Below are 72,089 nucleotides of genomic sequence, written 5' to 3'. Positions count from 1 at the left end.
AGAAGCACAGTGGAATATTCTAGCAGCTAGTTCAACTACAAAAGAAATTGAGGAGATACTAGATAGTCGTGTTGGAAAAAGTACCAGAAACAGAACTTATGAGGAATATCTGGTCAAATGGAAAGGGAGACCAATTGAGGATTCATCATGGCTAGCAAAGGAGGAGGCTAACCATCTTGGTTTTCCTCTGAACACCTGAGATGTGATAGGGTCACTTCTCAAATTACCCCAAGTGTCTAATGCAGCAGCATCCTAGGTGTAAGGGCAATCTTGCATCACCCAAAAATATTTTATTTTTAGTATTTTCTATTTTAATAAGGACTAGTAGACAAGGTGGTTACTATTTATGGGAACTTTCTATTTTTAGTAAGTTTGTCATATGAGCTCAGAATGTTCTCATTTTCTACAGGAAGGTTCATTTTAGAGTTGTAAGCCTACCATAAAAATTGCATTTCTCCAGCATAAGTATCAGAGAACTTATTGGAGAATTTTAGTGGAACAATTTGTAGAAAAATCTTCAAGCTCACTATTGGAGGCCTTATAGTACCCAGATGAGTTTCAAAAACTCAATAGAAGGGTGCTAGCACTATTTTGAGCTTGTAGATTAGGAGCTGGAATTTCCAAAAAGTGGTTAAGATCAAGAGTTGCCATTTCCAAAAAGTGGTTATAATAGCCAATCAGAGCAACGGTTCGTGAGTTATGGCTTTGGAAAGTTGGGCTACCAAAATTTCTAAAATAATTTGTCAAAAATGTATTTGGCCGACTTTATGTGTATTTTAGGGTCTGTTGGCCCTAGGTATTAAGTTTGAGTATCTAGAACCTTCTTGGGTAGCATAAAACTACCTATTTAAGAAAAGCCTGAACATTGTCTAGGACAACTCTAGGTGATAGTTCACAGCCTGTCTTGAAAATTATTGTAAGGTGCCCATGTGGGTTAGCATATTGTACTTATAAATTATGTAATTCTGCATTTGCGTTACAAATAAGAAGTCCATATTTTGTTCTCACATTTTCTATTGTTTCTATGTTTCTATTATGAGTTTATGGTATTAAGGGGAGCTCCCTGCATCATACATATGTAAGATATCTTGTCATATCCAAATGGGAAATAAAAAGAGACAGAGAGTGTCTGTAATAAGTATGAATGTAAATTTAAAAGTAAAGGCTACAAGTATAAGGAAAAGCAAAGTCTCATCTATCACAACAAGGTGATCATTTATACATTAAAGGAATCTCAATCAACAAACCAAGTTATAGAGTAGAGATCAGCCACTAGTTCATCCTAATAGGGAAGATCACCAAAAGTGATCATTTGTAAGCCTCAATAGGAAAATTTTATACTATAGTACTAAAGCTTGTGGGTATCATCCCCACCTCAGTTTTACTTTATATTTGGAAGGTTTCTGGGTTACCAAATATTGTGTCAACTATTATGAATGTTTTATTTCTTTTAGTATTTCATGCATGCAACTAGTTCTGAATAGTTAATTGGTGAATTAAAGTTAAAGTTTTATCGGTTCCTAATTCACAGCCCCACCCTCTCAATCAACTAGCCCACCATACATTTCCAAAAATTGGTATCAAAGATTTAGTTATCACATCAAAATTTTAGCAGCTTGAGAAAAGATCAAAGGCAATGGAAGTATATAGACTTGAAAAAGCTATTGAAAATAAAAAGTTGGATCTGCAATTGGCCATGGAACAATTCAAGAAAATGAAGGAGCAACTCTCTCAATCCTTGAAAAGAAGAAAAGACTTAGCAGCACAGATGAATAACAATCTCTACATAGAAGAAATAATTGAAGAGATTTGCCAAGATAGAAGTTCAGATGAAGCTAATGTAGCAATCAAAGACCCATTTGAGAATAATCTTACTCTTCATGAAGAAGTCAAAAAGTTGAAAAGAGAATGATAAATTCTGTTAGTCAGAATGTTTGAAGATATGGAACAAAAGGACAAAGCTAATGAAGAGAAGAGATAGAAGAAAAGGACAATGAAATTAAACACCTATCTCTTCAACAAGAAAATTTGATAAGTCAACTCAATTATGCAAATCAAGAACTTATCAACTTAAGGATATACAATGAAAGATTGCAAAATGATCCCAGCATAGAAAGGAAAACCAATAAAAGGATGATGAAATCTCAAGAAAGTATGAATCAATTGAATGAGAAAACTCAATTCAGACACAAAGGCAAAGCATGATTAGGATATACAAATAAAGGTAAATCATCTCAGCAACGAGCTCAGAAGAATGAAAGACCTACTTGTAATCATTGTGGACAAATAAGGCATACATAAAACAAGTGTTGGAGCAATGGTAAATCAAAATTTTGTGGAAAATGCTATACCTATAACAAGCAAGGTCATAGAGCAAGTGAATGCATAGAGAAAATCAAGTTTAAAGGAAAAAATTTCAATTGCAACAAACAAAGGCACAAATTCTCATAATGCAAGACCAAGAGATGGAATCCAACAAAACAGATTCTGAAATCTATCTTTGGTTGGGATTATACATGGTGCAAATGTCACTTATGTGGTTAGCATGGACATATTAGAGAAAATTGTATAATAACTCACATGAGGAAGAGAGACCCTACAAAGAGATGTTGTGTATGCACAGAACTTGGACATCTAGCTAGAAACTATATGAATCAAGCTAAAGTTGAAGATGGAAAGAAAGAAAATGCTAACAATACCAAAAGTCAAATGAGGCAGAAATGGATTAAAAAATCTCTAGAGAATAAAATTCAAATTCTTGAAAATGTTAACACCCAAGTCAATGATTTGGGTGATTCAACCATTTTAAACTGATTAGCCATGGAGATCACAAGAACTATGATTCTGAAGAAACATCTTATATCAATTCCAGACTGTAAGAAAGAAGATCCAAATCAGCATTTCATATGCATTGGGATCACTGAGATAAAGATATTACCAACCAAAGTCAAGTTGTTGACCTAACCAAGATTGAAGATAGATGGTGTATACCAAGTTTGAGACATAATCGAGCTTATGCATATCAAGTTTAAGACTTAGCCACACATCCTACGCCTACCAAGTTTAGCAAGTTATCATCGAGTTGTCCTATTAAGAGCAATAAGGACTGTTAGGTCCACCTTGAAAAAGGATTTATACAATACAATGAAGTATGCACTTGGTTAGGAGATTTAGCATAAGACTGTTAAGTCCACCTTGTTAGAGGATTTGACAAGATAGATACTGATATGAAGGCAAGTGCACATCAATTGTCACTTGACCCAAGCACTAGCTTTGCACATTTCATCAAGATCAAGTATCTAACAGACTTACAGGTGGAATTGTTGAGAGCAGAAGCCACAATCAGGGCTACATTGGCAGAGATACAAAGTATGATAATTCAAAACATGGATTTATGCATAAATATATTGTTCATGTTAAAACATTAATCCATGACAAAAACTTTTTTATTGTTGATCATATGATGGAATTACCAGTTGAAGTTTAGATAACTTTGCATACTTCAAATTTTTTGCAAGATGATTGGGACAAAACAATGTCCACAATTTTGAAGGTACCTAGTGATTTCCTTTCACATTTTGGTGTTACCTTGTAATTATGTTTTTTTTGGCATTTGTGTCAAAAAAGGGAGAATATATCTGTAAGAGGGAATATAGAATATAGCATATGTATATAAGGAAGAATAGATAAAGAGGGAAATATAGTTATGTATAGTAGAGCTACAAAAACAATTTTGAAAAAGAGAAAAAAGAGTTAGTGTCAGCTGAGTATCAACACAATAGTCAAAACTAAGTTATAGACCCAAGCACATTGATAAGGAGAGCTTTGACTTATCTTTTTTGAGAATTTAGAATTTTTGGTATAATAAGTCTTTTTATCACTAATGCCAAAGGGGGAGATTGTTGACCTTGTGGTCAAATCATTTGTCTATTAGTGCCTAAACACTTAATCATTTGGTTGGTCATATTGCTACCAAGCTTCATAGTGTTAATTGAGCTATTGTAGTGTTAACTGAGCATCATAGTGTAAATTGAGTTGTTGCAGTCTCAACCAAGTAGAAATTAAGTGTTAACTGAGAAGAATAGAGAAACAATGTAAATGGAGCTAGCTGACTAGAGCAATTGTAATGTTGACCGAGCTTTAGTGTCAACTGAGTTGTCTAGTGTTCAATGAGTCATCAGTGCTAACAAGTTCATGCCTACTCCCGAGTGATCAATGTGGATTGAGCACAAGTGTCAACAGAGTGCCAAAGCTTGCTGAGTTGATTGTATTGTCAAGTGTCATAATATCACCCAAGTGGTCTTCAAAACCCGAGTTTCAACATTGAGTCAGCTTAGTGAAGATTGTTGAATTTAGTTTTGTAGCTAACTTTAGAAGGGAAGTATTTGGATTGGTATATATGTAAGATATCTTGTCATATCCAAATGGGAAAGAAAAAAAGAGAGAGTGTAATGAGTATGAATATGAATTGAAGAGTAAAGGATATAAGCAATTTAAGGAAAAGCAAAGTCTCATCTATCGCAACAAGGTGATCATTTCTACATCAAAGGAATCTCAATCAGTAAACCAAGTTGCAGAGTAGATATCAGCTGCTAGTTCATCCTAAAAGGGCAAATCACCAGAAGTGATCATTTGTAAGCCTTAACAGGCCAACTTTATACTACAGTACTAAAGCTTGTGGGTATCATGCCCAACCCAATTTTACCTTCTATTTCGAAGATTTTTGGGTTACCAAATATTGTGTCAGTTGTTATGAATGTTTTATTGCTTTTAGTATTTCATACATACAACTAGATAAGAATAGTTAATTTTTTGAATAAATTTTAAAATTTTATTGGTTCTTGATTCACCCTCCCCCCCTCCTCTTAGTTACCTAGCCCACCATACATTTCCAACAAATTTTACTTTAAAAACAATTGTACCTTCAATGCCTTTTAAGAAAATAGCACAATAGGTGTCAAGTCTTCAAAAAAAATAGACCAGTGTACAATTTAGAACACAAAGAAACCATGCATAGTCAAATACTTACTCTCATGCACCTTTGACAAGGAATTATGCATGTCAACCTTCCTCCAAATTTTGAAAAATACAAGGAGAAGGGAGACCCAAGGGACTATACTTGAGAATTCTTTATTACTTATATCAAGGTTGAGCATAATGAAACTTAATTAATCTTTCACTTTCCACAAATCCTTAATCCAATACTACTCTTATAAAATCATCACAAAAGTCATAAACATGCATCTATGTAGCACCACAGAGAAAAATGGGAAGCCTTGTGCACTCTTCCTACAGTGATGGAGGAATATGGCTAGCAAAAGTCATCTTATTCTATAAAAGGATAAGATCCAAATGTTTATCAAGAAGTTCAAACTGACATAATGTGCTCTTTACACTCCCAATGTATGGAAGAAAATTATGAAGTGGGTGAATAGGGTCTAAAAGCTATAAAAAAAAGGACTCACCATCAAGGGATAACTCAAAAAAAAAAAATGCCAATAGGATCAGTCAATATAATCAAAATATTATCAAATCCAAAAATAAATTTTGAAACAAAAAATGTCACGAACAATGGTGTTGTTGACACCAATGATATATGTGTCATATAACATTGAGTGCCACAAGTTCAAAACCCTACTAACAAGCCCTTTGTGACTACCTAGACTTAGAGATTCATCTATGAGATACCTTGATTCTATGATTCACAACAAGAAAAAGAAAAACACATATTTCATTCTCTTAGGACTCCAAAACTTTTTTCTCTAATACTAGATTATATAACCATCCAAATGGAAGTTTCGATTAAAAAAATGCAACCTTCACTCACACATACACACACATATTGCATGTACAATTATGTCCAAAATCAACACATCCATATTAAAATTAACTTGATTCATTGTGTGTGTGTGTGTGTGTGGCAAGTTTTTTTTTTATATATTACTATTTGATGTGATAGGCATAAAACATATTAGGCTTCAACTATTTCATTGAAAATTATAGAACTCATAATATATTGTAATACAATGTTCTAATTTGACACCTATCTCAAAACTTCAACTTCAATACCTTCAAATTACTATAAGTGTTGCATATATGCCATCTATTATATAAGGAATAGTCTAGTTGATTTGAAGGTGGTATAAAGTTTAATGCTTGGTAAAATGCACTATTCACCAAATATGTGGGAAGAACCTTCTAGAATGTGTGAGGTAATGATGGATCAATAAAACTTAATGTGACTCATATCAAAATCTCACATGTGTCCAATTAGCTAGAAATGTGTATTATGTTGTTATTCCTAGTAATGATTTTAGGGATGAAATATTCCCTTACAATGGCCTAAATCTCTTAATTATTGAATAGGGAATTACCACCTCCAAGTAGACCATGTGTTCCCAACTAAATGACAAAATGTGTAAGTGTGATTAATTACAATGTGATTTTTGTTTATTGGTTATGTCTAGAATGCTACTAAAGACCTTCAAACAAAGCAAGTCAAAGAAAATATTTCTAGTTAGTGCAAGATTTCTCTTGCTCCCTAGTTTCTCTTACACTATATTTTATCTAAATTGGAAAAGGTTCAAGATTGTATTAAAGAGCAAGGTTTGATTAAGGATATGGACTAATTAAACATTCTAAACTCTAGAGTAAATTAGATTGAAAAGAAAAAAGCTCCAAGGGGGGATCACATGGTGTCATAGAATACTAAATGGTTATTTAAGGGGACAATTTCTTAACACATTGTTGTAGTTCAAAAGTATTTTAATGTTTTCAAAGGAATTCAAAAAGATGATGGTTCTAGTATTGGACCCATTTAAGATATCAAATTGGAGTTTGTCTCTCATTTTCATGAGTTGTATACAAATCCCTCACTAATTTCTTTGTTAATATTGGATATATCATTTTGAACTTTATTCTTAGACCCTTGTCTACTCAAGAGAATTCTATTAGGAATGGTTCTATTTCTATAGACGAACTATATCAAGAGGTCTCCAAAACAAGGGGGTTTGTTCAAAGTTGATGAACGATTAATGGTGATATTATTTCCAATAAGTTATCCATTTAATTCATACTCACAAGAAATGTTCAATGTTGATGAAACTTTTAGATTTATGTAAAGGTCTACTATAATCTTTTGGCACACTAAAAGAGGCATGCATTAGGGAGGTCCTCTCTCTCTCCCTCTCTCTCTCTCTCCCTCTCTCTCTCTCTCTCTCTCTCTCTCTCTCTCTCTCTCTCTCTCTCTCCACAATGAAAAGACTTGGCAATTTTTTAAAGCATCTAGACTACTTTGGCTCTATTTTTAGATTTCACATGGTTTAATGTGTGGATTCATGTACCCATATACGTGGTCAATAGGCAATGCCATTCTTAAGGAAGTAAATGCTCTCAGGCGAGCTCTTGAAATTTATATTAGTGAATTTGGTCAACTCTTGAGTAAATAAAAGGTTGGGTTTTCTTCTTCCATGTAAACCCTCATATTTAGGACCATATTGTTAATATTTATTATTTCTAGGTTGTGCCTTCTCCTTTCAAATATTTGTATACCCCTATTTCTTTACTTATCTTGAGAAAAATGATTATGATGATATTTTAAATTTTGTTAAGCATAATATCATTCATTGGAAAAATAAATACCTCTACTTGATTGGTTATATTATCCTTGAGATCTATTAGATTTCCACAATCCACGCTAATGCACTTTCAATTTCTAGATTTGATTGTGTTGAGTTTTTTTATCATCAACATTTTAGATCATACTATGTGATCCATCATCAAGATGCTAGAGGAAAAAGAACATAAGATGATGGATCATGTAGTATGATCTAAAATGTTGATGATAAAAAAACTCAACACAATCAAATCCAGAAATTGAAAGTGTATGCTATCCTTCTTAAAACTATTATTCAGTCTTTCCTAAATTATAGATTTATGGATCTCGTGGCTCCAAAAGGCATGCTTTGTACTTTGGACCAAAAGATGAAAATCTTGTTATGAGAAGAAATCAAGAATAAAGAAGAAATGGCATTTGATTAATTGGGATAAAATTTGTTAGCCTGAAGAGGGAGATGGACTAAGCTCCTTAACATTGTAACTCTTGATATAAAATTATATTAAATATGATATATGAAAGAACATGCTTTGATATGGGAGATAATTTTTATCCAAGGTACTTGATTTTAGAAAATAACTTCTTCATTCTAAGGATGTTGAACATTGGAGAGGATTTTATACATTCAAAAAAATGAATCTGGGTAGTGATTCGACTAAAGTTGACCTGTTATAGATGTGCAAAAGGGTGACCTTGTGTAAGACAAAAAAAACATCTACGTGTGGAATTATCACATCTCCTTGTATCAAATTATAAATGTGTTGAAGTTGGCTAAAGTTATGTTTCTAATTTTCAATACGAGGTCCTATATGATAGTGTGGAGATTTGGAAATAGAAACATAAAGATCTTTATCCATGAAAAATCCATTCTTCTCATTGATTGATTAGCTCATATCTCAACATCTTGAAAGGTCTATATAGATATACACTGATCTGATTAGGATCTAGGACTATTACAGAGGAATGCTAATTTATCACATAGAATTAATTTAAAACTTTTTAAAATCAAATTAACATAAATGAAATAAGAGAACATCAAGATTAAGCTGATAAAAGAGACAATGAGAGAAAGAAGACGCAAACAATTTGATCTCGGAGTTCATCCGTATGGACTACGTCTCCGGGTCCAACTCCAATAGGGGGACCGATCCAATTATCTCCAAAAATCATGTACAAATGTTTACAAAGTCATTCCTTTGAAGTACATCAACATCATGCTGTTTCAAAGTACAGGAATAAACGCTTCAACAAATCTCCCTTACTCTCAGCACTTCAACGTTCTCTCCTTTTTCTGAATTCCCCATATATTCTCCTAACCCCCCCATTTTATACACAAAATTAGCCAAAATAAGGCTATAACAAAATGATATAAATATAGGACCCTTAATTGATCCATATTCGATTATCCTCCTTTAGCCATTTTTTTAAATTTGGCTTTATGGCAATTTAAGGGTAACAAATTAACTATATACCTTATTTAACATAAGGCTGGCGGGTTAGATAAAGGAATAATTAAAAACTGTGCTAAATATATGTTAAAGCGCCAAAATAGCGCATTGGCAGTTGAACATTTTGAAAAAGGCGCCGGTCGGGGGTTCCAACCCCGCCGGCGGCTTCCTTTCTCCCCAATTTCCGGTGGGAAGGGGAGTCTTAGGACTAGGAGGTCACGGGTTCGACCCCCCCAACCATCACTTATATTTTTTGAATGGCATTTTTAAATTTTTTTAAAATATATATTTATATTTAATGCCACACCACCTTGGACTTCAATCGAGCGCCATTTTCACATACGATCTCCGTTTTTGACAAAACGAACATCATTGGAGAGCTCTTGACGAGACCTTCAATTTGATGTCGAATTTGACCAAATTTGGAGAGTTTGATTATTTTTTTTTGCCTTTTTAATAGCCTCTGTACCTGAATTTGACCAACCTTTGACTGGTCGTAACTTTTGTGTACGGACTCCTTTCTCACCCGTTCAAATTGCGTTGGGTCCAGAATTTCAAGGAGTTTAATCTAATGCTGATTGTTGGAGTTTTGGAGATACTTCAATTTTGACGAAAGTATCCCCCGGATCAAGCCTCCCCACTGAGGAGCTTTCGGACCACCGAAAGTTTGGATTACTCAGAAAGAAGGTGAGGGTATAGTTCCCTCACTTTACCAATCTCCATCCATCTTGCCTTGCTTGGATGCATCCCCTTCAATCCCACTCGGAGGTATTCAACTGGTCCTCTTCGTGAAGTTCTGACATTCCTGTCTAGGATAACATCTTCTGGCAATTCTGACATATACTCTGGTGAAAGATCATCAACTGATGGAACCTGAACACTGATGTCTTCATCCAAGATCATTGGAGGCTCATACAACTTCAGATTCTCAACATTGACAACTGAGTAAATTTGCATGTATGGTGGAAGATTAAGGCGAAAAGCATTAGTACCGATCTTTTCCAAGATCTCAAAAGGACCATATCTGATAGCTTTGAGCTTCCTTCCTTTACCTTGCATTCTTTCCTTGCTGATATGTAACCAAAATCTGTCACCAACTTGGAATTGGTGATCAATGCGATGCCTATCATGGCGAGCCTTGTATTTTTCTTGGCTCTGCTCTAATTGTGCTTCTACTGCCTAATGGATTGCTTGGACCTTCTGGATGAACTTTAAAGCCTTTTCTGCATCATGGTGTCCATCTACAACATCGTCCTTCCCAAAAGCAAAATCCATTGGTGTCTTAGGCAAGTAACCGAAGCAAGTCTCAAAAGGAGACCTCTTTGTAGAAGAGTGTGTCGCATGGTTGTAAGCATGTTGCACATAATGAAGACTTTCATCCCACAACTTAGGATGTTTGCTGCAGTAGCCTCTAAGTAGATGCACAATTGTCCTATTCACTACCTCTGTCTGTCCGTCGGTCTGCGGATGGAAGGCTGTACTCTTCTTCAGCTTGGTGTCCATGAGTCCCCATAAAGATGACCAAAATTCCCCTAAGAATCGAGAATCTCGATCCGATACAATAGAAGTGGGTAACCCAAAATGAACCCATACATTTTGAAAGTACAAATGAGCAATCAGTTCAGCAGTAACTTGCTTTTTACAAGACATTAAAATACACATTTTGCTGAACCGATCAACTACTACATACAAATAATCATGACCCTTCCTAGACATAGGTAAACCTCCCACAAAGTCCATAGATACACTTTCCCATGGACGGGATGGTACAGGTAATGGTGTGTACAAACCTAATTTCCTATTACTTGGTTTACTAGTTGCACACATTACACATCCTTTTATATACTTGGTGACAGTTTCTTGCATCCGAGGCCAGTAACAATATTTTTGCAATTGAGCCAATGTTTTACTTACCCCGAAATGCCCTGCAATCAAAGAGGTATGTGCTTCCCGGATTACATGTGCATGTTCATCTTTAGGAATGCATAGTTTTCCCAAGTGGTACAACAAATTATCCTGCACATAGTAATCTTTCTCTTCTACATGTTTACCCTGGATTAAAGCTGCATAGATATCCTTAAAGTTCTCATCATTAGCATATTGTTCCTGAAAACTTTCATGAACCATAGAACTATTCCGAAGGATTATCAAAGCATTCTTAACAGGAGGCCTAGAGAGCATATCTGCTACTTTATTATGGGAACCCTTCTTATACTTAATCACCAAATGAAACTGTTGTAGAAAACCCATCCACCTAAAGTGCCTACTTTGTTGCAACTTAGATTGTGAGTGCAAATATTGTAGTGGTTGGTGATCAGTGTGGATTACAGTTTCCTTTCCCATTAAGTAGTGCTTCCATTTTTTAACACTCTGAACCAAAGCATAAAGTTCTTTATCATATGTAGGATAGTTACTTACTGCTCCCGAAAACGTTTCAGAGTGGTAGCAGACTGGTTTACCTCCTTGCATGAGTACAGCTCCCATGGCAAACCCACTCGCATCTGTCTCGATCTCAAATGGTTGATGTAAATCTGGTAAAGCCAGAACTGGTGCAGTGCTCAACTTTTCTTTTAAAGTGTCGAAAGCCTTCTGTTGCGGACCTCCCCACTGAAAAGTTACCTTAGTACTGGTTAATGCATGTAATGGTGATGCAATGTAAGAGAATTTTGCAATGAACTTCCTCCAGTATTGAACTGCACCTAAGAAACTCCTGATTTCTGTAACTGTACTTGGCTTAGGCCATTTTACAATACATTCGACCTTTGCAGGGTCTACTTTCAATTGACCATTCCCTACGACATAGCCTAAGTACACTAAGGATGTCTTTGCAAATTCGCATTTTGACATCTTTACATATAGTTTTTCTTTTCTCAGTATTTCAAATACTTTCTTTACATGAATTACATGATCATCCCAAGACTTACTAAATACAAGAATATCATCCAAATAGACTATGACAAAATCATCTATAAAGGGACGGAAGACATCATTCATGACTCTCATAAATGTAGCTGGTGCATTACAAAGCCCAAATGGCATAACCAACCACTCATAAAGTCCCTGTTTTGTCTTAAAAGCAGTTTTCCAAATATCACTTTCTGCAATTCTTATCTAATGATATCCGCTACGTAAGTCTAGCTTAGTGAAATAAATTGCATGTTTCAATTGATCAAGTAAATCATCAATTCTAGGAAGAGGGCACCTGTTCTTTACCGTTATCTTGTTCAGAGCCCTGTAGTCAATACACATTCTCCAAGTCCCATCTTTCTTTGGAACCAACACAATAGGAGAACCACAAGGAGAAGTACTAGGACGGATAACTCCTTTCTCGACCAAATCTTGAACTTGCTTCTTGATTTCTTCATTTTGTAAGACTGATAAACGGTACATGCCGATATTAGGAAGTGGTGCATCTTGCTGCAACTGAATCTCATGTTGTATCTCTCTCTTAGGAGGCAATCCTTCTGGTTCCTGAAACAAGTCATCATAAGTGGAAACAACTTTGACTATTTCAGCCTTATGTTTTGGATCACATCCCTTAAATGCCTCAGATGTTTCATCTTCTTTGGCTTTTACAAGCATCAACACAAAATTCTTACTAGAGTTGACTAACCTTTTCATTTTACCAGCATTGACTAATGCCAGATTAGTCTTAACCTTATGTGCCCATACAATGTATTCAATCTTGTCTTTAAACAAATGATATTTATTTTCCCCCCTATAAAAGATAGCTTGACGATCAAACAAATAGGGACTCCCAAGTACAAGACCACATATATCTAAAGGGACTACATCAGCTTCTACCTCATCTACAAAGTTTGCAGTGATAGCAAATCTTAACTTGCATTGTTTAGTTACCTGTAACTGTGCATCATCGCAAACCCATCCAAGAGGGTATGGTTTTGGATGAGGTGTTGTAGTCAAGTTAAGTTTTTTAACAACTTCCTCAGATATCAAATTAACTTGGGAACCCGTATCGAATAATGTATCAACCTTATTATGCTTGATAACAACTCGAATGTGAAATAATTCATTCCTTTGCTTATCATTCTTAGGAGAAGATTCTTTACTTGTACTTGCACTTATGCTAGAAGAACTTGGAGCTGATGAAAGAGATATACCTTTTCCTTTACCTTGAATCCCGGTAGCAACAATCTTTGTCTCATCTCCGGAGTCAGATCCAAGATCTTGTTGAATTACAGCAGCAGTTTTCTGTTTACCTTTGTTTCCACCATATCACTTTGGCCTCTTTTCAGGATGTAACTTCCAGCACTTAGAATCATCATGCCCTTCTTTCTTGCAATGTGAGCATGTGGGTTTCTCACCCTCTTTCTTTATTGTTGCTATCTTTTTACCCTTTCCTTTTCCTTTGGACTTTTCCTCAGACTTAGATGGCTTTTTATCAGACTTATCAATGAAAGTACCCTTACCCCTTGATTCTAAATGTGTTGCCTGGACACATACTTCATCCAAATTACAAGGATTCAAGACGAGAATAGAATGCCTTAGGTAAGAATGAAGACCACCTATATACTTGAGTAAGGTGTCCTGGGTATACAATGGGACATTTAATGAAATAGCTTTTTTGCGAAATTCATGGGTGTAATCCTGGACAGACTGGCCTTTCCCTTGCCTAAAATGTTGCCAGTTCATCATTAACAGTTGCATATGGCCTAGGGGGTAGAATTGCTTTTTTAAAGCAGTAACAAATTCTGACCAAGACAAACTAAACTTACCATGTTGTGAAGTTTCATCCCGAGACCTACTCTCCCACCAAGTTAGGGCTACACCCCCTAAACGAAGAGTGGCTAACTGAATTCGGTCAACATCATCTACAAGGTTTTGAACTCTACAGTAGACTTCTACTTGCTGAATCCAGTCATCTAGTTTCTCGGCATTTAACTCCCCACAATATTTTGGTAAGTCAAACTTTACATCCAACTTAATTCGAGGCTTATGTCCTCCTTTGAAAATATTAGAAGACTCAGAATGGGTAGAAGAAGGAGAAGAGGGGGAAGAAGGAGAAGAGGGAGAAGAAGGAGAAGATGGAGGTGCCTTTGGTGGATCACGATCAGCTCCTTTCTTTTTCCCTTTGTCCTTTCGAGCTGCACGTCTTTGCATCTTCTCTTCTCTTTCTCATACCAAAACCTCTACCATTGTCTGCAAATTCTGAAGAGTCTTCTGAATTCTCTTATCTTGAGAAGCTTGTCCACCTTCGTCTGCCATTTGTGATGACGGTTTAGTCCTTCGTTTTCCAATCTCAGGATTGTATTCCTCAAGCTTTCCTTCGCCTTTCTCAATCCTGGATCTTGTTAACATTCAAATCTGCAATACTAGTCCAACAAAAGCTCTGATACCAAATTTGATCTGATTAGGATCTAGGACTATTACAGAGGAATGCTAATTTATCACATAGAATTAATTTAAAACTTTTAACGAATCAAATTAACATAAATGAAATAAGAGAACATCAAGATTAAGCTGATAAAAGAGACAATGAGAGAAAGAAGACGCAAACAATTTGATCTCGGAGTTCATCCGTATGGACTACGTCTCCAGGTCCAACTCCAATAGGGGGACCGATCCGATTATCTCCAAAAATCATGTACAAATGTTTACAAAGTCATTCCTTTGAAGTACATCAACATCATGATGTTTCAAAGTACAGGAATAAACGCTTCAACAAATCTCCCTTACTCTCAGCACTTCAACGTTCTCTCCTTTTTCTGAATTCCCCATATATTCTCCTAACCCCCCCATTTTATACACAAAATTAGCCAAAATAAGGCTATAACAAAATGATATAAATATAAGACCCTTAATTGATCCATATTCGATTATCCTCCTTTAGCCATTTTTTTAAATTTGTCTTTATGGCAATTTAAGGGTAACAAATTAACTATATACCTTATTTAACATAAGGCTGGCGGGTTAGATAAAGGAATAATTAAAAACTGTGCTAAATATATATTAAAGCGCCAAAATAGCGCATCGGCAGTTGATCATTTTGAAAAAGGCGCCGGTCGAGGGTTCCAACCCCGCCGGCGGCTTCCTTTCTCCTCAATTTCCGGCGGGAAGGGGTTATATAAAAACTGCGCTTTATATATTTCAAACGCAATGAATGCTTCAATGGTCATCGGTGGAGTTTTAGGACTAGGAGGTCACGGGTTCGACCCCCTCGACCATCACTTATATTTTTTGAATGGCATTTTTAAATTTTTCTAAAAAATATATTTATATTTAATGCCACACCACCTTGGACTTCAATCGAGCGCCATTTTCACATACGATCTCCGTTTTTGACAAAACGAACATCGTTGGAGAGCTCTTGACGAGACCTTCGATTTGATGCCGAATTTGACCAAATTTGGAGAGTTTGATTTTTTTTTTTTTGCCTTTTTAATAGCCTCTGTATCTGAATTTGACCAACCTTTGACTGGTCGTAACTTTTGTGTACGAACTCCTTTCTCACCCGTTCAAATTGCGTTGGGTCCAAAATTTCAAGGAGTTTAATCTAATGCTGATTGTTGGAGTTTTGGAGATACTTCAATTTTGACGAAAGTATCCCCCGGATCATACACTTAGATACCATTGCTTAGGTTTTAAAAGGTGTTGAGATCTACATAATTCAAAATCATTATAGGCTTCTTTTGATAGAAAAGCTTGAAGATAAGAATTTAATCTTAGGGAAAGGGTCTAATATCTCAAATGTTTACCAAAGGTCAATGCTTTCATATGGTTTTCAACTTTAGGTCAATTCTTCATCATTATAATATCTAGAAACATGTGCTTGTTCGTTTGAATTGATATATTATTTTCCTACAAGATGAACATATTGGATAGCATCTTCTTTTAGCATTCCCCTTTGTCATTTTCCTTCACCATCTATGGTGTGTTTTTGTTGGAAATTACATGAAATTATACCCTTTTGAATCAACAATGACCCTCTACAATGCTTAAAGCCCTTAATTTATTTCAATTAGATAAGTTGTATGTATATTACTAGATATATTAATCAAGTTTAGGATAGCCAGTAAAGTTCCAATTTAGGATTATCAAATGAGTTATTGGTGGGAATCAAGAATTTTGTCGGTTTCTCAACCTTTTTCTACCTTTTCCAATAATAAGCCTCAAGATTGGCAACTCGGTACATGAGATCTCATTTTTGGGACTTATATAATTAATGTTGATGGAGCTTCAAAAGATAATCCTCAAAATGTTGGCATAAGAGGTATTTATTTTATCGTGATCCTCAAAATGTTGGCATAAGAGGTATTTATCGTGATCATAGTGATAGAGCCAAGTTTTCACTCATTGATAATTTTGGTGTTGGTTCTAATAATTGTTCAAGACCATTAAATAAGATCTTTTAGAAGCTAAGCTAAATCATTTTATTGATGTTATATTAAAATCTGACTCTTAACTTTTGATTGATTATTTTGAATGGAAGTCTTCTCAATTTTAGTTGTGGTAGTTGAACGAAGGAAAGAAAGAGAGCAAAATCATCACTCATGGTTCCAATGTTGTTAAGTGAAATCATGTAAGGGAAATCAGGTTACCGGTTTCTTAGTTAAATCAACTTCTAATTAGACCAACATTAAGGTTGATATAAGAAATAATTAGGATTTGAGAAGAGACTGTAATCTTGTGAATACTAACTATCATGCCTCTTTGGATTATTCAATCTTTTAGGTGTTATTATTTTTAAAGATGAAGACAGACATTTCTTCGGACAATGGAAGGTATAACCTTCAAGAGATCAAGTAGTTTGCCTTGTTTATGAGTTTGGAGGGTTTCTCCTATCTTATAATTATCCTTTTTTTTTTTAATTTTGAAGTGGTATGCCAGTTTTTTTTTTTTTACAAAGTGGTATGCATTGAATCTTTTTAAGCCTAATCTAAATTTGTTTAGATAGACTTTTAACTTTATGAGTTTATCATTTATTAGAAATAAAATCTTAAACCAACCCAAAAATACATTATTCAGCATATTCATTGTCATGTGTATTTCTAACTTAGAGGCAAGTGTGTCAAGCGAATGATGTCATTCTTCTGGTGGAAATCTCCATTTAACAGTGCTAAAATATATAAGAGAATTAGCACAGTACTAAGTTTTGTGAGCTCCCCAGAAAAGTATATATGAGGAAAAGTTCTAAAAACCTGTAGAATTTTTTAAAATTTACATTCATTGCTCAGGCAAAATGAGATTTAGAGATTCCTTTACATGCCATGTTTCATTGGAATGATACATAAACTGAGGGAATTATTCTACTCTTACTTGCAACTTCACATGTTATTTATTAAAAATTCAACTTCTGCATTAACAATAAATCAATCTTGAGAAGCCACGTTCTTAATGGGGAGCCACCATGATTAATTTCTGAACTAAAACTTGAAAGTGATTTGTGATGTAGAGGGCTTTGGCTTTAACCGTCCATTTCCCATAGATAATATACAAGACTGCCCTGTCACGAGAAAGAAATACCATATGCAGGAAGAAGATTCCATCCAATAGTTTTCTTAAAAAGTCTTGTTAGGTACACTCAAGTTCCCTCAATGTTATGTAAATGGGAATGCATGGTCTTGCACTCCATAGTTGTTGACATTGATGGGATTTGAGTTATTTGGACAGAGGGTTGAAAACATCCTGAGTCAATGGCTGATTCTTTGCATCCAATCTGGTGTTCATCTTGGTTGATTTGATTTTTTTGAGCTTGCTGCAATCCTAACTTTCCTAAGTCATAGCAAGCAATCTTATCTTGGTCACTAGCACTTTTCTTGGCAGATTCTTTTTGGATCATCTGTTTGAAGAGAGGAGAGTGAAACAAGATGCTCAAAGCACTTGTCCTAGCTGGTTTATGCAATTTACCATGAGAAACACCAAGAGAAGGCAGTTGGTATGGATCACATGACCTTCCTGGGCATTCTGGTGTCTCTGGTTCTTCCACATTCACAGATCTTTGATCAGAAAATGAGTGAGACTCCTCAACATGTTTGGGAGTTACATCTTGGTGCAACTTTTTAGGCTGCCACCACTTCACATATGCACTCAAGTCAATGCTAGTGACCATGCTGAATTTTCTGCTATCACCTTGAGGCATGTCATATGCTGTAGCACTGTCCTCCCCTGCATTTATAATGAAGATACTAAACTTAGTTCACAAATAAAACCAAAGTAAGGATGTATTTATGAGCCAGGACCTTAATTTAAAATAACGAGGAAACAAGAAAGTAATTATATTCATGCTTCTGGGTAAGATTGTGTGAGTTTATCAACATCGACGTTTTCAATGATCCATCATCAATTCTTTACATTCTTAGCTCTCTCCTCCTGATAATGGATCATTGAGTATGATCCGAAACGTCGATGTTGATAAACATGTTAGGAATAAGGTGTCTCAACCTTGTATAATTCCTATTATTATTTGTTCTGTAAAATGTATTTTTGCAAATAATATGTAAATGTGAGTGTACATGTCTAGTTGGCATGTTGATCACTTACATGTGTCGACATCTTGAAGTGTGTGAAGGAGATCATGGCTGAAATGGTTATGACGGATTCCTATGACGCATAAGAGCTATTTAAGGAATGAGCTATGATAGGTGTAAGAGCATCTTATGACATGAGGCCTATTTGGGCGCCCAAGAATGAGTGGTTGGTGTGTGTAAGAGAATATGCCAAAAATAGGTTGGTATGACGGATTCCCTTACACTTCTCTTGTGACCGCTATTTTTGGCGGATTCTATGACAAGCTGTCATTGTCTATTCAAAGGATGGACGCCCTTTTCTTGGTATTGGATGTACATGTGGCATTGTGCATGTTTCTTGGTGGTTGAGCCATGAAAAATGCCAAACTCTATTATGGGCATTTTGTTGGGTCTTAAGATGTTCGTAAAAGGAGTATTGCATGTTGTAATGCAATAGTGTGAGAGTGAGAGATGAGAAGATATTTGCACAGGGTTATGCTGCCAGATTTTCTCTAGAATGGAGCAAGATGTAAATCTTCATGTGAAGGCTGAAAATGTATTGTAATTTGTTGCTGAATAATACATTAGCTTGATGGTTTGGAGGGTGGGGTTTTTTACCTGGAAAGGTTTTCCCCACGTATATCTGTGTTCTCTATTCTCTCTAATTCTTCTAGTTCTATGATTGTAGAGTATTAATCTGTAGGTCGTAATGCTGCTGAATTTTGTTTAGATCGGTAAATTGCAATCACTTTCCTTTAAGGTTTTAATTGTGGGAAATCAACTATGTCTGTTTCCGCTTTTATGGCATAGTAGTATGCACTTGTATTTGCTGATTAGAAGTTGTACAAGGAACTATTGTATACAGGATGTGCATACTGATCTCAGATGAATAAGTGGGATGCTCTCATTTCCCTTCAAAACACACACAACATCTTACCTAGAAGCATGAATATAATATCATGGATAGTGGAAATCTGTTATCGTTAAGAAAATAAATTGCAAACAATTTTATTACATGTAAATTTTTCCATACAAAAGCTTAAGAGATCTTACAGTAATTCCCAATGTTCAAGTATTCATTCCCAATACTTTGGTCAAACCTTGCATCCCACCTATTTTTTTGTGATGGCCTGAACAAGATCCAGGAGCATATGTCAAACAATCAATCAAGAAAATGTGAATACTCAATTCTGAATTACTAATTGAAGAGTTTTTATTGGACATCACTAATATCATTGAGCATTGTGGTCTGAATCTCCATTTATAAATTAGATGCGTGAGTGCGTGTCATATTGGTGTATGGCAAGCCTTCCTACCTGGTTCGACATTTGGACATGCCTCTTGAGAAACCACTACTTTTCCTGCAATGCAATGGCACCGTCCAAAAAGTCACATTTTCTGAAATATGTTATAATGTAAGCAAACAATGTTTTGCAACTACCTCCAGCAAATAATGCTTTGCCACTACCTTCTCAGAGAAGCGAGATACTCTTCTCTTGAGATATTCTGCATCTCATCAATATCCCTTGCATAATCGCTAACCTGCTCAAGGCTCCACAAGAAAACAGGAATTGCAGAAAACACTCTGATATAGCTAGATATGAAGCAGCATGAGAAAAATATAAAGAAATCTCAGTGGTGTGAAAAGACACAAGTTTGCTAAACCTAAAGCCATAACATTACATTCAATCCACACCAATTTAAAAATGCAATACTTACAGGAAAATTGATGAGGGTTCCAGGCCCCCAATACTTCAGGGCAGCGAGATCATAAGCTCTTGCTGCAGCTTCCTCCTCATCATAAGCTCCTGTAGGACAATAGCCAATCACCATTAAACTTTTGCACCAAAATATCTAAAATTTCATCATCACATTTAGGCCTAAAACATCTCGGATCAAAGATGAAAGAGCATTGGATAGTACTTACCTAGATAGACTGAATAAATAATATTGAGTTTCCGATGATGCCCAAAGCATGCAAGCAAAACATGAATGCAAAGATCAACCATTAGAAGCTTTCCTTATAAATAAAAAGCTAAAAATGCCAACAATTTGAACCTGATTGAATGCAGGAAAGAAATGTATTGAAAACAACAATTATCTAATCCTTACCCTGCTTGCCCTTCTTGTTCTGGTTATGATTCCAAGTGCTTTTGTCCCACAGATGAGCTTCATACCGACCAGTCCATCTATGCCTGGAAAAGTTCAAACAAAACCCATTGACCTTAAATGCAAACTATACAAATCTATAGGCATACCAGCACTAAATGCATTCCAATGTTCAAAAATTATCTAGCCGTAAGCTATGAACTTCATACAACAATGCACATTGTAAACATAAAACCCCAAAATTTATAGCTAGCTAGAAAATTCTACCCGTTTGCTGAGCGGATGAAAAAACACCCAGTTCTTTTCCCAATCTAGAAATTTTTTCGAACAACTTTTTTTTTTCCAAAAGCAGTGTAAAGCAACAAAGTTTGAAGGGCATTTTTGAAATAAAGCAGAATCCATGACCAACCTGGTGACTCCTCTGTATATTGAACTCCTCTTTCCCGCAACAGAAGGTGGCATTTTACTGATCCGCTCCTTTGCAGTGGAGCCTCTGCTTCTCTTTACTCTTTTTCGCATATCATTATTGGCTTCCCCTGCCATCTTCAACAAAGCTATTGCTTCTCCTTCCCATCAGTCTTTCACACACCTCCTTTTAAATCAATCATTAAATCCTCTTCGTCCACTTTTTACTGTTAACAGGGGTCCCCTGAATTACCCTTTTTTCATGCCCTCTCCTTCCCATAGTAAAGCTGTCCCTCACCCACAGAACAAGTCACTGTTGAGCAGTGGGGGACAACTATAAGGAAGAAAATCAATAGAGCAGGTGAAATTTTCCTTTTATTCAAATAAGTGCCTAATATATCATCGTAGGCTTCTGAAAGCAAAAATGTATTCTCCTCGCCCTAATTTGTATGAATAGAATTGACTGTCCAAAACCCAATTGTACTTTCTTCTAAACTACGGCTAAATTTTCATTGTAGTCGAAATGGGTACCTAATATATCACCATCGTAGGCTTCTGAAAACAAAAATGTATTCTCGTCGCCCTAAATTGTATGAATAGGATTGACTGTCCAAAACCCAATGGTACTTTCTTCTAAACTACGGCTTAATTTTCATCGTATTCGAAATGGGTACCTATTATATCACCGTCGTAGGCTTCTGAAAGCAAAAATGTATTCTCATTGCCCTAATTTGTATGAATATGATTGACTGTACAAAACCCCAACTGTACTTTCTTCTAAACTAGGGCAAAACTTGTCCCAGCCATGAGTGGAAGGTTCGCCAGTGATCTTGCTTGATTGGATTCATCCATGCACGAGGAATTCATTGATGTACGTTGCATGGCAGACGACCAAGAGATCCCCGAGGAAAAAAGTTGATAACCCAGGTCATAGCTCGTTATTTTGTCTCCAACGGCTATCACAACAGCCATGTGTTTTCCAGCCCTAGTCATACTCACCATGGTCCACCTCCCTCTTCTTCCAATACATAGCTGGAAACATTTTACCAAGATGCATTAGTATGAGGGAACAAAGTCACTTTTCCATAAACCTAGGGCAATCAAATAATTGCAAACAATAATTATTTTAATTAAAATTAGGTAGAGTTTGGATTTAAAATATAGGTATTTACAGTTTATATTGTTTTTGGATTATATTGTGTTCTTTTTCACATCAAAGTTGTAAATCACATTCTATGATCTCTTATTCGGAAAAAACACACACTCAAATTCAATAAATGTTGATCATGATCTATTGTTCAAATAATTAAACACGAATCCAAAAATGGTGACTATAAAGTGTGATATGAAGCATTGATGCAAGAAAAATAAACACAATCAAATAGAATCAATAACAAGAAAAGTTGGGATTTCATTGTTGTCACTAGTATAAATAAATATTGAAAATTAAATTGAAAATAATGTTTCTATGATATAAAAAAATTATTATATTAGATGTCAAGAAACTTCAAGAAACAACATTTGTCAAAGAAATTTAATTCTTGAACTTTATTGGGGTCATGTGTTCTTGGAACTAGTGGAATTTTGGGAGACATTTTGGCTCCTCGTCTTCTTGATGTGATAGCTATGGTTGTTTAGGAATCTTTTTGTATTTACTTTTGAATTATTTATTATAATTTTTTCTTTTTGTTAAAAATATATATAATAGATATCAAGAAATTATTTACCTTTATTTTGGATGTTTTGTAAAAGATCTTTTAATGAAATAATCACAATATGTCATTCAAGATTGAATCAACAAATTTAGAAGTGCTCTTCTCAACAAAAATAATCCTTTAATTTATGAATTTGATCTTAATAATTTATACAATTTGCAACATGTTGGTCTTGCATCCCTATTATTTAAATGTTATAAGGATTGATAGCATACAAATAAGTTTAGGAGTTTATTGAATCATAAGGGTTAACTTCTATATCAAACCCCTAGTAGGCTAACTTTATTATTCTATGTAAAGACTTTGAAACAACAAACAAGCATGAGAGTTATACTACATGCCTTAGAAATAAAATCATAACATGATCATTTTAATAACTCTTAGATTGCCTTCTTTATTTCTATATGATTTAAGATAAATTGGCATCTTTACATACAACTAAGCATACAAATCAACATAACATTATGGTGAAGAAACTACTAAAATCAATAACATAATCGAAAATATTGGAATGCGTTGTCAAGAACCCATGGAATACAAGGATAAAATATGCATTAAATTTTATTTTATGTTAACAAGTTACATAACATCAACATTAAGTAACTAAGTGAATCACTTAAGCATCTAAGCCTAAAACATAACTCGGGGGACATGATATACATCTCATGTTCACACACACAATCAAAAGTCTTACAGCACTTCCAAATATATCCAAGCTACTAAACATATGTTAGAAATAGAGAATATTAAGAGGGGAGCGAATCAGTATTTTACAAACTTTAGCCCAAAAGTGGATATTGTTAATTGCCTTATAATTTACATATGAAAGTAAACAAACAATGTTGAACAGTAAACATAACCATGCAATAAGAGAACTCATAACACCATGTTTTGTCAACTCGGGAAACTTGGGCCAAGGGAAAACCTCGATGGGGATGGTACCCACAAAATGATCCACTAAAAAAAAAATATGGTTAAGGATGTTGACCCTGTTTCGAGTCTATTACATATATATAGTGTCTTGGTCCTTGCTAGAGGGTTAGGCCCTGTTAAAAGCCTCAACCCTATTAGGAGTTGTTCCAACCCTGTTAGGAGTTGATATACACAATTACAAAATGTATGCAAGATGAGCCCACTGCCCAAACATGCAATTATACAATGCAATACTTTACACAAAAGAGATATATACAAAAATCTCTTTACAATGTTGATATCTTCAATATCTGATCTTTCCTTTGTTGCTCTTCACATACCTCTGATCATACATCATAATTTGCATCATATATAGTTCACATATGAGTTCGCATACCACTCACCACATTCTTGTACTTTGTGTATCATCATCTTTCCTTTATACCTTTACATTTTATAAAATTGTCCAATCAGCCTTCAAGCATTCACACACTTGGCAAAATGAAAAACTAATTATTGTTCTCTTAGGGTTAACATCTAAGATGTCGTCCCTAATTAGTCAAGTAATTATTTCATAAATAAAGTAATTCCTTAACTCATAATCCACACTTTTTTATACTTTGTTCTACCTGCACATTGTCTTTACTAGTATTTAATTCATAACTTATTCTGTACTATATGTATTGACTTGCACACTTACATACCTCATCTAGACACTATGTACTATACGTACCCAACTATGCAAGTGTTAATAATATCTCTGTCATCCATACATATCAAAACTATCTCTATTGTGTTGGATAACTATTTGATACTTAAACAATTTTCCTTGTCTAACTGTGTGGAATTTGTATATGTACATGGTATCTTCTTTACACAAGGTATATGTTGCCATAAATGACAACACTAATACTATTCCAACTTACCCTACTTAGCCATTTTGCCAACAATCTCCCCCTTTGGCATTTATGGCAACATATGGGAAAATTGGCTAAGTCCCAAAATGTCGTTCAAAAACTTTTACAAAACTTAGCCGTTGCAAAGTTTACAAAACTTCAAAATATGTGGATCATTACCTTTATGTAGATGCTTAAAATCATCCCAAAATACTATATTAATTTATTAATATTTCCCTTAACATTATAATCGATTATTTATTAATTAAATTATATTTGTCATTTTTTTTACTTATTTAATTAAATAGGTTAACTTCCCTAATGTATTTAAATTTAATTTGAATACTTCCCCCTAATGTGTTAAATTTATTTAATGCATAGTGCTCCATAAATTCTCTTTTAAATAAATTCCAATTTATTTATTTTCCCTCCACTTTATTAAATTCTATAATCCTATGATTAAATTAATATTATATTTAAGTTAATCCTAATCTCATTTAAAACCTGGCCTACCACACATCACTCTCATCCTTCTAAGTCTACCCACTAGTTAATCTCACTTTATTATCCTAAATACCCTCTTAAACATCTTTTAGTCCCTAAGTGGTTGTTCACACATGTGAGCAACTCAAAGCCCAAGAAGCCCCCCTTTCATTAATTACTCCAAAAGCCTCTTACACCCTTGTCCCCCGTTCTTTTATCCAAGGTTGCTCAAACATGTGTGAGCACACCTTGGGCCATCTTAATTATAAAAGACTTATGTTGACTTTTGCATGGCTTGTCCCCTTAGCCCATGTGTCTCCCTTGTGGCACCTCTATGGATGCTACATAGATGCCACCTCCTCAAGGTCTCCCTCAAGCCTATAAATAGAGCCCTTGTCTCAAGCATTTTTAATCTCCTCCATTGCATTGTTATCATGTTAGTATGGTGTTAGAGTTTTCAGAGATTTTCGTGCTTAATCTTTAGTAGTTGTTTGCATTGTTTCAATCCTTAGTTCTTGCATAGTTTCATGGTAGCATACTTTTGTTAGTTTACCTTATTGCATCTCATTTCCACGTTCAAATCCTTTAAAATCCTTTTAGGTTATCTTACTCATAGCCATTTCTTCAAGGTATTCTACATACATCTTAGTATAGATTCATAGTTGTGCTCTTGCATTCATTTGAACGATTTTGAAGGGATTCATTCATAGTTATGTTTGAGAATAGCACATCCACATCTCATTATCAACAAGGCCTCTTCTCGGTGCCCTTGTTGAGTTGCTCCAAGGTTGCATGGGAACTCTTGTGTTTCGGTTGCATTAAGTTTTAAAATTCAAGTGGAATTAGTTGTATTTTTATTTACCTCAATCTTTGATATACATGTGCAGCTAATGTTTGTTTGTTTACACGTGCTTCTAAAAGGCTAGGTTTTCATGCATACATTTTGGCATGCTCGGTGGGACCCACGTCCCTTTTTCACACTTAAATTTGATTAAAAACTCAAAATTTTATGGAAAAATTGCACACTATCATCTCTGTTAGGATGCAATGTCTTCTGCGAAGATGCTTCGTCATCTCCACGAAACCTTGTCTCCACAGTTTGGCATCTCTGCCAACGATAGACTCAATAACCACATGAAAGTGCAAATTTTGTTTTATCATCTCTGTAATTTTGATGTGTCTACAGATTTACCTCTGTCATCTACGTCTTCACAATTTTATGTTTTGTCATCTACATTGTGGGCGGCTAAAAGTCCCTAGTTTCATTTGATTGTCGTCTCTGCATATTTATGTTTTGTCATCTGCGTTGTGGGTGGCTAAAAGTCCATAGTTTCAATTGACAGTTGTCTCTGCTTATGTTAGCGTCTATGAGTTTTGTTGTTTTTGAATCTCTCCTGTCATTAGCAATCTGAAAGTGTAAGTATCAGGTATATTGTACTTGGTTATTTTTTGTCTACATTTTGGTCATCTTGAAGTTTTGTTGTCTACGCCTGCATTCTATCATCTTAGATTTTATTTTTTTAAACGAAAGTATAAAATAAAAATTGACTTTTAGTGGTTTTGTAGGATATGGGCTATTCTAAGTTTATTTACATATATAAAAAAAAACAAAAAAAGTTAAAATAATTTTTTCCATGGTCAAGCATTCATTTTGGGGATTCTGGTGATGCTAATCAAGTTGATTGTTTGCAACTTTACAAATTGGAGCGTTCTAGAAACAACTAATCATGTGTCTTGCAAGATTTCCTTAAAGTTTTGTTTTTTTGGGAATAAACTTGAATGCTTAAACACTTGTCTTGGGATGTTTGTTGCAATTAATTTGGTAAATCCAACACACTCTTGAGTGTCTTAAAGCTAAAGCAATTCAAATTAAATCTTGAAAGCCCTAAAGAAATTCATAAATATTTTTTGAAATGAATGCTTAGAAGTCAAATACACTCTTGAATGCATAAAGGTCAAAGAACAAGGTTATGATACACATTTCAATTTGGATTTAAAATGAATCTCACCAAATCTTGAATGCTTAAGGGACAAAGAAGATTTCTATGAAACATTTGGACTTGGTGCTTAAAATGAACACTCGCTCAAATTTTTTATATCCCTTTTGAATTTTATATGTTGACGTTGATCAATTTGTTTTTTTTAAAAACTCTCAGTTTCTTATATTGATGGCATTGTCAAGTTGGAAAGAACATTGTATGCTATAAACATGAGTGTCTTCAAAAATAGATTACTAAACCTAAAGTTTCATTGAGAAAAAACAAGTGTCTTTTAAACCCAAAACCACTTACGTATTCACTCCTTTCATACCTTTGGGTGATCTTGAGTGCACAAGAAATAAGTGGTCTTTTTTACACTTTTTTTGGGAGGTCTGCTTGAGGATTTAATCACCCCTTGGGATGACCTTAATTGTAGTGTTCTGGCAAAGTATAAATATTGAGAGGTGAATCGAAAGATACCTCTCTTGGAAGTAAAATATTGTTACACTTGGCTAAGTCCCAAAGAATTTTAAACCTTTGAGAAGTGAAGGTGGAGATTTGAGTTACCATCTCCTCCTGGTTGTCTGGCATTATTTTCTTTCATCTTCATATTTGGGCCTCATGTACCTTGTGTATATCAAGGACATCCCTAGTTGAGCTTGTATATCTCAATTAAAACCTTATAGGATTGTTGGTGTGTTCAACGTTCTTAAGTGTTCAAAACCCTCCCATTTGAAGGGGACACACCATCTAAACTTTTCTTGTATATATTTCATTGTATGCTTTGCATGTTATATTTCAAAAAAAATCAAAACCAACATAAAACTTTCAAAATCCAAAAACATTTCAAAAAAAAAAAAAAGCTCTTGTTTTCCACATCACTTCTTCTATTCATCCATTTCATGACACTCTTCAAAATATCAACCCTCCTAATCATTTCCTCATTTTTTTAATCATTCAATCAAATCCCTAATCTTTATCCTAGTCATGATTCATAATACACATCAAGATCCAATTCCCTCATTCAATGATTCATCCTTATGATTCTTAATCCAATCTCTCGTCAATTTCATTCCTTTCTAATCAATCCATTTACATCTTCATCCAAAATCAATCTTTCTAATTTCATCTATTCAAATCTTCTTCTAATTCAATTTTCAAAAAAATCTTCCACTTTGGACATGGGAGCACCATCATAAACCTTGGACTTTAATCCTAGCTATCTTGATTGACTCAAATCATTATCATCAATCGTCTTTCTCTTTCATCAAGATTCAATCCAATCTTTAGGAAGAAAGATTTATACAACATGTGATACTAGACCTTCATCCTTAGCAAACATTATCATAGTTACATTCTCTCACTTGGGATCATTTGTCCATCACCAAGTATTGAGTCATCTATCTTGTATCTTATTCCAACTTGGTATCATTTTTCCATCTCCAAGTGGAAGATGATATCATCATTTAAATCCAGCATCTACTTGTTTGCAATATCATAAGGTCTTTAACTACATCAAGGTTATTGAAAACCTTCATCGAATATAAAATTAAATCAAACCAAATTCAATCCAAATCAAATTAGAACAAAGTCCAAAATTGCTCCTAGTCCTAAGATCATATTTCATCCATCATCAAATATTTCATCACTCTTCATCTAAGCTCCATGGATAAGAATTATCTTAACCAAATGGTTGAAGATCTTCAAAGGCAATTTGGAGTTATAATTCCTATTCATGCTACATACCAAATCAATCCTCAAAATTTCATGTCTAATCCTAATCCATCTCACATTTCTTATTCTACTACCTTTGACAAGGGAAATCCACCTCATTATCCTTTATCCACATTTGATTTGCCTCATAGCCCACATAATTCCTCAAACATAAATTACATTGCCCAAGAATTTGAGGAACTCAAGAATTATGTCTTTGGCCTATCAAATAGGGGTAAAAAGAATAAATCTACCTTCCAAGACATATTTCCTCTTCTCCCATGCTTCCAAGTCCATCATCCAACCCAAATCCTCCATGTAATTCTCCATAATTTGAGCTTAATGTCCAAAAACATCATCTCAATCCCCTACCTAATGCCCAATCGCCACACAATCCTAATCCTCCAAAATCAACATCACTCCCACCATGTAATAAGTATGTATTTATCCCACAATCATTGGTAGAAAGCTTGTCTAAATACAAAACTAAAAATAAAGTGATCCAATCACCTAATGTCATTTCAAGATCTTTCTCTAAAGCATGCCATTATGGATTCCTCCTCTCCTTTAGATCCAAGCAATTCCCCATCTCATTATTCCCTTATCCCTCTTAATCCATCTCATGATCCCCTTCCTAATCAAGATCAAGACATTCCATGTACCACACACAGTATTGATTCCCCTCCATCGGATGACTTAGCATCCATTGATCTTCCACTTCATGAAGATTTTCCTTCCACTTCATCCACTAAGATTCCTCCATATCAAGATCTAATGACTCCATCTCATGGTTCCATTCCCTCCACTCCATTCTATGATTCTACTCTATCTCATCATCCAATCATTCCTTCCATTTTACACATGATGTTGTTATATGTCAAGATCAAAGTACCCTTCATTTGCATTTCATGATCCTAATCCATCCCAAGATCCTATTATCCCTCATGATCTTAATCATCCACATGATTCTATCATACCTATCCAATCCACTCGTGAACTCTATATACATGGACTCGCATCTTGTATTGAAAAAAAATAAGTATCCTATTGAAGAAATAATGTCTCAAGATGTTGGTACACCTTTAACCCCTTCCAAATCTAAAATTCCTCCATCCAAACCTAAATATTCCCATCATACATATTCCAAGTCCGTTTTGGGCCCTTATATCCATATTCTAATTTCTTACATATATTCATTGACCATATCCATGTTTTCCACTTCATCCTATCATATACCTATTAAAGATTAAAAAAAGGCAGACTTTATTGAATTCCTTCCAATGTTCGCCATCCACAATTTCATCCATAAGCTCTCCATCCCATTTATCCTCATATAGTTGTATCATAACTGATGAAGGCAAATTGGATGCCAAAGATAAAGTGAATGAAGCCAAAAATCTACAAAAATCAAAGGATCAAAATGTTCCCTTTGTAAGGCATGTTCAAGAAAATAAAAATATGATCCAAAAAAAAACCCAAAGGCCACACATGCTAAAAATAAAAAGTGCAAAAATTATGTGGATTCCAAAGCCACTTAATGAAGCAATGAATCTGAAAGAAAAATTCAAAATCCCACCCAATTTCACTAATCCAAAGGCTTCCCTCATTCATAAATAATCCAAGCTTCCATTTTCCAAATCCATTTTGGGTCCTTATATACCTAAATCCACCATCCAGAATCCATCATCTCCTTCATCTATTTTGGGTCCCTATATCCCAAAATTAAAACTTTTTCCTACATATCCTCCAAAATTTTGTCATGAGCCCAAATTTAAGGATATATAAATATTTGAATAACATATTAATTAATAATAATATTATTATAATCCATTATAATAGTGATATATTTGACAATATAAAACAATATATAAGATTATAGCATAATTGTAATGTAAAATATTATATTAAATAACACATAAATAATTTGATTATAAATGATATCAAACACTAATAATAATTTTACAACGTACCTACATTGGATAATATTATAATATAATTGAGAATTACATATTATTATAAATAATATACAAAGAAATATACTACGTAATAGTATTATGAATAATGGTATTATTAATATAATATATAATATGTTATATGTTATAATTACATAATAAATCTATGGCTGATAGTATATCTAACTATTATCACATTGATAACTAAAGGTAATGAATTGATTAACTAATTTAATATAACAACGTACTATATTATGATCCAATAATATAGTTAATATAATCAATTAATATATAGATAAGATAATATCATGTTCCCACATTTATAAGATTTAGTAATTAAATGAATAATAAAATAAATTATAATATAATTTATTATTGTCTATTATAAATATATAATAAGTAAATTTGTAGCACACATATAGATCAATATCACCATATCATGCAATTAATATAATAAATAAAATATTATAAATAAATAAAAATAATAATAAATCAAAAGAATATAATCAATATAATATAATGAGTACAATAATATAATATATCATTATTATAATTAGTCAATCTTAATTGTCAATATAATTAAATAATAATAAAAACCTTACACCATTCTAGTTATCAAAATAAAGAGAAGTAATCACTAATGAAAGAGTGTATCTTTGTAAAAGACATCTCTCTACATCAAGACACGGTGATATTGATAGGAAGAAGCATGGAATATAAAAGGGGGAATAGAAAATATAATGAAAGCAACAGATCAGATCAGGGGTTGGAAGGAAAAAGACATAGGGAATGAATAGGAGCAGAGGAAGAGGGCATAGAGTGAAAACTCAGAGAAGGGTACAAATACAATCACTGGAAAATAGCTTGTAATGGAATCTGGGATCTACATATCCATCAACTTCAATAATATGAATTCACTGTTGAAAGCAGAGTGATATATATTTCAGAACATGTTTTGGTTAGAGATCTAGAGTTGTAGATCACACAGGAATAAAAAGTTAAACATAGACACAGATGTATTACATTAATATTGGCGGAGATCATATACTAGACAAAAATAATAATGAGTCCTTGGCTATACAAATGAGCAAAGAATATAGAGCTTTATCGATTAATAAATAAACTAGCAAAGAACAGTATAGGGTTCCAAACAATGACAAGGGAGAGAAAGCTAGATGATAATCGGTCAACACAACTGGCGGTATTAAGGAGTATAGGAAGTGATTTGACTAGATAAGAATAAGTTGCAATAAGATTTGGGAACATAGAGACAATATTAAAAGGAAGTCTATGAGATTTATGTATGATAAATCGTATTCATAAAATATAGAGAAGTATGACTATAGAGAAGCAAAATAATTTTTGGAGAATAAAAGGCAAATTTGGGGGTTATAAATTTATTATTTCAGTCACAAAATCAAAGAAATATAATACAAAGGATACAAAGAAGAGATTAAGTCAGAAATAAACGATGGACTCCCAAATCGGGTTCATTGCAAATTTCCTCATGTCAATCATGCTTCAAGGTGTGTGTCAATGACAACCTTTCCACCTCCTTCATCCATTCATTCACAAGTCTTCCAACCTAGCATCCATCAACTGTGTCTTCCTCCTAGCCAGTCCACCACCTCAATCAAAACTTTTTCATAAATCCTTGACCTCCATTTACCAACCCATTTCATCATTCTTTTCACCATCCTACCAACATCTATGAGAAAATAGTAAAACTTCCTTGAAAATAAAAAAGAAAGAGAAAATAAATATCAAGGAATGCCATCCATGTATCTAGATGCTTGAGACCTCCCTTTGTATCCAATGTCTTCCAGTTCCACTTATCCATCCATTCACTTGTCCTCTTTCACTTGCACTTTACACTGGAGGCAAGCTCCATCCATATCACATTATCTTACATATCTTCCATACTTCCATCTATCATTCATCATCCTTTTCCATCTTTGATATTGAATATCATTTTCCTTACATCCATCTACTTGCACCTACCTATCCCTTCTCATTATCCACACATTATCCTACATACTCCCACCATCCTTTCACATTGAATAGAAATAAAATGGCAACCCTCTTCAACCCTAATTTCCAAAAGGAATGATCCAAATTGATTAAGCACAAGAAAGTGTTTAATGTAGAAATGGATCAAGTGATGGAAACTAGGGGAAAGAGGGTTATATGATCTTTCTATTGTGGAAGAGTATGTGCCAAAATCCTAAAATAGATAAAAGACAAATACTAAGCTTGAATCAGGAAAATGTTATATTCTGATGTCTGTACATAGTTTTGGGGAATCCTACAACCTATTCTGAACTAGAAATGTTAAGACGGAGAAAACCTAGAAATATTTTGTCTTTTCAAAGGGAGGTTGACCTTGACCCTGTTGTTGAGGCACAATCTTACCTTGTGGCACAATTATACACCAAAAAGTTGACCTTGACCTGCATTGCTCTAACAAAATTTGTGTTCACGGATCTCGCAAGTTCGACAAAAAGGGTATCCAAATTTGCTCTCTAATTTGTTGTTCTACACCTATATCTGCAAGAAAAATGGTTTTTTTATTGGATGGGGGGTTTGCCTTAGTAAAACTCCTATTGGAATTAACCTTAAAATATAATTGAAACATGTATGCATAAGCAAAGTAAATGGAACTATTCACCTTACTTATGTGGCAATCTTTGTGGAGGATTTGAATCCTTGAATCCACAAGTATGACTACTCCAAATATATGGAGACATGTATGTAGGATGTCTCAAATCAATTTCATTAGAGATCTTCAATAGAAGGGCTCCATAGAGATTGAATCCTTCAATGGCTAACAATGGACCTCCTTGATGAATTGGATGCTTGAACACTTGAATACTTGAATGCTTGAATGATAGTAGAATCTCACTTCATAGAATAATAGATGTAGAAAGGTAATAGTTCTTCTGATCTCATAATGCATCTTAGAGAAAAATGAGAGGAAGAGGCTTCCTTATATAGAGATCTAGGGTAGAAACTCCTAGAGAAGGCCGATATAGGAACATTAAATCTTGCTTAATCTTAAACCCTAGGAATAGACCTAGATTAAATGTAATTTAAGAGTCTACCATTCCAAAATCTAAAACATTCAACCCAGAAGTGAGAAAAGAAACTTTCCAAAGCCCAAGATCATGAAACTCCCAAAAATTAAAAATGGGACCTGGGGTCAGGGATGAGGTTGACCCTTCCCTAGGTTAGGGTCGAGGTCATCCTTGAATTAGGTCATAGTTGAGGTTGATCTTGACCCAAAAGGTTTTCCTTGACCCAAAGGCCAAAGTCCTTAGTTTCACAGAGTAATTTAATCAAAAATAGGTTGGAAATAAAGAGAGAGAAGCATAACAGGGGGAAAATAGCCAAATCCATGCAAAGATCCATTTAGGGCGCTTGACATGACCCCAAACCACCTAGAAGGCTAAATGCTCTTAACATGAAAGTTCTTCCATTTTAAGATGATACATTAAACCCCCACTTTAGCAAGAGTATGGACTCAATGCAAACTCTTGGTAAAGTAGATCGTAATAAAAAGATAATCTTATCAAAATCAAAGGGACAAAGAAATCCTCAAGCCCCCAAAGACTCAAGTCTTTGTCAACTCCAGATCACAATAAGAGAGACATCTCTAGAAAAAAGAGAAAAGGAATAAGAGTGTGATTAGCTCACCCAATGAGAACTTATGTCCCATTGTGAACCACACAAGGAAACTGTACAACTAGAAAGATGGAATTGAATTGCCTATTGAATGTTGCCACTCACTAATCAACCCATCAAGGATTCACCCTCAAGAATATTCTATTCTATAAGAGTAAAACCAAAAGAGATCCAATCTTAAGGAAACCTTCAACCTTAAGGGATGAACAATATTTGAAACTGGAGGGATCAAGAGATCCTAAAATATAAATCCATGCTTAAGGATTAGTCACTAATCTAAAAAGGGGAAAATTTTATTTTGAAAAATATATATGTATTGAAAAGTGTGTGTGTGCAATAAATGAGCAAAGTGTATGCCTCACATGAAATTCATTGCTAACACTTTAATTGTAGCAATGGCTTTGGTGGAAACATAAAGAACTCCACTGATTATGTTTCCACTACAAGATGCCCCTTGACAAAGACAACTCAAGGGAAATACCACATAAACATACAAAGAACACAAAAGGGATCCACCTATTGTGGGGTCAATATGATCATATGATTTTATATATATATATATATATATATATATATATATATATATATATATACATACATACATACATACATACATACATACATACATACATATGTATGTATGTATGATATTATTGCAAATGAATTGACACCATTTCCCAAAGAAAGTGGAACTAAAATCACAAAGGAGGAAAGATAACATAATAATACAAAGAAGAATATTTTCAAACCATGACCTATAGACCAAAAAGAATCAGTGCTAGCAATTCGTGGGTCCAAGCAGATTACACAAGGAAACATGTATGAACAATAGCATAAGTAAAACATAATATGAAACAACATATGAAAGAATAAAGATACATATAGAGGATTAATACAACAAGTTTGATTCTTTTATCACCTTGCACCAACAGAGAAATAAAGATCATATAAAAGAATCTAACAACATTTAAACACATCACGAGAGAAACACAATACAATAGAAAAACACACAATAAAGACTACCATGAAGGACTAGCCAATCAAGTGTGTCGTCTGCTCTTCCCATCTCATTTTTTATCATTTAGGGAAGGTGGGTAACTTGCAAGAGGGACTATACCCAACACAGTAGGAATGATACCCAGTTCCAAACAAGGATCCTCTTGAGAATCACAATGTTCAATACTAGGTGTAAGTATTAATTATGAGGAAAGAGTATTATGTAAATCTAAATCAATGTCGATAGTTTTATATTCATTATTAACATCATCAATATTCATCAAGAGTATCTTCATCTAAATTAATCAAAATAGGATCTAAGATACAAATAGAATCATTAGAATCATGCAACTTATTATCAGCAACAACTTCTTCTAACACATCATGCATAGTTGTACCCAAAGAAGATAAATATTTTTGAAAAATAGAATTAGGAGCTTTAGCTTGAGCATGACGCTTCTTATGGTGTTCATTAGCAGATCGATTACGTTCTGTCTTACTTGAAATTTGTTGAGAACTAGGAGGAACAACTACAGGATTCTTCATTGGCTCTTTAGGAGGATTAACAAGAGACTAACAAGCAATAGGAGGAGCTTGATTAATAGATGTAGAAGCAATAGATAAAGGAGGTATGGAAGGTGTAGGCAAAAGACCGTAGTTAAGATCCATAGGAGGTCAGATTAACTCAAGAATATTTTGCTACTTATAGACTTGATATGAACAGAAAAGATGATTAGGTCAAGCAGGACATGAATTAGGTAATGAAGGCCAAAAGAAGTTAGTGGTAGTAGCATCCCTGGGCCTTGAAGTATGGTATAAGATATGATTAACCATCTTCACTTCATCATCATAAAAAAACTTAAGATATTTATGAATAGGTGAAGCAACAACTTGCATGGCATTTGACCATGGTAAACCAAGATTAAATTGAAATTGATCAAAAGTAGGAACAACAATAAAGGTGGTGTTCATATTCTTTCCACAAAGTTCAACTAGTAAATTAATAGAACCGAATGATGGATAAAGAAAACCATTACAAGTTTGAATCCATACATTTGATTTATCATAAAATCACATTGCAAACTTTTCATAAAAATATTTTCTTCTATAATAACATTGACTAAGGAGTTGGAATCAACAAGACAACCATGAGTAGGTATCTTAGCAATCTTAGCATAAATATAAAGGGGACCATCAAGACCTTTAAAGTCTAAGAATCATCAAAAGTAATCAAAAGTTCCCGAGGTCATTTTTTCTTAGGTTGTTGTCAAGGTTTAGGTTGAGACTTCAATTTAGGCTTAGGTTTCAGTTAAGGTGGAGCTAAAACTTGAGATTGAAGTGGAGGTTGAAACTAAGGTGGAGATACAGATTGAACCACATGCTCCACTTTATTAACCACATGATTAAGATCATCCATCTTCAAATCATACACAGTATCCATAAAAGATGGTTCAGAAAAAGTATTAGTATCATATGTAGGTAAAGGATTCATATAGATTTACAAATTTTGATTAGGAAGAGAAATAGAATTATTCCCACTACCATCAAAATTATCAACATATAAAGCATTAGAATCAACTAAGTCCCAAACCGTATGTTTTAAAGAATAACATTTATCGGTATCATGACTATTATGGCGATGATATTAACAAAAAGCTTTCAGATCAAAAGATTTAGTCATCATTGTAGTAAGTAAGAGGATGAATAGGAGGTAAAGTAATCATATTAGTAGTTAACAACCTATTCATAATAGAATGTAAATATTTAGAGAGAGGAGTAAATGTATGATTTAATAGAAAAGAAATGGATGCAAAAGTGGCTATGAGTTGCAACAATAACTTGATCAGCAACTACATTTGCCTATCTATTTATCTTGACATAGTTGTTGAATTTTTGAATTTTATTTGGATTAGGAGCAGCATCACTTTTATCAATACGAACAGGAGTCATTGGAGTGGTGCTCTCAAATTGACTCACTTGTAATTGATAATGATGAAGCATTGCACAATTTTTGAAAAGAAGTAAATTCAGCAAGAAGAATATTATCTCTAATATCCTTTTGCAAATTTGAAATAAACATATGTTGAATATCAATATCAGGAATAGGATAGGAAATATGAGCATGCACATGCTTAAATCTACCAATAAATTCAGTCAATTTTTCCTTAGAATTTTGTTTAGAATGCATCAAATTAGTCAAAGACACTTGCGGGCCAATGTTGTTTTGAAATTGTTGAATAAAAGCATTAGCAAGTTGAGGAAATGAATGAATAGAATAAGGATTCAAAGAACAAAACCATTGTAATGCCTTGTCACAAAAATTTCTAGCAAACAACTTTGCTAAAATCATATGATCATGAGTGTAATCACTACAAAGGATTTGAAATATTTTAACATGATGAACAAGTTCTCCCTTACCATTATAATTCTTAAAATGAGGCATATCAGCTTGCTAAGGAATGAGAGTACGAATAATATCATGAGACAAAGAACTTCCCATGTCACAAGTAGGGATACTAAACTTGTTTTGAGTCAAGGATGCAAATTGTTGTTTTAAAGATGACACTATTTGAGCCAAATTGATAATTGTAGAATCATGAGAAGAAATAGGAGAACTATCAACATTAGATACACTAGGTAAAGTGTAAAAAACTATAGGAATAGAAGACACAACTAGAGGAACACTAGGAACTACAATTGGCATAGGAGTGGAATAAGTAAAAGGAACAGTATGATAAGAAGGTTGTGAAGTAGAAAGGGACACAGGAGGAACACTTGTAGGAATAGAGGGAACCATTGTAGTCACCAAAGAAAGAGTATAGGTAGGAACAATAGCGAAAGGAATAGAAGAAAGTTCTACACTAGTGGTAGGAAGAAACAACCCTAAATCTTGAGCTTCTTGAGTTAAATATTTAACGTTGGAATGCACAAGGTGAGTAATACCACACAAGAGATTAACACCTTGGTCACTATCAAGAAGAAATTTCTTAAGAGCCTCTATAGCTTGAATAGAATCTTGATTATGGTTTTCTTGAAGAACCCAATTATGCATTTTATCAAGTTTGTTTGAAAGTTTTTGGACTTGTTCAAGAGGAACTCTTAAAGCATCATCCTTATCATGAGATGAGTGAGAAGAGTTTTTCTACATAAGAGGATTAGAATTAGGAAGAATCAAAGTTTCATCTAGAATCCTCATGAAAGGAGAAGAAGACTCAGGCTCAAAGGTACCCATAAGTCTACGACTGTGTCTAACCCTAAGATTAGAAGTAGGACTAGAAGTAATAAAGTTCATAAACCAATATAAGGAAAATAAACTAAACTATAAAACAACAATATTTCTGTATTTTGAAAGAGATTTTGTAAATTTTTATGTTTTTTTGAATTTATGCAAGAGCATAAACTAAATATAATCTTAATGCAAGAAAAGACATAATGAAAGGAAATATAACACCACAAAGCACAATAGGGCATCTAATTCCATAAGATAAAAGAGGGTAAGTGTGTCGGGTTCACCAAAATCAATAGAAATAAAATGGAAACCCTCTTCCAACCCTAATTTCCAAAAGGAATGATCCAAATTGATTAAGCACAAGAAATTGTTTAATGAAGAAATAGATCTAGTGATGGAAACTAGGGATAAAGGGCGTTATATGATCTTTCTATTGTGGTGGAGTATGTGCCAAATCCTAAAATAGATAAAAGAAAAATACTAACCTTGAATCTGAAAAATGTTGTTTTTTGATGTTTGTATATAGTTTTGGGGAATTTTGCAACCTATTTCGGACTGGAAATGTCAAGATGGAGAAAACCTAGAAATCTTTTATCTTTTTCAAGGGAGGTCGACCTTGACCTTGTTAGCGAGGCACAATATTACCCCAGGGCACAACTGTACCCCAAAAAGTCAACCTTGTCTTTTTATAGATCTTGCAAGTTTGACAAAAAAGGGTATCCAAAGTTGCTCTCCAATTCATTGTTCCACACCTGTATCTACAAGAAAAATAGTTTGTTTCTTGGATGGGGAGTTTATCTTAATCAAACCCCAGTTTGGAATTAACTTTGAAATATAATTGAAGAAATATATGCATAAACAAAGTAAATGGAACTATTCACCTTGTTTGTGTAGCAATCCTTATGGAGGATTCAAATCCTTGAATCCACAAGTGTGGCTACTCCAAATATATGTAGAAATGTATTAGGATGTCTCAAATCAATGTCATTGGATCTTGAACACCAATATTGAATGTATCTTTCCATAGGAAAAGACTTGGATGAATGTGGATGAAATCTTCAACAAGAGAGCTCCATAGAGATTGAATCCTTCAATGGCTAAAAATGGACCTCCTTGATGAATTGGATGCTTGAACACTTGAATGCTTGAGTGTTTGAATGATAGTAGAACTTCACTTCATAGAATAATGGATGTAGAAAGGTACTATTTCGTTCGATCTCATAATGCATCTTAGAGAAAAATGAGAGGAATAGGCTTCCTTATATAGAGATCTAGGTAACAAACTCCTAGAGAAGGCCGACATAGGAGCATTAAATCTCATTTAACCTTAACCACTAGGAATAGACCTAGATTAAATGTAATCTAAGAGTCTACCATTCCAAAATTTGAAACAGTCAACTTGAAAGTGGGAAAAGAAACTTTTCGATGCCCAAGATCCTGAAACTCCAAAAATTGAAAATGAGACATGGGTTCATGGACGAGGTCAACCCTACCCTAGGTAAGTGTCAAGGTTGTCCTTGACCTAGGTCAGAGTTGAGGTTGACCTTGACACAGAAGATTTTCCTTGACCCAGAGGCCAAAGTCCTTAGTTTCATAGAGTAGTTTATTTAGAAATAGGTTGGAAATAAAGAGAGAGAGAGAGAGAGAGAGAGAGAGAGAGAGAGAAGTAGAACCAGGGGAAAATAGCCAAATCCATGCAAAGACCCATCAAAGGTGCTTGACATCATATCCATATCTTGTATCCCATAGTCCTTGGCATTTTCCTTTCCTCTATCTGTCGTCCATACTTCTACATACTTCTATCCTTCTTTCATATTTCCTTGTTCTTAGTTATCCCATCCATTTCATGCCCCACATTTCATCCATACTCTTCATATCATTATCTTTATTTTGTACCCTCCCTCATATATCCTTTATTTATTCCATTTTTAGGCCTATGCTCATGATCAACACTAGAGGCACAACAACAAAAATTTCATACATGCTTTGTAAATACACATGCCTTCCCTTCCTCCATACAATAGCCTTTGCACCATCTTTCCTTATTCATGCATCCTTTCCCACCATATTTCCTATCCTTGGTATGGAGGATTTTTTTTAACTCATTTGAAACATGGTCCTTGGATCCCCATTGTCCTATACTAAATCCTTTGGTCCCTAATATTATTTCACCATTCAAATATCCCCACCCTTTGCATCCATTTACCATTCCTTGGATCTCCCTTGTCAAGGGTCTCAATCTAGCCAGTTTCATCAATTCAATCAATTCATTTATCCTCTACTCTAATCATATTCCCTTCTTCTACTCTTTTCATACAAATCAATTTCCATCTTATCTAAGTATGTTTTTTCTTCTAACCCAATCTTATCAACATCATTCTTCTAATCCAGTCAAGTTCTTCCTTCATCCATCATCTTGTCCCAATTCTTCTATTCATCATCTAATATCATGATGTTAAGCTTCAACCCATCAAACTGAGCTTATCAAAATAGTGATTGCAAACAAAACTTACACAAATTTACACTGAGACTACATGATTTGAGAACCTTATTCCTTTCACACAATTGCCAGTGAACAATTACAAACATTTCAATATAATTCAATCAAACAATCAATTTTTGCCTTACAAGATGCATCCTTCCTACATGGGCTTAACAAATTCACCATTCATAGAAAGAAATGTGGACTGAATGGCTACTTGATCATAAGGTCTTTTTCTTGATTTTATCTTTATGTGTCAATGATAGCCTCCCCAAGTGTGCCCCGATCCTCAATATCTTGGTATCATTTTAATGGCTTAACCTAATTGTGTGGGTCATTTTGTGATTTTCATGATTCTTTAGCACATCTATGTCAATTTCAAGTTATGTTTATGCATTTCTCACTGGGAGCAATGGGCTAGCACACTTTCCACCAAGATCCCTAAAAAGACTTTAGGTGTGCTCAGACCTCTCCAGTGTGTATCTATCATTTATTCCCCCATAGCTACAAAATCGACATTGTGTAGGAGTCAGGTCCATGAAAAGGAACCTTGCCAAATATGCAACTATAGCATTTGATGCATAACTCCTCTTGCAATATCAAACTAGGGTATGCTCTCCCATATGAACACAACTAATTCCCATGAATTCATGTAGTTAAGATGTATTTAGATTCATTATCCAATTCACCCTGCTTCATTCTAGTCTTATCGACAAGTCATGCAAGGTCATCTTTTAAGCCTTCTTATTTCCCTTTTCCTTCTTGTGTCTATTTTCAAGAAAATGGGGCAAAATATATTACTCTTTCACCCCATTCCTCAAGGGGGCACCCTCCTCCCTCGTTGTCATTACAATGCAACTCCAAGGACTTCTCTCCTCTCTGGGGCAACCTACATTTTCTTTTATTTGATATAATGTCGTCCTGACATCACATTCAAGAGGGGCAAAATGTAGATGCTTAAAATCCACCCAAAATACTTTATTAATTTATTAATATTTCCCTTGACATTTTAATTGATTATTTATTAATTAATTATGTTTGTCATATTCTTTTACTTATTTAATTAAATAGGTTCACCTCCCTAATGTATTTAAATTTAATTTGAATACTTCCCTCTAATGTGTTAAATTTATTTAATGCATAGTGCTCCATAAATTCCCTTTTAAATAAATTCTAATTTATTTAATTTCCCTCCACTTTATTAAATTCTATAATCATATGATTAAATTAAATCCTATTTAATTTAATCCTAATCCCACCTAAAACCTGGCCTACCACACATCACTCTCATCCTTCTAAGCCTGCCCACTACTTAATCCCACTTCATTATCCTAAATATCCTCTTAAACACCTTTTAGTCCCTATGTGATTGCTCACACATGTGTGAGAAACTCAAAGCCCAAGAAGCCCCCCTTTCATTAATTCCTCCAAAATCCTCTTACACCCTTGTCCCCCATTCCTTTCTTGAAGGTTGCTCACACATGTGTGAGCACGCCTTGAGCCATCTTATCATAAAAGATTTATGTTGACCTTTGCATGGCTTGTCCCCTTAGCCCATGTGTCTCCCTTGTGGCATCTTCATGGATGCCACATAGATGCCACCTCCTTAAGGTCTCCCTCAAGCCTATAAATAGAGTCTTTGTCTCAAGCATTTTTGATCTCCTCCATTGCATTGTTATCATGCTAGTATAGTGTTAGAGTTTATATATTTTTTCATGCTTAGAGCTAATCTTTGGTAGTTGTTTGCATTGTTTCAATTCTTATTTTTTGGATAGTTTCATGGTAGCATACTTTGGCTAGTTTAATTCATTGCATCTCATTTCCACATTCACATCCTTTAGAATCCTTTGAGGTTTGCTTATTCTTTTCTTGAAGGTATTCTACATACATCTTAGTATAGATTCATAGTTGCACTCTTGCATTCATTTGAATGGTTTTGAAGCGATTCTTTCCTAGTTGTGTTTGAGGAGAGCACATCCACATCCCTCATTATTGAGCACACCAACAAGGCCTCTTGTGTGCACCCTTGTTGAGCTGCTCTAAGGTTGTATGGGAACTCTTGTCTTTAGGTTGCATTAAGTTTTAAACCTTAAGTAGATTTAGTTGTATTCCAATTTACCTCAATCTTTGATATACATTTGCAACTAATTTTTTTTTTGTTTACGTGTGCTCCCAAAAAGTTAGGTTTTCATGCACACATTTTATAGCCATATTTCCTTATATCTTCAATTATAATACTTTGCATAAGTACTACTCCCCCTTTCTATATATATCATACTTTTAATAAGTTAATGTTACTCTCCCTTACAATGTACTTTATACAATTTTCATATATTACTCCCCTTTTACATCAATGACAAAGGTGACAAAATCTATATACAATTCAAAATTTGTTACCTTTTCTCAAGCGAAATTTGAGATTCTAGATAGACAATCTGCAAAATTTATCATTTGTAGCTCAAATTCCTTCTGCCATGTATCTCTTACTACCTCTATTGTTTTGAGTAGTGCACATAATCCATGGGAAGCTACTTCAATTGCATTTAAATTTGTATATGAAAATTTCTCATAAGATGCCTTAGCTCCAAGACATTCTTCTAGCTTCTTTTACACATTACTGACCTTTAATGTTAGGCGTTCTCTAAGTAGAGAGAACCATTTGATCACCCTTTCTTTTCTAAGTTAAATGATTTTGATGTCATCATGAACTTTTGATACTACGACCTCAAGATCTTCAATAATTGTGCTCGAATATTGTAATGTTGATGTCATTGTTTGAAGTTTATTTACCTTTAAATTGATTTCGTCATTCATATCTTTCAGATAATTACATGACATTGTACATTGTCCATACAATCTTCTTCCTCCTTCTAGACATCTTCTCAATTCCTAGATGCTAGTATCAAGGGTCTACAAATAATTTCTCACATTGTTGCATACAGTAGCAAACAGTTTTGCATCATGACTGATCTGGGCTTAAATAGATGCAATGTGTGATAGACTAGTGAATTCCTTATCAAATTATTTCACTAACTCTTTTATCGTTAACTATAGGTCCTACTCTATCACCTTGGTTGTGACTATCCTTTATATTTTCTCTAGAACTTTTTCCAAGGTCTTCTCTATATTTCTAACATTTTTGTTCTTCTCCAATAGTTTTCTTAGTGATGATATAAGTCCTTTCTGATAATCATCATCATCTGATGCAATGAATGGAAGTGTTATCATAAAAGAATTTCCTTTCTCAGGAGTAGGCAACAGAATGTCAGCCTTGTGTTGGAACTCAACTTTATCATTTTCTATTGTAACATGCTTGAGATGAGGTTGGAATGTTGATTCATGCAACACAACCTTCCAGTTGTGAATTATTCTTTCATCTTTTTCTTTCTATTATTTTCTCCTTGTTTCTTCTTCTTTTCTTCTCTCTTCTTCTTCTTCTTCTTTCTTTTTCTTTTCTTCTTCTTCCTTCTTTTTCTCTTCATATTCCTTCTTTTTCTTTTTCTCTTCTTATCTCTTCTTCTTTTCCTCATCTATTTTTCTCTTCCTTTCTTCTTCCTTCTTCCTTTTCTCCTCATCCTTCTTCTTTTTCTCCTATTCATTTTTTCTTTTCTCTTCTTCCTCACTCTTTTTGTTCTCCTCATCTTCTTTCTTTTTATCCTCTTCTTTATATGCTTCCTCTTTTGAATTGAAGTAGCTAGTGATATTGCCATCAATGCTTGTGTCATAATCCTTAAAAGGATCTTACTTATCATCAATTATTATATGTGTACTATTTGATTGCATCATGTCAGTACCAATTATAATCTGCAGTGATGATCCTAACATTTTAATGTCCTTGATTGCCTTTGTTATTGATGTAGTTGTACTCTTCTCCTCTAACATGGGGATTGCTCCCCTAAGTCCTTTCTCTATTCAGAAATAGTGCATCTAGAGGTCATGAATGTAATTATTTCTTTCTTTGTTACCTCATTCACTTCCTCATAATTTCCACCCATCAACAAAATTATTCTTTTTTTATTCCTCAACAAAGGCTCAATGCCCCTCGTTATCCTTTTTATCTCCTAATCATTGTTAATTTCACAAAGTTTCCTTGTCTAGTTTTCCCTTATTCCTCTATCCTCTTCTACCACTCTTCTTCTTCTATTAATTAACTTATTATACAAGTATTGTGGTATATGTTTCTAAATATCTTCAAACTTTTTCTTAGTGAAAATCATATACCTAACTATTGCATTCTCTAGCTGCATTATGTCCATGTTACTATATAAATGGTAATACTTATTCAACTATACAAAGTTTTTATTATCAATAATATGAACATCCAAATTTTCTACCTTTGGTTTCCAGGGTTTATTACCTAAGGTTTCCTTGGCTTCAGCCACAATGTTCTTAATAGGGCTATCCTTTGATTCTTCCTTAGATTCATCTAACTCAATCATCTACAAATTTTTCCTTCTTTTTCCTGGTCCACTAGATAGTTTCTTGGTTCTCTTCTTGGAAGGTGACTCTACTACATCTTGATTTACCTTAGTGAGTCTTTTAGATTTCTTTATGCTTGGAGGAGTTATTAATTTTTCACCAATTATCTTAACATCCTCTTTAGCCTTTTCCTTTTGAATAGGTTGTACAATAGTAGGTTGTACCTTTGCTACTGCTTCATAAGGTGCACTTGGTATTTGTGTGGAGTGTCTAGCTATTATGACTACTTCTACTACTCCTGCAACTCCTATAGCTACCAAGACTTCAATTTTCCCATTTTCTCTCATTTCCATAGCAATTCCCATTGCCTTTTTATATTCCTCTATTGTCATATATGTTTCTTTAAGGATTGCATCTTTTTTCTTCTCAACTTTCTTCTTGATGTCCTTGTGAAGTTCACTATAAACTTCATTGACTTTTTCTTCATATGTCCCTCATCTAGGACATTTCTTATCTTTCTTTGATTTTGAGATAATCTTCACATAGCCCTCAATTATTTCTTCACTAATTTCATAGCCCACAAGGTCTATGAACTTCACTCGAGGTTCTACTACTTCCATATATGTGACATATGTTTCAACCATGAAACATATGTCATTCTTATATTTCTCTACTAGAGTGAGTGGAATTATGAATCTCTACTTCATTTTAGATTGGAATTTTTTCATCATTCTTGATATGTTTGATGTTACTCTTTCCTCTGATTTTTTCATGTAGTACTAAGTTATCAATCTCATAGTGCACTGATCACTATCCCATTCCCAGTCTGGCACACTAGGGAATTGTCTGATTACCTGAAAGAGTAGGTGTGTTAGTAGGGATTTAAATCTAAACATTGCATTCTTTTTCTTCTTCAATTTCTCAATATTGTCCAATAGTTTTTTCTTCACAATCTCACACATATTTACTTTTTCCTTCTTCTTTGTCATCAAATATGTTGCATGGATAAATCCACCAAGTACTGAGTTCACTCTAGAATTATAATTCATTTTGTAGCCAATGATCTTATAGATAATCCTAACATTAGTTTATGTTATCATATCAATCCTCATATTTCTTCCATCTGATTGTGTCTTTAGGTTTGTTTCAACTAACTTCTTCACATTCTTCTCATTGGCTAGGTATCTACCTTCATTACTCAAACCAATGAGCTTATGGATCATGTTTTTATCTATCATCATAAGGATGTCTCCTATCCAAAACATTCCTTCATAAATTCTTCTCAAAATGATTATGCTTCATTCATGGTTATCAAAGTCTATTTAGAACATATGCTTAATGATGTTCAAATTGTTTAGGTGTGCAAACTCTTGCTTTAGTAATAAGTCACAATTACACACAAGGTCTAGGTCTTTATGTAAATCATTGTCCCCATTACTCTCAAACTTGCAATCTAATACACCCTAATGTCTTCTACATGTAATGCATTATGTGAAACTTGTGAAAACACTCCTAGAGGATCATCTTCCAATGATAGATAAAAGCACTTCTTGAATTTATACCTTGGTCTTTCACTCACATCACAAATTGTAGGGTTCTCCATTTTACCAATTCAAAAGCCTCAAAACACAACTATAAATTTAGAAAATACCTAAGGGCCCGTTTGGTTGCAAGCGTAGAAATTGAGAATTAGAATAGAAAATTTGAATGAGAATGGAGAATGAAGAATAGGAATGGAAAACTGCAATCCAATCTTGTTTATCCCTTGTTTGGTTATGCAAGCTTAAATTGGAATAGGGTTAACTTGCAATCGGCGCCATTGAAAAATCGCTAAAATATTTGAAAATATTTTTGAAGATGCTGACGCCATTGGAAAATCATTGGAATATTTGAAAATATTGAAAACAGAGTTCCAGCGCTCACCCCAGGTCAAAGTGGATTTGAAAATTTAATCAAATTTGAGAAAGTTAAAATGAATGCAAGAATAGAAATTCTAATTATAGGTTTTTTTTGGAATGGACAAAAGCTCATTTTGGGGCTAAAATGAGAATACGTTTTCCTATTCCACGCACCAAACAAAGAATAAAAATCATATTCTAATTTCCTATTCCTATTCTGGTTGTATTCCAACAACCAAACGGGCCCTAAATTCTGTGAAACTAGGCTGCTTTCAATTCACACTTGAAAATACTTTAATTCACCTTCAATTTTTTGTCAAATTTCTCTTAACTCTTCACATAATCAAATGATACACAATCTTTCTCCCATGTCTTATATCTCACCAAAATGATCTTCGCATTAATTGTGCAAGTACGCAATTTGCAAAAAGTTGTTCCTAATTAGCAGTAAAATTTATTTTATTTGTGCTCACACATGTGATATCCAAATGACATGCATTCTTAACTATAGCTTCCATATATCATCTTCTACCTCATATTAACTTTGCAACTCTTAACTCGGTCTCTAACCTCAGTTTTATCTTTTTGATACTTGATCTTCAATAAGAAAGTGCTTAATTAAAATAGAATGAATCACATATAATAGTTGACTTCAATATTTCATCAAGTGCATCATAAATATTATTCTTTGAATACTACTTGTGAGTGTTATGGATCTTTTTCTTTGACAAATACCTCTTAGAAATCTTCCACGTGCTCTCTCAATTCATCTTTCTAACTATTTTTGTTGATATCATTTCATCATTTCTTTTATTATTCAAATTTGGATTCATGTTGATGTTCCTCATGTACATTCTACAAAATATTTCTATATGACCAAAAATTTTGCATGGTTGACATATTGGTACATTTATTCTCTAATTAGGTCCAAACTAGTTAACTGGTGCTTTGCAATTTTAGGTAATGTGTCCAAAGTTTTTACATTTGTAACACACAGTGTTGCTTCTTGTTCCATTAGATCTTTCTACTTCGTTAGATATTCTAGAGGATCTTCTTCTCTCATTACCTATAGGAATAGTATCTCTAAATATTTTATTATTTCTATTATTACTATTAAATTTGGGTTTCCTACAATTAATTTCTTTATGACCAAAACCATGACAATTATAACAATAAAAATTAGTAATAGGTTTGAATGAATTACATGTAAAGTCTCTCTTCTATGACCATCTTCATTACATATAAATAATCTACCTTTAAGTACATATATTATCTCTTTAGATAAGTCAACTTGTTATGTCTGCTGAGGTTCATCATTTTTCTTAGGTTGACTTGCTTGCTCTACTTCTTTGGTGCATCTTTAGATTGACTAGATTCAATCTTATCCCAATCATCCTTCTTATGTTTAGGAAGTTCAAAAACTAGATCTAACTCCTTTCTTGCTTTAGATTTCTTTGTTGACTATTCTCCAATGAAATGTCCAAGACCAATCTTATCATATGAAGGCCTCTAAAAATATAGTTGCTCATCTATTTTCTCACCACTGGAATATAATTTTTCTAATTGCTTCTTAGCTTGGGTTAACTCTCCTTCCACAATAGTATTATATTTCTCAATTTTTGCATGTTCCAACTTGATGGATTCAAGTTCAAATGTCACTTTTGTAAGATGGGACCTTAATCTGCATTCTCATATTTTAGATATGATTCAATATAGCTATCATCTTTTTTCAACCATCTCATATTTGGAATGGCATATTGGGGACTAAGAGCTTTGCCTTTGACAAAGCTAAATGAAAGCTTTGCAATGGAGAAGATATCAACTTTTGGCATGATGACTAGCTCAGTGTTGGCCATATCTAGGAAATTAAACCTTTCAATAGATGGGAAAATGTCTGCATTAATAGATTTGGGAGCAGGGTGAGTGACTACAGGAACCAAAATGAATGGATTGACTTGCCTAAGATATTCTTGGATCTCAAGACACTCATGGACCTGATTAGACATATCCCCTTATCTCTCAAGAAAGACACCATTATCTAGGGAGAGACTATTAATGGCATTTACAATATGGCCTCTGGCTATGAGAATCTACAAATTTTTGGTCCTTCTCTTGTGTGGGCCAAAGCCTGGTTCTTAGGGTTCATTCCAAAAATCAACATCTTCTTCTAGATTATACTCCAAAATTGCATTCTTGATGGTGGATAATCTCACAAAGAGGGGAAATATGATGCCTAACAGATGCATTCTTTGTAAAAATCAATGTGAGAGTGTTGATCATCTTTTCATCCATTGCCCTTTCATTAACATTATATGGTCTCTTTTTCTATCTATTTTTAACATATCCTAGTGTTTTCCTTCCAGCATCTTTGATGTGTTTGAGCAATGGAACCATGGTAGATTTGGGAGTCCTGATAGGGTTTTATGGAATTGGACCTTACCCCATGTATGCTAGAAGGTATGGAAAAAGCGTAACAATAGAATTTTCAAGGACAAGGAAACTCAAGCTGAGGTTGTTTTCCAAAAATTCTTTAATTCTTTGATGGAGAATTATTCTACTATCAAATGTCCTATCCCCTCTATTGGCACCATTGAAAATAATAAAAGCAAGAGGGAAGGGTGTATATGGTTGATGTCACCTAAGGGATGGTGTAAAGCTAACTTTGATGGGGTGGCCAAAGGCAACTCGGGAAAGGTTGGAGTGAGAGGTATTATTAGAAACAACTTTAAAAAAGGTATTGTTGTGGTGGTTGCTCCCCTTGGAACTAAAACCAACCATTATGGAGAAGCTATAGCGGCTCACTATATCACTAAGCTGACTAAAGATATGGGTGTGAGAAAACATTGGTTGGAAGGTGATTTGAAAAACATTATAGATTGTCATAATGGGAAGAATAAACCTACCTGGACAACAGAGAATATTATAGAAGAATGCATTATTTTTCTCAAATCTTTTGAGGAAATCTATGTGGCTCATGAGTACCAGGAGGCCAACCAAGTGGCTAACAGCTTGGCTAACTAGGCCATCAAGTACAATGATATGGCCAAGTGGACGAAAGGCAATAATCTCCCATTAGAAATTAAAGATATGATTGAATGGGAAAGGATCCCAGGAAGATTGGACATAATTAAAAATCATTATGATAGATAATACAAATTGGGGGAAGGTCAGAAACTTGATGTATAAATGTATTATGATAGTTAGTGCTTTATGGGGAATGTGCAGAAATGTGATGTGGAAGTACGATATCACTCGTACTTCTCAAATCAATCATCTTTATCCTCTTAATCCGATGATAGATTTTAGATTGCTTGATAATAAGACTAATAATAGGCTAAAGAAAATAAGAAGAGACTCTTTTACTCTGAGGGGTTTCAATACTAGGTTTCTGGTTAGCATCAAGGGTAAAATGGTTGGGGAAGGCATGGGAGGGAACTGGAGGATGAAGCCCAAAAATGGTGTAGGAGGTCAAAGGTTTGGGAAATTTTGAAAAAAGGGGATCTTACAACCTTTATAGAAATGTTCCATGGTTGGAAGCCCTCAATCACCAAGGCTATGGTGAAAAGTTGGAATGAAGGTATTGTGAAAATCGATGTTGTTAAGTTTACTATGATTGAGGATGTCATTTCTGTGGTCACTAGTATTCCCATGGGGAATAAATTTTATAGAGACCAGAAAATCTTGAGCCAAGCGGTGGTGGAATTTACTAAGGATCAAGAGGAGAAGAAAGCTCTTGCAAAGAGAGGTCCTCATTATCTCCCAAGTTCAATAAAGTGGCTATGGAGGTTTGTTTTAAGGGCTATTATCAAGTATATCACCCTTGATACCAAATTCAATCAACTATGCACTTACCACTTTGTGATTTTAAATCACTTTAGATATGGAGCCAAAATTTCTATCCCCTTTTATCTTTATTCTTCAATGAATGAAAATATAAATGAATATCAGGAGAAGCACACTACAATTCAACACTCCATGGGGAGCTTTTACTTTTAATTTATGAATTCTTCAAAGCTAGGACAATGGGAAAACAAATTAAACCTAAAAAGGATGGGAAGAAGGATAGAGTGGACTCAAAAGAGTCAGAAGATAACTATTTTCTATTAAACACAGAAGATAGCCTAGATATGCACATTGAATCGGATAAGGATGATACTCTACAGAGAGACTCTGGGAAACACAACATTAGATAGGAAAATAAAAGAGATACTACTCCTCAACCCAAGCATGATCTTGATTCCTCCTCTGATAGGGAGTATAATGAAGGGGCTAAAGGAATGGACATGGGGGAGGAGAGTGTTGAAGGCGCGAAGGAGATTAGAGAAGAGGAGGCTTTGGAGAGGAAAAAGGGAAAGAAAACCATCACTATAAAAATGTCGAAAAACAAAGAGGATTTTGAGAATACTGGCAGGGGTCAAAAAAGAAAACATCCTGAAGCCAAGAAGGAGAAAAAAGGGGTCGAGGGGGATGTGTCAAAAGGAAGCGAAAGGGATGATCAAAATCAAGGCCTTGAGGATTTTGGTACCATCTGATACAAGTGCTCGATTACTGGCAGAGACAGAAAGGTGGTATGGAGAAATTTTGACACTACCGTGGCCCAAATGGGATTCTGGTTATTTTTCAATGACAATGCTAAGGAGCACCCATATGTGGATGTCATCAACAATGCCAAGAACAATGTTGTTGATAATTTTTGTTCTACAAAATGGATCTTTCATGAACTCCAAGACCTAAAGTACAAGGTGTGCAACCTTAAAAGAGAAAACTACAATCTGAAGAATAAAATCACTAAGGAAGAAAAGAACAAGGATGACAAGGTGAAGGAAGTCATAAAAAGAGTTGAAATTATGGAAATCTTGATGAGGATCATTGTAGAAAAAAGCTACAATATCCTTAAGGAAGCCAATGAAAATATCAAGATCCTTAACAAAAATATGGAGGATTATAGAACCAGTAAGGATGAGGATATGACCTCCCACAAAACCAAGGAAAAGACCCCTAAGGACTGCTCTAGGAAGTGCACAAGATCTAGCATGAGGAGGAAGGAAACTATGGGTCTTGATAAAGAGAATTTAGAAATGAAGGAGGTAGTAGGCACAGAGCTCAAAATAAATGCAACAAAAATGTTAAGTGAGATTTCTTGAGCACCCTGGCTTTTTTGGGATGGCCTTACTTTTTGTCCTTTCTCCCTAGTTTTTCAATATTTCATATCTTTTTGTAGGGACATGTTTCTTTGGTATGATTTTAGTTACTATTGCTAATTTAAGCGATCTTTTATGACTGTTCATTTTATTGTATGGATTTTAGGGACCTGTTAAATCATGTTTTCCTTAATCAAAAACCTTAGCTTTAGTTCAATGATCTTCAATGCATGTTTTAGAATCTCATTTTCTTTCTTTAATGTTGATATCACATCACTATCTTTTGTCTGCTCTTTATGTTCCTTTCTAGATTTGTGATGATCAATCTTATCTTTCAATTTCCTGACATAGTCGTGTGCATCTTCATTTCTTCCCTTCAAGTTATATCTTTCTTTGGTAAGAAGATGAAATGTCCCTTTTCTGATTTTACATGATATTTCCAACCTTTAATCAGATATTTAAGATCAAACAACTAATATCACAAAGATCCTCCAAATTTCTCAAGAAACCCCAAATCGGGTATGCCAAAAATTGAGCCAAAAGCTTCACAGCTTCACCAATTATTAATAAATCTGAAAGTGGACATTTTTACAGAAATTTCAGCAGCATAACAGCCTACAAAATGACATTTCCAGATCCGTATAACCTTTACACAATAGTTCTCAAATGTAGGACAAAAACTATGCTCATCGGGCTCCCGAAATTAACACAAAAATGCCCGGAAACACCACACAACACTTAATAAACTATCTCAGAAGTTTAATCACATCCCAATAAATATATTCAGCTCTATTTTAATAGCTTAAAGTCTTAAATATAGCAGCAACCAAAACTGATATGAAATGCTCAACTGAAAACACCAAACTCATGCAAAAAACACACCCAAAAACCCACAAATCTACACTGTTCAGCACAAAGGCAAACTTTGTATGAGCATGCACATGGAATGGCTTCAAACTCCCATCCTTAGCCTTCCTAGAAACCTACAAACTCCCGTTCTTGGGTCTCCCTAGAAACCTGCAAACTCCCGTTCTTGGGTCTCCTTCTCCACAGGTTTGGCAGCCTCTGAAGAATAACAAAGAATGAGCAAAAATCAAGTTCTCCCCCCATCAGCCCAAAATGCCTCCAAACCCCTTAAAAGAGGGCATAACTGTAACTCACGTCCAAGAGAGGTTAATGAAACATATTTTAATAATAATTTTCATTTATTAGTCCAACGGTTTCCAAAGATTAACCCCCTTTTTCTGAAACTTCACTTTCTTGGGTCTGCCTGCCTTAGCAAAGATTATTATTTTTTAATTATTTGAAAAGGGGAAATGACAAGTCCTCCCCTCCCAAAAATTGCTTGTCCTCAAGAAATGGTTGAACAATAAACCAATCAATCCACCTGGATCCCAAATGTAGTCATGAACTATACTACTACCAATTAACATAGGCTCCTGCAATATCCTCTGCAATATGACCAAGAGGAATCCATAATCAAACTGACAATTATAGCTCAACCAAACTCCAAAATCACCACTACCACAATCAAAAACCCATGAGGCACAAACTCTTAGAACATCAGAACCCAAGAAAATTGGACAAATCAAACTACCAACACAGTAAATATCATCAACGCATCCCACTGGCCTATACGGAATGCACAATCCAACTCTGCAACAATGGTGAATGCTCTCGAATGAAAATGTACCAAGTATGGAGAATCCACACACTGTACAACTCCTGCAGTCAACACAACTTTGCAAATCACCGGCCACTATCTCATAACCATAACTACCATGCACCCCTGATGGTGAAAAGCCATCACAAGATAAATAGCAAGAATTGGAACCCAAACCAAATTTTCCTGCCATCAACTCCTCAACACAAGGATCAAATGCTAACTGATGTACATACCTTGGAATATAATGTTGATAAAAAAAACCAACCTTAGTCAACAACTCACCATGAACAAGTGATACAACCCACTGTGACTGATCACCAGCTAAGTCAGGAGATGTCATAGCCAAAGGAGTAGAATCAATAACAACACCCACTGAAGCATCACTCTAAAACTCCTGCTCTAAGTCATGTATTATCAAGCTGTCAACTGTAGAACCTATCGCCATGTCATGCCCATCACAACTCTCATCTTGAGGCATCAAATTGTCCCATAACTGATGATAAGCACTAGGAACCAAAGTACATCTCTGTATCATTATCTCATCAACATGGTCATCAAAGGTAAATTGATGAGCATACCTCACAGTGTAATGCCGATAGAATGCACCAATCTCAGTTAGTGGCTTAGACTGTAATCTAGATGAAACTAACTGCAATTGATCATTAACCATGTTGGAACTAACTACTACCTCTGAAAATATCACCAAGGGAGTAGTGTTACTAGTAGGAACCATGCCAACTGCCAACTCACCAACATCACACATGATCTTTGATACATCTCTAGTCTCTGTGCCATCAATACTAGAGGCCACCACCATGTCAGGCATACAACAATCTGCTACAACACCCAACTCAACTGAACCTAACTCTAGTGGGAATGAACCTGATATTCCAATGTTAGTATCAAGAATGGATGCATCCCCATCTCCACTGTCTCTGACAATCTCGGCCATGGACATCCTCGGATCACCAAACACCACAGCTTGTGACTGTATAGAATCATGTGAAGATTGTAGTCACTCTAACTCCATGGTCACCTTAGCCAAATGAAACTGTGACTCCTTGAAAGCCAACTGTGTACTCTCAAGAATCTCAGAAGTCACCTCAAGCTACTCAATAAGCTCATTCACCTCATCTTCCTTGGCCAACAATGCATCATATGTTGTACTACCCCACTTCATAAGATAATCTCTGTCGGCTACCAATTGCATATAATCCTGTCTCAGAATCTGGATAGCCTCCCATAAAGAGTGGAACTCTGTCAAGGGAAAATAACTGCCTCCCTGCTCATCACTAGTAGGAGAACCCCATCCATAAACTGCTAACAACTGATGAGTAGCATCAAAATTTTGGCAAGTGATAGCAATGTCTTGGTCACTAACTCTCAACTGATTAGACACATGATGGCACTGGCTTGACTGTCTCCTACAAACCTCCTCTGATGCACTGTCTAAAGGAGTATCCTCAAAGTTACTAGTCTTTAGAGTATTACCATCCATATCCTGTGAATCAAATCTAAAACTCATATCAACATACGGAGTATCAAAAACATTAGCATTGCTGTTCAACTCCTCTATACCCAAGGAAACTAAGTCTTCAAAATTGCCCACTGCATCCTCCTGGATGTCATCAATGCCAATATGATCCTGGGACTCATCTATACACACTACCAAATATGAAATATCATCAACGTATTCTAGCAAGTATGGTCGACTGGATATATGAACAAAGCCCAACATCGATGTATAAAAACTAATACCAACATTGGACAAGCTGCTAGCACAAGAAAAGACAACACCGTGCAATTTGCTAATCAAATCCATGATAGCACCCAAACAAACACTGCTACCAAAAAGTGTTAAAGATCTCCTGTCAACTGAATCCCAAATGCCAATATAACAATCTTGAGTCCATATCTGTAAACTAGAATCAGCTGGTAACTCAAGAAAAATCCTCACTTGAGTAATATGACCAATACCAACTAACTCCACATACCTATCATGATGAGATAATGAAGTCAAAATACTATCTTCACTCACCTTCAGCTGGCGGGATAAATCATGTGAAGTACTACCTGCCTCAACCTCATGTGATGAAGCATCTAACTGTGCCTGGTACTCTTTCTCAGCAAATTCATGAATGCTCAATGTTTGCTCATCTCTACTAGGTATCTCACCATCCTGCACAACAACATCCTCATAATCATCATCTGAACCCACTACACTGTAGTCACTACCTGTTGTAACTATACCATCCTGAATAGCTGTGGCATCACCCTTTGACAACCTATAAACAATTGTCTCAATTTGAGTATCAAGTTGACCGTTACTATCAATCTGTGTAATATCCTTTCCCACCACCTCCTGTGGTAGAGTAGAATCTGAGACCTCTACCTGGCTATCAGCTAGTTTCTCAAACTCCTCATGCAAGTTCTTGGGAATTATGTCATCTGTCCTGTGAGAAAATCTGCCAAATAGAAATCTAGTCAACTTATCCACCTTAGCTGAGTCAAATAACATGTCATTCATTATACGGTGGTGCTCAACCAACTGTTTAGACATGTCATGGCTTATTTTCATAAGTTTATCTCGAATGTCTAAATAACCATCCTTTCTACTATTTTGACTCTGGCTATCAATTGTCCAAGATCGTTTCCTCTGAGACTCTGTACTATACCTGTCCATTCTGGATAAAGTAGAGTGTAACCCCAATAGGATATAACTTCTTCAAACACCAAGAACTAACATGCAAATGATTAGAAGTAGCATGCAACCATAGATTTGGACATGCAATTGATTAGAAGCAACATGCAACCACCAAATTATGACATGCAAGATCTGGGTAGTTGTCAAAACTGACATGCAAACTTCTACAACCACCAAATTCACCAAGAACTAACATGCAAATGATTAGAAGTAGCATGAAACCATAGATTGACATGCAACTAATTAGAAGCAACATGCAACCACCAAATTATGACATGCAAGATCTGGGTAGTTGTCAAAACTGACATGCAAGATCTGGGTACTTGTCAAAACTGAAATGCAAACTTCTACAACCACCAAATTCACCAAGAACTAACATGAAAATGATTAGAAGTAGCATGCAACCATAAATTTTGACATGCAGCTGATTAGAAGCAACATGCAATCATAAATTATGACATGCAAGATTTGGGTAGTTCTCAAAACTGAAATGCAAGATCTGGGTAGTTGTCAAAACTGACCTGCAAACTTCTACAAACCCTCAGGCTGGCAAGATCATGGCTCTGATACCACTGAAATTTCCCTTTTCTGATTTTACATGATATTTCCAACCTTTAATCAGATCTTTAAGATCAAACAACTAATATCACAAAGATCCTCCAAATTTCTCAAGAAACCCCAAATCGGGTATGCCAGAAATTGTGCCAAAAGCTTCACAGCTTCACCAATTATTAATAAATCTGAAAGTGGACATTTTTATAGAAATTTCAGAAACATAACAGCCTACAAAATGAAATTTTCAGATCCGTATAACCTTTACACAACAGTTCTCAAATGTAGGACAAAAACTATGCTCATCGGGCTCCCGAAATTAACACAAAAATGCCCGGAAACACCACACAACAATTAATAAACTATCTCAAAAGTTTAATCACATCCCAATACATATATTCAGCTCTATTTTAACAGCTTAAAGTCTGAAATACAGCAGCAACCAAAACTGATATGAAATGCTCAACTAAAAACACCAAACTCATGCAAAAAAACACACCCAAAAACCCACAAATCTACATTGTTCAGCACAAAGGCAAACTCTGTATGAGCATGCACATGGAATGGCTTCAAACTCCCATCCTTAGCCTTCCTAGAAACCTACAAACTCCCATTCTTGGGTCTCCCTGGAAACCTGCAAACTCCTGTTCTTGGGTCTCCTTCTCCACAGGTTTGGTAGCCTCTAAAGAATAACAAAGAATGAGCAAAAATCAAGTTCTCCCCCCATCAGCCCAAAATGCCTCCAAACCCCTTAAAAGAGGGCATAACTATAACTCACGTCCAAGAGAGGTTAATGAAACATATTTTAATAATAATTTTCATTTATTAGTCCAACGGTTTCCAAAGATTAACCCCCTTTTTCCGAAACTTCACTTTCTTGGGCCTGCCTGCCTTAGCAAAGATTATTATTTTTTAATTATTTGAAAAGGGGACATGAGCGCCCTGGCTTTTTTGGGATGGCCTCGCTTTTTGTCCTTTCTCCCTAGTTTTTCACTATTTCATATCTTTTTGTAGGGACATGTTTCTTTGGTATGCTTTTAGTTACTATTGCTAATTTAAGTGATCTTTTATGACTGTTCATTTTATTGTATGGATTTTAGGGACCTGTTAAATCATGTTTTCCTTAATCAAAAACTTTAGCTTTAGTTCAATGATCTTCAATGCATGTTTCAGAATCTCATTTTCTTTCTTTAATGTTGATATCACATCACTATCTTTTGTCTGCTCTTTATGTTCCTTTCTAGATTTGTGATGATCAATCTTATCTTTCAATTTCCTGACATAGTCGTGTGCATCTTCATTTCTTCCCTTCAAGTTATATCTTTCTTTGGTAAGAAGATCAATCCACTCAAGAGCTTCTTCAATATTTTTCTACAACTATTCCATATCCATAGGGATCTTACTCAAACTATTAAGCCTCTTTAGAGTAATTGTGCTCTCATACCAATTGTTTGAAATAGGGAATACTGAGAGGGGGGTGAATCAATATTTTACAAACTTTAGCCTAAAATTGGGTATTGTTTTGATTAGGTAAAAATGGGTTTGAAGGGGACCGGAAACCCCAAACAAAAAGAAACAAAGTCAAGAATTATTTTTACAAGGACCAATAACCTAGAGTTTCGAGGAAAAATTTGAAGGTCAATTTTACAAGGACCAATAACCAAGTCAAGATGGTTTTACATGGACCAGTAACCAACATGATTCAACAAAAATAGCAAGGGCAAAAAGACCAAGAAAAATAGAGAAAAAAACTTAAACCAGGTCTTTAATATCTCTAATGATTAAAGAGCTAAGGATAACAACCTCTTTGAGAGAGTCTTGAATGCTCTTCATAGGGATCTGGAGGTCAGCTTTCTTAGTACTCTGTCTAGTGCACCTACTCGGACCACTAGCCAACATCAAAGCATAAGTAATCTAGAGAGGCTTTCCCTATTGATGTTGCTGTAGCTAGGATGGATGAAGTAACACCCTGCATTCCCATTTCACTATCCTTTATCAATTTTTTGAGGGAAGCTTCATACTCCTAAAGTTTAGTTGGGATGTTCCCGACCAAAGCTTCCAACTCTGTCCACTTCTTGTTTTCCTCATCCAACTTCTCCTATAAACTTAGGGACCTTTCTTGCAAGGAAGAAATAGAAATGAGGATTTTTTTAATTTCATTGTACATCCAATTGTCCAACTCCATCCCAATATTGGCTTCTTCTTCTTCTTTCATAAAATCTAGTACATTTTCATAATTGTTTAAAGCCTAAAATTGGATACTATTAATTTCCTTATAACTTGTAAATGAAAGTAAACTAACAATGTTGAATAGTAAACATAACTATGACATAAGAGAACTCATAACACCATATTTTGTTAACTAGGGACACACTAGCCAAGGGAAAACTTAGGTGGGGATGGTATCCACTAAATGATCGACTAAACAAAAGTATTTGGTTAAGCATGTTGACCATGTTAGGAGTCTATTACATACATATAGTGTCTCGGTCCTTGTTGGAGGAATAGGCCCTATTAAAAGCCTCAACCCTATTAGGAGTTGATATATACAATTACAAAATATATGCAAGATGATCCCACTTCCCAAACCTACAATTATACAATGCAGTTCTTTATAAAAAAGAGATAGATACAAAAACCTCTTTACAATGTTGATATCTTCAATATCTCATCTTTCCTTTGCTTCTCTTCATATACCTTTGATCATACATCAAAATTTGCATCATATATAGTTTGCATATGATTTCACAGATCACTCACCACATTCGCACACTTCGCCTATCATCATCTTTCCTTTATACCTTTACATTTTACGAAATTGTCCAGTCAGCCTTCAAGCATTCACACACTTGGAAAAATGCAAAACTAATTATTTCTCACTTAGGGTTAACATCTAGGATGTCATCCCTAATTAGTCAATTAATTATTTCATAAACAAAATAATTCTTTAACCCATTATTCACACTTTTGTGTTATACTTTGTTCTGTCTGTATATTGTCTTTACTGGTATTTAATTCATAATATATTCTATACTATATGTACTAATTTTCACTCTTACATACCTCATCCAGACACTTTGTACTATCTGTACCCAACTATGCATGTGCCAATAATATCTCTTTTTTTCATACATATCAAAATTGTATTTATTTTGTTAAATAACTATCTGATACTTAGACAATTTTCCATGTCTAACTGTGGGATATGTATATGCACATAGTATCTACTTTACAGAAGGTATATTTTTTCATAAATGAAAACTCTAATACCATTCCAACTTACCCTACTTAGCCATATTTCTAACAAAATATACTCAAAATAGAGAACAAATGTTCTTGAAGTTACCCTTCAAGGATCCACATTGCATCTATGAGTCTCAAGAAGCCAAGCTAGCAAGCATTCATAACTAACAGCTAGGGAGACACTAGCACTATCAATCCCAAACAAGGTGTTCATTTTAGGCCCAAATCAAAGTTCCTACAATGGTTAACCATACACGTTCATTTACATTTGTAACCATAATCAAAGAAATAACCAAACATGAAATCATAAACAAGCTTCAACAAGAGCTTTGTTCGAGCAAGAGTCCCTATCTATTGTATAAAGTACAAGGTGAAAACTATTGAAATATTATTTAAAGGGAAAAAAGATGTAAGATTGTTGTCAAATACTATGGAGTGCTTATCGCTCTGAGGCATGTGTATTTAAGTCTAATGGATAACCTAAAGTTATTGATTAGCTATATACTTATTAGAACATGCAAAAATAATAATGAATTTTTGAGCTTAGTGTATATATATATATATAGTTTAAAACTACTTCAAGAAATATCAAAGTAAAATGCTTGAGGACTTTCAAAAAGGGAATTTTTATCAACACTTCTATCTAAACAATATTAATATTAAATATCTTACAGGTAATCAATAGTCTCCACCTTATAGGAAGGAATTTCAATCAAATGCTCATGGAATTGCATGATTGCAAGATATACACAAAAAACTTATAGAGAAATACAATTGGTAAGCACAAAACTAACCTCCAAAGATCTTTCCCTAGCTTTCCCTCTTGTGCAAAAATGGGAGCTATAGATCAAGGCATGGGCTTCCATTAAAGAGGTAGAATGGTTAATTTCAAGTAGAATCAAGATAATACAAACCTTAAATAAATGCACATACATGCAACCAAATGAGAAGAATCAATCATGCTTCTCGGAAATATATTACTAATGTCAAGTTTGTGCAAATGTTGTGGACACTAACTCTACACTTGTTTTGTAATCTTAAAAATATAGTGAGCAAATGGTTCTCAATCTTGATGATCTTACTAAAAATGATCACTTTTGAGCTTTAAGTTGAGGGCATCCATCTCTTAACAACAATTACATTCTAAAGCTCTCATTACAGTCTAATTTTGATAAAGAATGTCAATTCACCCATGATCTGTATGTGGGATTTGTATTCTTTTAGTTAGGAGAAACTCTATTTTGGATCTTAGAGCTTTTGTGTAGTCTTATATTGTTTGGACAATTTTATCAATGGCTTTCATTATACTTAACCTTAAGTTTTGGTCTTTTCATGGAGGTTTGAATCGTGTTGGGATATTGTCATTGTGTATTTATTTAGAGAATGAGAATCCACATTTGTGACCTCATGAATTCATAGCTTGGAAAAGAATGAAATTGAATTCAATTATATTTTTTTATCTTTTTTTTTATTGATAAGCACTTTTTAGTCATTCATATTATTATTAAACATTAGAGTTTTTACTAGAATTTTAATTACTAATTTATAAATAGATACAACTTAATACAACAATATATACTTAAAATATTTTTTTCTTTAATATGCTTACACTTGAGTACCATCATCCCAACCAATAAAACAATCATGCCCTTACAAAACTACTTCACCTAATGCATGGATTTAAAATAATAATAACTAGATGCTCATTATATACCATAACACTTAAAATTGTTGGAGTATTAATTAATAAAAAACATGTGATAACTTTTTCAGTTTTTCATTTTCTTTTAATTATCAGAATGTTATTGGTGTGTAATAAAAGTTATAATAATTTTTTTTTTTTTATTGGTAAAAGGCTTATATTGCATTCATTTTAAAATAATTTACATTCTTGTGTTTTCCTCATTCAAAGTGCAAGCACTAGGGAAAAAGATCAATGAAGAAAACCTGCAATCTAGCCCAAGATGCTAGCGTCTTGTCTATTTTAGAATACATTTTCCCATGTTTCTTCACATGGGGCTTGGAGAAGGCATACCTTCTCTTACATATGAATCAGCATTTAGTACATCTTTTCATTGTTATAATATTTTATAATTTTAGCTTAATTTTATTTTTTGATATTTTTTCAAATGTTTTAAAAAATTCAATCTTACTAGACATAACAAGAAAACTACTCGTTAACTAACACACTAAAGCAAAAACTTCTTTAATTATAGTTTTAAATATCTTTTAAAAATTAATCTTAATGAGTATAATAAAAAACCTACCACTAAATCATAAACTCTTTATAATTATATTTTTGAAATGTCCTATAGAACATTAAGTCTGATGAACATAACATATAAAGTACCACTTAACTAACACAAAATGATAAAACTCTTTTCAATTATATTTTCTTAATGTCTTTATAAAACTTATAAGTTATTATTTTTTTAACTAATTTAAATAATAAAATCATGACATTTCTACATTTCATATTTGTTGGTATGGCTTTTTAAAATATTTTTAAGATCTAAGTGATATAAATGTTTATAAAAAAATTAACTTGATTTAGTTGTGTCATAAGATTCATATGGATGTAGGTAATTGACATCATGTTAATTCTTTTCTTTTTTAATCAAAAGGGAAAATCAACAGCCAATGGCGACAAATCAATGTAAAGACCAGCAACCAAACTACAAAAGTCTTTTTCCAATTTTTCAACAATCTGTTGCATTATTCTACTTGACATTTTTTTTTCCAATTTTTTGAGGCCATGGGTTCTTAAGTAATAGAAATTCAGAAAAAACATGGAATTTCCCTCAATTGTTACAATCAATGGTCCTTTCAGATTACAACTTGACAGAAAGCATCCTTTCTAAATTTGGTACGCTTCAAGAACTACAACTTCTTGATCTACAGAGAAATCGGTTTGAGTACAAAATTCTTCCAACTATACATAGTTTCTCTTTCTTGAAATTTTTATATTTGGAGAATAATCCATTATTATGGGGTAATACACTACCAAAATTGGGAAATTTAGAGATCTTGCAGATTTAGAGCTTTGTTCCTTATGAAATTGGGAATTTTAGTATCCTTATCTCACTTGATTTCATAGGCATTAGACTTCAAGGGCAACTACTGAAATGGATTCCACCCTTCCTCTATTCTACTAGGTGTGTTTTGGGTGCCTCCCTAACCTCCTTGTCATTTTATGACTCCTATGGAGGCTATTCTTGTTGAGTTCAATTTTAGCATCCATACGTGGCTCTTGTTGAATTCAATTTTGGTGTTAGCTATTTCCTTCCTATGGTTTCCAAGCATGATTTTTCTTGTTCACATGCACTTTCTATAATGGATTCTCTTCATATTAAGGAGCAAAGGAGCACTTTTTCTAAACAAGTCTCTTTTCATTGTTTTGGCCTTTCTATTAGCATATGGTTGGTTGTGATACCCTTCTTAAAATTGATGATTGTAAATCATGTTCACAACTTAAAAATGGTTTCCTTCTAGTAAACTGTGGCAACCAGGGTGGAGCTTTGAAGAGTGAGATATGGTACACGAATAGTGCCTTAAATGTGTCATACTCTAAATTTTACATTTTTAGAACAAGTTAACAATCCAATTTTCAATGAACTTCTAGCATGATGAGGGTCTGTGTTTCTATTTTTAGGGTTTATGTTTGTAAAAAATGGGTAGATGTGGAGGAAGAAGAAGCTGGCATTGATCTATTGTGAAAGAATGTATTCATAATTCTCTAATATTGAATGACTTTCTCCAGGTTGTCTCTGACAAATTTCATGGATGCTTCTTCACTTGTCCCTTGGGCTGCAACCACATTGGAAGAAGATCTGGTGGAGTATACTAGAACTTGGAGGAATATTCTAGAGATTTATTTTTGTAATTTTTTGTTTCAAAGTTCAATTTTACCCCTAACAAAATTCATATTGGCCAATAAGAATTTAGAAATTATTGTACAAAAATATATTTAAAAAATAAAATAATTTATACTTTAGAATGTCACATTCAGACATTAAAAAAATGAATAGGTAAGGGTCTAATCAAAATATTAGTTCTCTACCTATATATAGGAAAGGACTAATAAGGTCCTAAAGGCATACTAGGACCCTCAGTAATCTAGCCCAAAAAAAATCACAGAGTACCCATCTCCCAAAATTGCTTCCAAATCAACTATGGGCAAAGGCATTGATGAGTAGATGGAGATGTTGATTGGGGAAGTAGAGACACTAATCAACAAAGATGTCAATTAGCAACTAGTGAACTTTCAAAAAAAGTCTCAAACTGGCAAGGGTGTAAATGTCGGCTATGGGTAGGGATTCCAATCTGCAAAATTTAGATTTGTGAGATAAAAAATCTCATTCAGGTGAGGTAGAGCTATTGATCTATGAACTTGTTCCAATTTGGCTATATTATAAATTTAATTCTTAAGTCGACACCAATGTACAATAGTGAATGTCTATATCCACACTAAGTATTAGATACATATATTTTGAGGTCGTGAACTCTCCATTTACATCATAATACATAAATGAAGATAAGATGTCAGCAAGTCTACAAATAAAGAACATCAAATAGATACATGTAGATACAAATGATATAATGAGATAGAATATGTTGGATAAGAGTCTTCCAAGTCATTATGACCACAACTTACAAAATTGTTACTTTAGGAAACATCTAATGATATTTCTCTCTCCTCTAAGTTTTAGGGGAGGGTCCCTTCTTACCATAGGTGGATTCGACAAGAACTTGATTGGAATTATAAAAAGGGTGGTTCTCTTAATCAATAAAATAAAACCTTGAATATGAGAACATGCACAAAATTCAGCAACATAAAAATGCCTAAACCCCAAAAATACAAAACTACAAATGAGAAATGCTCATACCCATCTAATCGATTGGAAAAAATCAATAAACATGTGGGGGAATGTTGATTACCAACCCAAAAATCTATTGCATTCATTTGAAAATCAATTAATGAAGCAAAGAGAAAGATCTCAAGAGCCTTACCTCAACCATAAGAGTATAAAATCTAAAAGAAGAGTTCAAGATGCAAACTATGCCAAACCAAGTAAACACTTTGGCAAAGACGAGGACTTCTAGCTTGAATCAAATGACTTGGCTCATGAAGATTTGATGCATCAATCTCCCACAACAAACAAAATATGATTTTTCTCCAATAGGGTTTTGGAGAAAAAATCCCAAAGCATAAAGGAAGAAATGAGAACAAAACTCACTTTTGCAAATTTAAGCACTTTTCCAAAAGTGACTCATAAAATATGTATCATTTATATACTTAAATAATCAACTAGCCCCTTAACTTAAATGAAATTAAAATAATTCTAGGAATTTGGAATCCAACTATGGAAAATTAGGCACTAATTCAAAATTAAATAATAAAATTTTGCAAATGCATTGAAAATAACCATTTTAATTTAAAAACCTCTACGAGATTGCAGAGCTCTAAATACACAAACATGCTCATGGTTCAAATCACATAGTGCATCAAAAGTCCAGATTTACCAACATGTACTAGAAGGATAAAAATATAAAATTTAGATGTCATTCATACAAGGACGACATTGGCACAGTATATAAAGGCCAAAACCAATATCCCCTATGACAATGCTGAGAGTATAGACATACTCAAATCCTCCAAATACATAAGAATGTGTTTGGTATCTATTCACTAAAGCAAGAAAATATCAAGTGTAGATGCTTATAATATAATAGCCAAAACACATAAAAGATATGATAGTCATAGTGAAGGGGAACTATACATCATATAGATCTCACGAGTGACTACAACTTTGTCTCACGTGGTACCTGCACAAAGGAGAAAATGCATAAAAATTGTGAAGTAATGTAATACACAACATATCATAAATCAACATTGTACTTTAAATTTAAAGCATAAATCATTTCCTATCTAATCCGAGCATATATTGAAATGTAGGTAAGTACCTAATATCCACAACATAAAACCATGATGATGATAATTCTAATAATTATTGTCTTGATTTATAATTCGTAATTTGTAATCAATAATCTAAATACAAAATAAACTAGATATCATCATAAAGCATCATGTCATATAAGTGGAATCTTCATGCAAATATGATCAAATCAAAATATAAACATAATCCAACATCTAGCCACTATGGTACTACTAAAGCCAAAATAGAGCATTTTCATCCATGCATCTCATCATGCAAATAATCACATAATAATAACAAGAGTATATCTTGAATCAAAATAACCATGGAAAAAAATGCAAACATGGGAGGCTCTACAATTATGCTACAAATACTTGATATTATTGTTACTTTGAGAGGGATAACTTCAATAGTCTTCAACAAGAAAAAAATGTTCAATTTGATGATAATAACTAACCATAATTTCTTATACATACCTATTATGATTGGGATACTAACAAACCAATTTAGATACTTAATGTAACACCTTAAATGATCTATTTACCTATGTATGACAATAACAATTATTTTATAATGGTATTTTCTTAAAAGTTAGCACCCATTGATTTGGAATCTTTGAAGAATTCTTGGGGCCCATTTTAGCAATCTCCTAGAACATGGATGCATTTATGCTCAAACTCTTCCACTTTTTGAGTTTCTAACCTTTTTTATTATTATTTTCACCCTTGAGATCCTAAAGGGCATCCTAATATGGAAAACCCCATGGGAAAGGGTCGAGGTCATCCATTATTCAAGGAAATGTTCCTTAGATTATGGGCTTATTTGGGAATTTTCAATCTTTCTCCACCTGCATTTAGTCAAACTCTTTTGGATTTGACCCCAAAATTAGTATAAAGGAGGCTTAGTCACTTACTCTAATCATCAATTACTATCAACGTGATCCATCTTTTGTACAAGCAATCTATACATTCATGAGAAAGCATACATTCAAGTCATCATTTGCAAGCAAGACTTCAAGGTGCATTCAAGGAGTTCAAGTCTATAAAAAATTCATTGGAGGCCCTCATTTCATGTTATTAATCATGCATTTCCTTCTCAAGATCTATCTTATTTCTTCATTGGAGATAGTGAATTTGGCTTTAAGGGAGGAGATCTACATATATCAACATTACACAAGCATTCAATCATTCATTCTTAAAACATTCAAGAGCATAGTTACATCCATGAATCTATGATTTGACACTTGTAAATCTATTATATTTTTGGAGATATCCTACAATATACATCCTTCATACATATACATACAAGAATTTATATTATTTTGAGGATAATGGATCTGAATATATCCATAAAACTTTGGCAAGTAAGGAGAATATTTACATTCATCTTAATTTTGCATGCTTTCCCATTTTAAGGTTAAATCCTAAACAAGGGTTTGACCAAGGGAAGCCCCCCACCCCAAAAAAAAAAAATTATCTTTCTTGTGTAAAGAAGTAGATTTACAATTTTTTTGGAGCCATGGATTTGGATTTTGGATCTAGGGTTTTTAATTTTTGTCAAAGTTCTAAATTTGAAGGTTATTTATATAGAAAAGGTCAAGAAAGACCTCATCACTTACCAATTTATCCCTTACCTTAGGTTGATCCTTACCTAGAGCCTCTAGATTATTAAAATCAGCAAATTTCAATCTTTTAATTTTGAATCATGCCCAACTTCTTGTTTTGTTACAATTTGATAGCCAATTAGATTCAAATTGAAACTCCTCTACTAGCCTTTAAGGTGAGTTTTACTACTCTTCATTTATTTTCTAGCACTTACTTTGATGTATCAGATATTATGTTTCCCTATAGTTAGCCATCATATGTGGTTTTACTTTACTTGCATTTCAATTTTTTATTCTATTTGCATTTATTAAATTCATTAAACACTTAATCAAATCCAATCAATACATAAAAATAAGAGAAAATAGACAATAAATATAAATAGATCCTTTAAGTGTACTGTTCCAAAGGACTTAGATTTATCATTGGCACCCCTTAAATAAATAATCTAATTTGGGCCCTTTAGAAGGTTATGCTCGAAGGTCCCTCTTTATCTTTCCCTAATGTACTCTTGAAATTTGGAATTCAATGTTCACCTTATCATACATTATCATTATGCCCCCAATTTTTATGTTACATTTTCAAGGACATGCCACTTTCATGTAGTATAACTTTTGATTGGGTAGTTAGATCCTATTTTGTATCTGCATGGTCGGTTCACCTACACCATACATTTTGGTGAACCCTCCACTTTCATGCTTTATACCTTTTGGTTGGATAGTTATATCTTTTTCATAGGTGTATTTGGTTCACCTTCACCGTACATTTTGTTGAACCCTTTACTTGAATTATTTATACCTTTTGATTGGGTAGTTAGATCTTCCATGTGTGATACTTCTTTACGTGAATTATTCTTCTTTACACCTTTTTGATTTGGTAGTTAAATCCTCTCTTGGAGTTAGACTTCATATTTTCATATCTAGATCTATGTTGTGTGCACTTTTAGTATATTTCCGCTTAATGGTAAAAATGAGGTTCAATGAGTTTAATAATTTAAACCATATGATATTAATTCGTTAACCAACCATTCACACATTAAGTTGTTCAATACAAGAGAAGAGGGGGTTCCAAGGATAACTCTAAATATAAAACACATTGGATTAGTAGAATCCAAGTAGGATGAAGGGCTGTCTATACTAAACCCAAATTATATCAAGTAAGTACACAAGAAATTCCTCTTTCATGCAATGTTCATTAACTTTATGATGTGCAATTTGAATGTCAAATTAAACTAATTGAATTAATGACAACAATAAGATAGATCTAGGTGCAAAATGTATGGAATCAACCCAACTAAAATTTAAAAAGAGGTATATTCTAGGAGAGAACAAAAGGATGAAGAACTTGTCTTGAAATGTGCAAGAGAAGACGTATTTTTTCTTTGAAAGTCAAGAATATAAAACAATGGTTGTAATTCTGACTACGGATCTACGTTTAGGATAGAAAACTCAAAAAATCCTTTTTTTTTCATATCTCCAAGCATATTTTGACCTTGAGGAAAAGTGTTTGGATTATTTACGAGATGATGGACATATTCCTGAGGTACTATAGCAAAATTGACGTAGGTTCTTTGAAAATTTCTTTGTAAATATTTTCTGGCTCTATGATCACAATTTGGATATCCTACTCCTATACACAAGAAAAAATAAATTTATTTGTTGGGGAAGGGCTTCCTTAGTCAAGCCCTAGATTGAGGAATCAACCTTGAAATGAAATGAAGTGTAAAACATGAAAGGAAGATGAAACCCTTGTCCATAAGGATTTACAATGCTCATGTGTTGTAGATGTTGAACTCACAATGAAGGATGTAAGAAATTTCCACAAATGCAATGGATCTATAAAAACCACATCATGGATCCATGAATGTAAATGTACATCAAAGAAGAAGAAGATAAATGCCACAATGTAGATATCATCCCTTGATGGCCAACAAAATATTAGATCTTAAAGAGGAAATGCTTACAAAGGATCCTTGAATCTTGAATGCTTTAATAAATCTATGAGCTTGAGTATCCTTGTGCGAGTAATGGATGTCTTCTAAATTTATAATGGATAATTGGTGTGAAAATGAGGTTTGTATGCTTCCTTTTATACTATTTTTTGTGAAAGCAAAGCAAGCTGATGGAGTCATCTAATTTTTAAATTTGGAACCTTGAGACAAAACTGGTCTTGGGACTTAAGGTCATCAGGGAATAGATCAACTTGGGTCATCATTTTCCAAAATAGGTTGACCTTCTCTGAAATAGGTTGACCTAGGTTGAGTTATTCAAGGGTAACCATGAGAAGGAGTAATCCAAAATCTCATAAACTATGCAGATGAAAATGGAAGAAGTGTGATTGAAAGAGCCGAATTAATTGAGTGCAAATTCATCCATGATCAATAAAGTCACTAAAGGGTGGGAAATAAAAGGTATTGAGATGGGTGTTTCCATTTTAATACTTTACACTTATATTTTCTCTAATATCTTTGTGTATGAGCTTTATCACATTGAGTCACATCTATTGTATTTTAGTTAGAAAAAATTATGGACTCATTGGTTATTTTGATATTTAACCCACCTTCTTTCCTGTGACTCTTGATGAGAGAAACATTATTCCTCATGATCCAAATCCTATCATGGATAATAAATATTCTCATTCTTCTCATGATAAAGGTGAATAATTAAGATTTCCTCCTTCCAGAGTTCAAAATATTACTCATGAGTTCGAGAAATTAGAACATTCGCTAGCTCAAGAACATCACAATCCTAATAGTGTTATTTTCATATAAGCCTTAAGAAAACTCATTAGTAATTATAAACATTACATTATTCTCTTGTGTAGAATTTATTATCTAATTGATTTTAATGTTAACCATTAAAAGATAATGCTAAGGGATAGGATATGTTCCTCCTCCCACGAATGTTGACACTTCTTTACCAAATTTAACTTCTATGTATAGCATTTACACTTATGTTCCATCTCTTGTTACCACTTCAATTCAAGTTTCTAGTCTTACATATGTGAGTATTTCTCTTCCTACTCTTCCTATGAGTGTCCAACATGTTCCATTTCTTTCATCTATGAGTTCTTACAATAGTGTTCCTTTTACATATTTTAATCCTTTTCCTACCACTACTTCTAACATGCTTCATGCTCCTTTCAAATTTTCCTCTACTTCTAATAATTTTCCTAATACATCCAATGTGTCACTTTCTATCATTTTCTTCACTAATTTCATCATGAATAGCCTAGCTCAAACGGTAAATTCTTAATATAAATAAATTGCTTCATTAACTCATCCCAAGTTCAACATTCCCACATGTGACATTTTTAGTCCTTTCTCTTTTAAATTATTTAATTATATTTCGCATCATATTGAAATACCTCATCTTGAGACTCATGTTAAAACATTACAAACCATGTCTAGTGATTTTGCTCATAACTATAGGTTCATGACTAAGTTGTTTAGTGGGACCTTTTGAGACAAAGCTTTACAATTGTTTAGTTCCTTACCTCCTTATTCCATTAATTCCTTTAAAAAATCTTTCCAATGCCTTTCTTCAGCATTTCAAAACAAAATTGGTCCTCGAGTTTTTTTTTATTAATTTAAAGCATTGTAAACAAGGAGTTAAAGTATAAGTTAGTCACTTTATGGGTATCTTTAAACATTTGCATGCCCAGATTTTTTATCATGTGCCTAATATTGATATACAATATATAATTATAATTTTCAAAAAAACATTACAAAAATACTTCCTTTTCACAATTATGTGTATTGCTTCATCATTATCAACTACAAGCGAATTATTTACAGAGAAACATTTTGGAAGAGGCCCAAGTCATTTGTTATATTTTCAACATGGTT

The 72,089-nt window shown here is 34.0% G+C and overlaps 1 protein-coding gene across 1 annotated transcript; it reads right to left on the bottom strand.

Annotated features, from left to right (window-relative positions):
* Positions 1–17,551: 17,551 nt before the first annotated feature.
* On the bottom strand, positions 17,552–21,797 carry LOC149549216 (AP2-like ethylene-responsive transcription factor At2g41710). The gene is made up of 8 exons (XM_089792635.1): positions 21,049–21,797; positions 20,643–20,725; positions 20,458–20,466; positions 20,250–20,338; positions 19,999–20,072; positions 19,847–19,891; positions 19,584–19,660; positions 17,552–18,189 (listed from the first exon to the last, which is right to left on the bottom strand). The coding sequence occupies exons 1-8, from the start codon at positions 21,180–21,182 to the stop codon at positions 17,606–17,608; spliced, it is 1,095 nt and encodes a 364-aa protein (XP_089648761.1). The 5' UTR covers positions 21,183–21,797; the 3' UTR covers positions 17,552–17,605.
* Positions 21,798–72,089: the final 50,292 nt, after the last annotated feature.

The sequence above is a fragment of the Cupressus sempervirens genome, chromosome 7, assembly GCF_028749045.1.
Source record: "Cupressus sempervirens isolate cs-2001-9-10 chromosome 7, ASM2874904v1, whole genome shotgun sequence".
Classification (NCBI taxonomy): Eukaryota; Viridiplantae; Streptophyta; class Pinopsida; order Cupressales; family Cupressaceae; genus Cupressus; species Cupressus sempervirens.
Note: the sequence above shows the minus strand (reverse complement) of the source record. Positions and strands in the feature narration are given on the sequence as shown.

Bases quoted from the DNA above. Each gene is read 5' to 3' on its own strand.
- LOC149549216 (XM_089792635.1), bottom strand. From the start codon at position 21,182: ATGGCAGGGGAAGCCAATAATGATATGCGAAAAAGAGTAAAGAGAAGC. The intron at 20,073-20,249 runs GTAAGTATTGCA...AGCCTTGAGCAG, and splicing joins GAACCCTCATCAATTTTCCT to GTTAGCGATTATGCAAGGGA. The intron at 19,661-19,846 runs GTAGGAAGGCTT...GATCTTGTTCAG, and splicing joins ATGTCCAAATGTCGAACCAG to GCCATCACAAAAAAATAGGT.